The sequence below is a fragment of the Athene cunicularia genome (genome assembly GCF_003259725.1).
Source record: "Athene cunicularia isolate RWA chromosome 5 unlocalized genomic scaffold, athCun1 chr5_part2, whole genome shotgun sequence".
NCBI classification, from domain to species: domain Eukaryota; kingdom Metazoa; phylum Chordata; class Aves; order Strigiformes; family Strigidae; genus Athene; species Athene cunicularia.
The window spans coordinates 836,851-908,127 of record NW_020799102.1 but is presented as its reverse complement, the minus strand read 5'-3'; the positions used below and the strand labels follow the sequence as shown (position 1 = coordinate 908,127).

General features: G+C 44.7%; 3 protein-coding genes across 10 annotated transcripts in view; 1 reads left to right on the top strand and 2 right to left on the bottom strand.

Moving 5' to 3' along the window:
• Positions 1 to 11,796, top strand: part of PLCB2 (phospholipase C beta 2) — a 60,445-nt gene extending 48,649 nt beyond the window's left edge. The window contains exons 28-35 of the mRNA XM_026850228.1: positions 171 to 224; positions 1,720 to 1,927; positions 2,136 to 2,304; positions 3,915 to 3,991; positions 6,913 to 7,008; positions 8,133 to 8,190; positions 8,773 to 8,859; positions 9,463 to 11,796. Coding sequence (XP_026706029.1) covers positions 171 to 224; positions 1,720 to 1,927; positions 2,136 to 2,304; positions 3,915 to 3,991; positions 6,913 to 7,008; positions 8,133 to 8,190; positions 8,773 to 8,859; positions 9,463 to 9,717 — 1,004 coding nt within the window. The 3' untranslated portion in view covers positions 9,718 to 11,796. The remainder of the gene's footprint in view (positions 1 to 170; positions 225 to 1,719; positions 1,928 to 2,135; positions 2,305 to 3,914; positions 3,992 to 6,912; positions 7,009 to 8,132; positions 8,191 to 8,772; positions 8,860 to 9,462) is intronic.
• Positions 11,797 to 17,556: 5,760 nt separating this feature from the next.
• PAK6 (p21 (RAC1) activated kinase 6) lies at positions 17,557 to 47,773 on the bottom strand. 8 transcript variants are annotated; one of them, XM_026850252.1, is made up of 12 exons: positions 47,688 to 47,773; positions 44,745 to 45,073; positions 44,233 to 44,431; positions 43,539 to 43,604; positions 34,247 to 34,455; positions 29,752 to 30,369; positions 26,130 to 26,621; positions 25,746 to 25,879; positions 22,761 to 22,887; positions 22,445 to 22,570; positions 21,633 to 21,767; positions 19,506 to 19,673 (listed from the first exon to the last, which is right to left on the bottom strand). In XM_026850252.1, the coding sequence occupies exons 5-12, from the start codon at positions 34,448 to 34,450 to the stop codon at positions 19,506 to 19,508; spliced, it is 2,004 nt and encodes a 667-aa protein (XP_026706053.1). In that variant the 5' UTR covers positions 34,451 to 34,455; positions 43,539 to 43,604; positions 44,233 to 44,431; positions 44,745 to 45,073; positions 47,688 to 47,773. The 8 variants fall into 8 exon arrangements, with proteins under 8 accessions (XP_026706059.1, XP_026706055.1, XP_026706053.1 ...); XM_026850255.1 differs by lacking the exon at positions 44,233 to 44,431; XM_026850253.1 differs by lacking the exons at positions 44,745 to 45,073; positions 47,688 to 47,773 and having other exon boundaries at positions 44,233 to 44,718.
• A 21,231-nt stretch (positions 47,774 to 69,004) lies between these two features.
• Positions 69,005 to 71,277, bottom strand: part of BUB1B (BUB1 mitotic checkpoint serine/threonine kinase B) — a 24,377-nt gene continuing 22,104 nt past the window's right edge. The window contains exon 24 of the mRNA XM_026850236.1: positions 69,005 to 69,536. Within this exon, the coding sequence (XP_026706037.1) occupies positions 69,347 to 69,536 (190 nt within the window). The 3' untranslated portion in view covers positions 69,005 to 69,346. The remainder of the gene's footprint in view (positions 69,537 to 71,277) is intronic.

The following is a 71,277-nucleotide window of genomic DNA, read 5'->3' as shown; positions in this document are numbered from 1 at the left end:
TGCCTGTTAAAGTTCCCAAGCGCTTAAGCATCTCAGCAGCTTAACAATTTCCTTTGTATTCACACCAACATCCTACATGTGGCCTGTGTACTTGATGAGCTCTCCACTACCCGTTTTCAACTCAAAGATCCAAGATAGAACATAAACAGGAACCTCTTTTGTGATTTCAGGAGCTGCAGCGTTTGCCAGGGACGAGAACGTGCTAGAAGTGACGCAGATGGCAGGTAACTCCCCTCATGCTGCTCACACGGGCTGAGGCCCTGCTGCTCATTGTACACTCCCTCTCTGCCCCGTTTCTGACCAGGAGAGAGATGAAGCCTCTTTGCAAATTAACCAAGACCTGAACTCTCCCTGCCCATCACATCCAGCCCTGAAGACAAACCACATGAACCTTTGGGCTTGGGGACCCCGTTTCCCTGCCCATGGCACCATTTGCCCCTTTGACAACTGCCATGGCTTGTGGCAAGCTCGTGGGCTGGGACTGAGCTCACAGCAGGTCTGGAATAGAGGCTTGGGGTTGCCGTGGTCCATGCCTTAGGCAAGCTGGGCCACTGGCATCGGCACAGGTAGGGCAGAGCTTTGGGTGCCCCAGATTTAGCCCTCTGAGGCCACAGGCTGGAGCTGCCCCACACATTCTACTCTGTCGGGCTTTGACGGCCCCTTCACCCTCACTAAACCAGACATGGTGTGGCTGGGGGGGGGGTCTTCAGCACATGTGCACCCTCTGCAAGAACATTACTGTTCTCTGCTTTTCTGTGGCTTAATGCAGTGTGATATAAATAACACAAACCACCAGTATGACCAGTTATGCCACAGAACTGAAGGCACAAGAGTAAACCTGTTGCACTTGGGATATGTTGCCAAGTAACTGTTATGTACATTGGTTTGGTTTTAAAAGTTATTCCTAAAGAGAAATGCTCTCCAGGACAGAGCTATGATCACTTTAGTATGTGCTTTGGTAAAAGGCATCAGAAGCATAGTGGGCTCTGGTTTGAGTCTAGACTTGTTGACAGAGAGACTTACAGTTAAACTGCATGCTTCAGTTTCTCAACACCAGCCTTTTAGAAGGAGATGACCCTGCACAGCACAGTGTTGTGTAGCAGCCGCACCCACAAGTTCTGTTAATTTTCACACATTCCAAGCTAAAAAAAAAAGTTACTTCCCCTGAGAAGGTAACTCCCTGTGGCCTTTCTGCCCCAGATAACCACATTTGACTTGCTACAGCCAGATAACAAGTTCTCCAGCAGTTCACAGGCATCCTTTCCCTCTCATTCTCACCTACCTCAAAAGCCCTTTCATTTATTCCTCACGACTGAAGAAATGCCAAGCATTAAAACTGGAAGGGATGAAAGCACCTGTCATAACTCAGTTTTGCAAAAAAAGCAGTAATGAGATAACAGCTTTTCCCTTATAATTAGAGCTGCTAACTAGCTTAACAATTGCACTGTCTTTGGAATACTGGAATTGTGGAAAAGAGTGCAAGGCACAAGACTGGCACATCACCACCAGTGTGTTCCTCTGGCCAAAATACCAAAAGGCAGCAATTGTGGCCATCCCTGCGCCAGGCCTGCAGCAGATGGTGAGCTGAGCTGCTGAAAAGAGTGAGGAAAAGCTGAATGAAGGCAGTGCTGAAAAAAGCTGTCTGACCCCAAAAGGCATCTCAGCAGGTTGAGAAATGCTGGGTGAGAGAAAACAGCCTCTCTTTATGTTGTGTTTTAGAGCCTCAGACAGCCAGCCTTGCAGAACTGCAGCAGATGAAGCTCTTCCTGAAGCTGCTGAAGAAGCAGGAGAAGGAACTGAGGGAGCTGGAGCGGAAAGCAAGTAAACGGAGGGAGGAGCTGCTGCAGAAATATTCCGTACTCTTTTCAGAGCCTATCTGCTATGGAGGCAAGAAAAGGATGATACACTCTAGGAAAACCCAGAAGAGGTAAACACAGCAGAGGGTCTCCAGCAGGGCCTGGCCTGGGCGTCACCTCCCCAGACAAAAGCAGAGGGATCCCGAGGAGACGCATGGGCTGCCCTTCTCTGCGGGAAGCACGGAGCAGTGCGGGCAGCCCCATCTCCCCGGGTTTGGAGTGGGTAGGAAGGTCAGGATTGTATTGGTGTCTCTAGAAGCTGCTGTGTCTGTTGTGCAGGAATTTGACAACAGGTGACATTGGTACATGTGCAAATCCTGTAGAAATGGCAGAAAGAGTTGATAGCCGAGTTTTGGAACTGAGAGAGAGGCTGGAGCTGGACCTCATCCACCTGGGGGAGGAGCACCACGATGGGATTCGGAGAAGGAAGGAGCAGCATGCCACAGAGGTAAGGACTGCAGCTGTCCACAGAAAATGTAGTCTAGGAGAGCCCCTGCAAGGACAGCCTGAAAACCCAAGTTCCTCACTAAACTCTGAGATCAGAAGTGTGGCCCCAGGGCAGAAAACACCCCTCAGAGCAACTGTCAGGTCCATGCAAGACAATTGAGAATGTGGACAATGAGATTTATTTGTTAGAAGCTGTAAGAATCTAGCAGAAACATTTTTATAGGTCTGTAATTTGAAAAAAATTGAGCAAGCACTGCCCTGGAGCACATCAGGCTCCATCTGCTTAAACTCTTCTGATAGCTTAGCTTGGAGTTAAGTGGCCTTTACTGGCTTCATAGGTGGCCAGGTGCCAGCTCTCTAGGAGCAGGGGTACAGGAGGCTGGACCACAGCTCCCTGTGAGCTGGTGTACCCTGTGAGCTGGGTGACATGCAGGCATGTTGTCGGTTCACCAGTGACAACCATCAGTGTTAGAGTCAAGCTGCAAGGACAGCCGTGCTCTCTGCCATCACCCCAGCAGGACAGCTGAGGCATAGGGACAGAGCAGCCCCCCAGTGTGTTCCATGCCTGCCCTTGCCTCATCTGTGCTAATAACACAAAAGCCTTATGGGGGACAGTGCTCCTGGGACCACCCCTTGGCACTGAGCAGGGCTGGAAATCTGGGAAGTGTTTTGCTGTTTGAGTTAACAGAAGTCAGACTGAGCATCGATGTAGGGTGTTTCCTGTGAGTCCTGCAAGTGAACCTGTGTTCCCTGCCCCCTCAGACCCCAGCCAAGGCCACAGTTAATGCCTGGAGACAAGGTGCAGGCCATGATGGTGGTAACAACTGTGGGATGCACCCTCTGTTCCAATGAAAGAGAGACAATTCCAGGATTTGGAGGCCTTTTCCTATCATTATTTTCCAGAGGAGTTTGCATCATGAGTCTTAAATCTTAGGTTCCCTTGCAAGCTGCCTACAAGACTGGCTGGTCCAGCCTATACCAACCCTAAGGGGAAAAAACTGCCTCCTGAGAACCAGCTTACCTGGAAATCCTGCTTATCACCAGAGAGAGAAGCCAGAGGAGTAAAATATCCTTGTCTCACAACTCTGCCAAAGACCGTGAGATTTAGTGGGCAAAGCTACAAAAAAGAAATAAAACCCTTGAGTTCTGACTGCACAGCAGGTAGGGCAGCAGCCAGGGCTTTCCCTTCCCAGCTGTGTCTCAGCAGGCAGCAGTGCAGGCCGGTCTCACTGCACTGGCACTTCCTCTGCCAGGAATTTCCACAGAACTTTGTTTCCACATGACACAAGGCCATCTCCTCACTGCTAGCTTCTGTTATTTAGAAGGACAGACCCCCAAGTGCAGTGCATCTGGTGCTGCCTCCTGCACAGAGCTGGGAAGCTGTCTGTCGCCATAACCCTGCGGTGGGCGATGGCTCAGAGCAGCCCTTGGAGCCTTGGGGCATGAACTCGCTGTGGTGATGTGCAGCTTTGCACAAAGCCTCGTGGGTTAGCTGGGCCCTGGAATTCAGTGCAGGGAGGGCTAAAGCTGAATCTGGGGGTAATTCAATACGGATGGTGCACTGTGTCTCATCTTGGTTTGGTTTTGACCTTGTTTTCATCCCTTGAACAGCAAGTTACCAAGATAATAGAGCTAGCCAGAGAGAAGCAGACTGCTGAGCTGAAGGCACTGAAGGAGTCATCAGAAAGGTAAATTTAGTGTTGGGATAACAAAGTAATAACACACAGCTCTTCTCTGGGGTAGCACTTCCTGCTGGATCTCTTGGCACTGCACTGCAGGCAGTGAGTGAATCCAGGGGACCAGAAGCATTTCTTTTACTTCGATGAGAAAGACACAGCAACATGACATGGGGGCAGTGGTGGGAAGAACTCTTGTCTTGTGATCTCAGAAGAGTATTCCTGCCACGAGGCACCAGGCAGGGTACAAGTGTTCAAGCTGCAGCACTGCCTTGACTAATTCAGAAAGATAGGAAATAACTGCTGGTCACTGGATGTCACTTCTCTCTCTGCAGTCAGTACCTCACCCACAATCCCCTCCAGAGACTGCTCAGCTTAGTCTTCGAAGTGAATTGGCTTCAGTACTTAAACTGGCAGAAGCAATTCAACAACTTCTAGCCAGGCATTTATCCATTTGTCTCCAAAATACTGTCCTGAAGCTAAAGTCCTCATTCATTCCTCCCTTCCATTAAGTCTTCTCTCAGCCTTTAGTTGCTGTGTCAGGCAAAACTTCCTCTTTTTGTGTCCTCCATCAAATCAGATTCTCCGTTTCTCTCAGCTATTCAGTGTATTCAGGCAAGACTAAGAACCAGAGGTTGGGTACCTGGGTAAGGGTTTGTTAACAATGTGTCATTCAGTACAGTCACATATACAGCTGCCTGTGAGGAGCTGTAGAAAGATTTAAAGATCGTCATAGAATCACAGACTGGTTTGGGTAGGAAGGGACCTTAAAGATCACTCAGTGCCAACCCCCTGCCATGGGCAGGGACACCTTCCACTAGCCCAGGTTGCTCAAAGCTCCATCCAACCTGGCCTTGAACCCTTCCAGGGAGGGGGCAGCCACAGCTTCTCTGGGCAGCCTGTGCCAGGGCCTCACCACCCTCACAGGGAAGAATTTCTTCCTTAGATCTCACCTGAATCTCCCCTCTGTCAGTTTAAACCCGTTACCCCTTGTCCTATCCATACACCCCCCTTGATCAAGAGTCCCTCCCCCCTTTCAGCCCTGGGAGGCCGCTCTAAGGTCTCCCCAGAACCTTCTCTTCTCCAGCTGAACCCCCCAACTCTCTCAGACCGTCCTCACAGAGGAGGGGCTCCAGCCCCCCTGAGCATCTCCATGGCCTCCTCTGGCCCCATTCAAGCAGGGTCCATGTCTTTCTGCTGTTGGTGCCCCCAGAGCTGGGCCCAGCACTGTAGGGGGGTCTCCTGAGAGTGGAAGAATCCCCCCCCTTGCCCTGCTGCCCACACTGCTCTGGGTGCAGCCCAGCACACGTGGCTGGCTCACAGGCAGTTTTCCATCTACACTCCCAACTCCTCCTCGGGGCTGCTCTCCAGCCACTCCTCGCCCAGTCTGGGTTTGTGCTGGGGATTGCCCTGACCATGGGCAGGACCTTGCACTTGGCCTCGCTGAACTCAGTGAGGTTTGCCCCTCCCCCCTCTCCAGCCTGTGGAGGTCCAGGGGGACGGCACATCCCCTCCCTCAGCGTGTTGACCGCACCACACTGCTCAGTGTCAGCGGGGAATGTGTTGAGGATGCCTTGATCCCACAGATTTTGAGCAACAGGCAATAATATGGCAGTTAAATTCAGTATGAATAAATACAAAATAATGTGAATGGAAAAAACCCTAACCATAGCTCCACTGTACACAGGGGTGAGCTATTGTCGCTCAGGGAAGAGATCTGCTGCTGTGGTGGATACTCCTCTCGGATAGCTCATCATTCACAGCTCTACAGTGGCCAGAGTGGCAAATAAATTTTTTGGAATTGTATGGAAATAAAAAAAAAATAATTCAAAATCAGCATTATGTCACCTTTTCAGTATGCCATCTAGAACAAAAAGCTTTGAAAGAGCAAGAAGGGGGTGGCAAGGACAGTCAGCAGTGAGGAGTAATTTCTGCACAGAAAGAAATTAAATAGGACTCAGCTTGGAGAACAGATGATTGAGGGGGATGTGACAGAAGTGTGTAAAATCATGAATGGTATGGAGAAGAAGAATAGGGAAGTGATTACTCACTGTTTCTCGTATGAGGAGAAATGTGGGGCACCCAGTGAAGTTCTCAGGGAGTACTGTCACACAGCATATAAATGAAGTTCTTTTCCTCTCAGGGCAAGGAGCTATGAAGTCCAAAAGCAGAGACATTCATGGCAAATAAATGCACAGAAGCTGGAGGATAGACTGTAAACTGGGAAGGGGGCAGAGGGGGAGGATCATCCTACACGTGTTTTTTCTTACATGTCTCTGAAGCATCCCCCTTAGCTGCATCCTCTCGTGACCACGTTGAACGTGGGGGGCCAAGATGAGGTGCTGGGCCAGCAGCCTCTGATGCCCTGACAGCGACACCTTCCTCTGTCTCATCACCTTCCCCAGCCTGCAGGTAGCTTTTGTGATGGCCCCTGTGCTTCTGTCAGGGGCACAGTGTGTAGGTTTCGTTCTCTTCATCTTTCTTACTGTTTGATCAAATGACTTTTAAGTGTTTATGGTTTCTGCATTGCGAGTCACATCCCATAGTTTAGTGCCTTTCTGCTTGGTTTAGGTCTTCTTTTTAGGTCTGCTCTACAGACATGTAGTTTGGTGGGTTGTTGTTTTTTTTTTTCCTTCAATTTAGCAGTGAAAGTACTTTCAGCAGGTCTGCTGCTGCTCAAGAGGAACCCAGTGTAGGTACACAATGCAACCTAATTACATAACATGTATTTTTCTCTTGTCCCTTTGTTATGACTCCCTTTAAAAAAAAGGTTACAGGACTTAAAATATGCTTAACACTTAGGGCTTTCTGCTGCACAATCACTGAAACTTTGCTTTCCTAAACAGTAGAGCACTCCAGAGAGCAGAGTGCTGCTTCAGTCTCTGGGGTCTGTAACCATCCCTCCCTCTCACAGCACACCCCTCTCCCCACAGCAATATTAAAGACATCAAGAAGAGGCTAGAGGCAAAGCGAGTGGACCGAATCCAGACCATGATGAGGAACACCAGTGACAAGGCTGCTCAGGAGAGGTACTGGGGTAGATGGTTCTGGGCAGAGCTGTCCTGCTCTGGGCAGGGGACAGTGCTACACCAGTCCCTGGCACCATGGGAAAACTTTTGCAGCTGCCCCTTGCCCCTCAGGTGGTGGCAGAGCTGCAGGGAGGGGTGGGGGAGAAGGTGCACGGGGCTGCCCGCGCTCCCAGCGTAGTGTTTGTTCTGCATCGCGTCCCAGGACACAGGCAGAGACGCAGCGAAGCCAACCATCTGCTCCCCAGCTGAGCGCTGACATTCCCGCAGTCACTGCTGACAGTGGCCTCCAGAGCTTTCTCTGTAGGCTTAATTTTTTTTTTTTTTTTGTGCAAGGCAGTCAGAAAAATTGGTTTCACTGCCTGGATTTACTGCAGGAGCAGGGCCTTTGAAATGCCCCCTGCCCTGCCACAGGGCATAGGAGCTCCTAGGGAAATGCAGGGGAATGATTCCAGAGGGGGAAATTATACCTTGAAGACAAGTGTCCCACACAGCTGCCCCTCTGGCTCTCTGACATGATGTGTAAGTTGTTTGCTGATGGGATGATGCATCTTCCAGTCCCTTCAGCTTCAGCTGAAGCCCTCCCAAATGCCTCCTGCCTCCCCTCTAGCCTTGGTGGGTATCTCTCTGCCCCTGGAATCAAAGGCAGGTCTTCCCCAGCCTCTCTAGAACGTGTCTGATCACTCCAGAGGTTGTGTTTAGCCACATAATGCCTGCAGCTTTCCATCAAAAGAATCCTCTGCTCCCAAAACCGCCTCTTCAGGTACTTGTGACACCAGTCAGTCGTGACAGCTTCACCTGTCCCTGGGTACAGAAGGGGACTATGCTACCTCCTTTGCCTCTGGCTTACAGAAAGGTCTTTTTGCTGTCCTTTAAGCTGAAAAAATAGAATTTTGCATCCAATTATTCATCTTATGCCTCAGTCGAATTTGAATGATGTTTTATTTGCCTTTCCTAAAATTACAGCAACCTCTGAGTGTGGGAGGACACTGAGAATAAAACACACCTGTCTGTGTGGGCACCAGCAGTCCTGTCTGACTCCATGGCACTTTATCGCTATTGATAAACAGATTTTATATAAAGATAACAGATGGTTATAGGGTTTTATACATTTCCTTTCTTTAAAGGTTGAAGAAAGAAATTAACAACTCTCACATTCAGGAAGTGGTGCAAACAATCAAACTGGTGAGTGCTCCCAGGCCAGTCTGCCACAGCATCTCTCTTCTCTGCACGGTGGGGGTGTCTCATGCACAGCATCCACATGTCTCACCGAGCCAGAGTGCTCAAGGGTGATTAGATCCCATTACACTGCTCCTGCAGCAGGTACTTCAGACAGCCAAAGTGCAGCTGAAAACAGCTCCTGCCCTGACTAAAACCCCACAGGCCCCTGAAGGTCTAGTGAGTCCCTCTACTTGGTCAGAGATCTGGAGTATTTTGCATTTCTAACTCGGGGATTTTTTTGAAGCACAACTAATTAGCAGCATAACCCTGCATCTATTTAATAATGAGCAGAGTTTTGCAGAAGGGGAGGAGATGCAAGACTTTGCCCTTCAGAGTCCCCTCCCCTTCACACACCTGCTGGTGCTCAGGGGTTTGTATCCTGCCCAGGTCACTCAGAGCCAGCAGAAACTTCAGAATTGAGAATGGCGTGACACTGTGTGTGGGCTCTACAGCGCTGCATCTTGCTGCTAGAAGCTTGAGATGGCTAAAGCATTTGTTTATAAAAACTTAACTTTGAGGGGTTTCTTTAATTTGTTCTTGTTAAAGGTGACAGAAAAGACAGCCAGGTATCAGCAGAAACTGGAAGAGAAGCAGGCAGATAATCTGAGAACAATCAAGGAGAAGGAAAGCCAGGTAAGGCAAAGATGGAGCTTAGGGTCAATGCTGTTGGTACAGTAAATCCAGACCAGTGCAGGGACCAATCCTTGTGCACATTCTTTAATTAATGCTACACTCATCCTACAGAGTCACTCTGCAACCACCCACTCCCCAGTACACTGAGAAAATGAATGACTTGGAAGGTGGCTCTAAGGGAGCCTACGCACATCTAAGTTGGGTGCTGTGCTCCTGCACGCCCTGTGCCAGCACTAACATTCATCTGATCATACCAAAACCTCCAAAATTTAAAGTGGGATGGAAATGCATCTTTAGAGATGAGTCTCATCCCCAGGCTCCTCAGACTCTCAAAACACATTCATGTTCTTTCAAGGTTGATGCGTGGTGAATGTGGGGTCTCCATTCACCAAACTGGGGTGTAAATCTGAGTAACAGACATCAGCAGTCCCCTGCTTCCACCTTCAGGGGCACCACAGACTGCTGGGGGTGGAGTCATAGGGAACAGGGATGAGACAAAAATCACCAAGTGCAAACATCTCGTGTCGGTCTCTCCCAGAGAACATTTTGGTAACCACTGCTTGGTGTCAGTGTTTGGAGATGATGGGATGTCTCTGTTTGCAGCTCCAGCAGGAGGCACTGGCAGAGTATGAAGAGAAATTGAAAACTCTGAATATGGAGGTGCAGGAGATGGTGAAGAACTACACAAAAGCAGGTTTTCCTGGAGAGCCAGAGACTCAGAAGGAAGCAGTTCAGGGCCTTCCTGAGGGAGAAGGAGGCTCTAATGAGCAACAGGAAGAAAAGATCCCAGTGGCAGAGGTATCGAGGCTCACAGTAGCCCTGCCCCTGCCCCCAGGAGCTGAAACAAGCATCTTGTGAGATGCTTCCCTTACTGTCCCACTTCAAGAAGGCTTATGGAGGTATATAGTGAAGTTAAAGACCAGCTTGACAAACTACTACTCTCCCTTTCCAGTCTGGGCAACTCCTGAAATCTTTCAGGAATTTACTACTTTATTACCCCGGGTATTGGCAGCAGTGGGAAGGGCTCACCCTTCACTCTGTCCCCAGCCTTAGCTCTGAGGTATTCAAGCAGCATGGAAGAGCCTGGGGCTGAGGCCAAGCCAGTTGTTGGCATCCACAGCAGCACCTACACTCATATTTCAGTCTGGATTCAGACTTCATTCTCTAAACTTTCCTCCTCGTTCATCACAGGCATCTGTTCCCATCAGCATGGTCTCGGAGCTAGATCCCAGGGAAGGAAATGTGACTGAGACACTCCAGTAACCAGCCCGAATAAACCCTCCTGAAACACCTCCAGGGGGGCAGCAGGGGCTCAGCAAAACCTGTGCCTTCCCTCTAGCCCCACACCCAGCCTTGCTGAGAGGAAGGCAGGCCAGTCTGAACGAACCTTGTGCCCTTTCTGTCCCTGCACAACCTGTGCTGGCTTCTTCCCTGTCCCCAGGCAGACAAGGACACTCGCATCCACACAATGTAAACCGGCAGTTCCTTCTGTGGAAAGGGGCAGCCTTTCCTCCTCCTCCTCCTCTCCTTCTAACCCCCCCCTCTATTCTCCAAGGCTGGTTCTAACTTTGACTCTCACAAGCCTTCAGGCAAGTCCTTGGACCCCAATTATAAGGCATATTCTCACCATTTGTTCAGTTATCATACACACATTTGCAGGAGTTCTCATCTACAGCAATCTGATAGTTTTAGAGTGTCACTGAAACTTTTTCTCATGAAGCTAAATTAGTTCCATATTATGGATTTAGGATTACAACAAAATTTCTAAACTGTTTGAAAATAATTTTACTGCTCAGATAAAGAGCCAGCCATCTCTACCACCTGTAAGATTCCTTATACAGACAGCTGAGTACAGCCCATAAGGAAACACATCAAATTATCCATCTACACAGCAGAAAGCAGTTCTTTGGAGCTGCTTCTTCCTGCTGCCAGCCCAATTAATGACAATAGAGGGCTCAGCAGCGAGCTGTACAATCTGGTCCTTGCTGCTGGGAAAACCAGACAACTCCAAGATATGTGTTTAGGACCTTGAGGGGGAAGTCTGCCTCCTGCTCCCCCTTTGGCGACATCACAGAGAAGTCTCAGCCCACAGCCTAACTCTGAATGAAAAGTGACCCCCTGCAGGACATGGGATGGCAAATGCTCCTCAGCCTCTTTTAGCCCTGGCCCTGGCGTGCCACTGTATGTCCTCACTAACACAAAACCAGCAGAACACACCCAGAGGTTGGGGTTTTCCTATCTTGGTCGTGTCTCACATGAGGAGGGGAGGTTCCTCAGCCATCTTTGTGCTTCCACTTTCTAGGAGAGCATACAAAAAGAAATGGGAACTGCAGCTATTTTATTCTCCTAGAGATAAGATCTTCCAAATTGTTCAAGGAAACAAAAAAACCCAAAACAATAACACCACCACCCCACCCCCCCTAAACCCTGCTGAAGAAAAATGGGTAGGTGGCATCCTCCGGCCTCAACCTGCAATCAAGCAGATCTGTGGCTACTCCAAGTCTTGACACCAGCAGCCTGGAGAAGCTTGTGCCAGTGAACCAACCACTCAGTTATTTGGCCACTCAAGCCCCTTTGTTGCCACTTTACAGTGTCTTTAAATCCAGCCATAGAAGAGAAATAGGTGAAACCAGGGTATAAGAAAGGATCTTCTTCCATCCTCTTGTTGGTAAAATCTTTGCCCTTGAGACAATACTAGAAGAGACACGTTCTTGAGTGGAGCAACAGTCTCTCTCCCCAAAATTTTAAGCGCATGCCACACTGCAGTGTGATCTAATAAAGTCCCCACTCACCCCTCAACTTGTTCTTCAGGTTTCTGTCTTTTCTGGAAAAGAGACTCCGTCACAGCAAACCTACAGCAGGCAGCGAGTGTTCCACAAGAACAGTTACACCTAGAACCTTCACTGATAAATGCATGATGAAGTGCTGCTATAAAAAGTAAAAAAACCCAGCCCAAGTAGGTATGAGAGACCAGATGTTCCACGCATGGCCTGACATCCAAGCAGAGGCCAGACCTCCCCTGGGGTGTTACATAATACTGGATTTTTGTATTGTACATTTCTGACTTATTTATTTTCTAAACAAAATAAACCATTGCATTTCTTAAAAAAAGGGATCACCTTATTTTTAATTTTAGTTTGTGGATATGGGAGTGAGTCCCAAATGTTGCCCAATGCACACACACACATTAACAGAGACATCGGGTGCCCAGTTTTCTGCCATCTCTGCTCACAGTTCCAGATTCAACTTCCTCAGTTATTAAACACACTGAGGGTAAGGTTGGGTTTTTTTAAACCTAACATGTTCTCCTCTGCACTAGTTCATTCCATTCCTTATCATACTTAAATAACCAAACCTAACAAAGCAATTTACTCACAGTCCAAATATGGCTCCTGATCCCCCCGCTGCTCCAGGAGATCTTGCCTCCTCCTGAGCTCAGGTCACAAGAGCAACTTCAGCAGAGTCAAAACTCTTCTGGTACATTCACACCCCTCGCGTTGGCTCGGTCCCAGCTCAGCCCAAGCCAACGGCCTCGCCGCGTCCTGTGCCTGGAGCTGGGTCCTTCGGGCCCCGCAGCTGCTCCCTGGCTCCGGCCGCAGCACAGCCTGGGCAGAGCGAGCTCAGCACAGGGAACGTTCCCCACTGTGGGCAGCAAGAGGGTCCCAAAATTCCAGCCAAGCAGTGCCGCATGGGTTCGGGTCCCTTCCTCACGCGTCCCCATGGTTGCTTGGGCTCCTTCAGCGGCACAGCAGAGCTCTGCCCTGGATTTACATTTATCAATGGCTGTTTCCTTCTGCTGGGAGCAGGTGCCTTTGCTGTTCCAGGACTGACACTTGACTTCAGGAAGTGGTAAAATATTACTCCAGTTAGATCAGTTTTGTTGGTTTATAGAACAGGCTCCATCCCTGAAGGCTGAACTCGTGCTTGAAGGCCTTCAAAAAAAGATGACAAAGATCACAGCAAGGTGGAACTGCAGCCATGAAATAGTTTAATATTTTGACTTAAACCAGTCGGCAGTGCTGACAGCTCCAAATTGGAGCCCATGTTCATTAGCCCCCTGCCTCCCACGCTGAGGCGGGCAGCGATCAGGGATGGTCTCGGGAAGGGGATTAGCACAAGGGGCTTCCCCGGTAAGAGCACAGAGTGGGGCCACTGCAACCCTAATGGTGAGAAAAGGCTGCAAATGGAGAAACACACCAAAAAAACGGCCCAGAAAATCCCTGGCACCACGTGGGGCTCCTGTCTCTGCTAAGCACTGGCTCTCTCCAGACATCAGGAACAGTCCAACCTGCGTTTCTCGGCCATGTGGCTGGGGCTGCAGTTACTCCCCGGGACCCAGCACACAGGGATGAAACCAGGCAAATGAGGAACCAACAACCTTAAGCACACGCAGACAGCCCATCCGTGTAAATACACCCCCAACGCTCACTGTCCTACAGCCTGAGACTGCTGACAACAGGAGCCCTTCAGAGCTAACTGTACTTCCAGGGGCACAACAGCCACTGCCCGTTCTGAATGTCGTTAGGTGACACACGTTGCTCAACACAGGCTGAATGGTTTGGTGTTTATCCCTCCCTCCTGCCGCACACAGCACCCAGCACAGCAAACACAGCTCTTGTGCTGGCTAAAGGAGGGGTTTGTCGCCAGCTTCAGCCACCCACTCCATGCTGGCCACCCAAACCCCTCCTGAGAAGTTTTTCAGGGGTTATTTTGAAGGACAGTTCATCCCATCTCTCTCTGGAGGCAACCCAGACACCCTGCTCAGACCAAACACAGGGTGCCTCCCTCTCTCCGCACACTGCCAAAGCACCAGGGGTTACTTTTTTTCCTCTAAAGCCCTACAGTGAATGAACCCAACAGAATAAACCTGTTACAGAGACAGACACATAAAGCCAGGGCAGAACAGCAGGGCCTGAGTTAGTGGAAGCTTTCACTCCTCCCTCCCCTGACACCACCACCCGAAGAAGCAGAAACAGGTGTCTCACAGGGACAATACCAGCTGCAGTGAAAAGGGGAAGGACTCTCTTCCTCCAGACAGCACAAATGCCCTGAGCCAGGTGGGGCAGGTTCAATCTCACTCCAAAGGCTGCTCCTCACCCACAGCACTGGCCTGACTGCAGCCCGTGCAAGGACACCACAGACTCCTTCCCCTCAGCCCACCCCAACTCCCCCAGCACTTTATTTCCAGCTTATTTCCATCCTCCCATTACTGCACCGTTCCAGCTCCTCAGCAGCACCCTTCAGTGAGGGCTCTCATACTGTCTGTGAGCATTCTGAGGGAATACAGCAGCCTGAACACATTCCTCTCCTCTTCTGACTTCTTTAGCTCTTTTTACCATCCTCTCCAAGCAGAATGTCAGTGCTCCGACAGCCTTTGAATGACACAAATTCCTTGGCCAAAGCAAGGGCTGAAACAACACCAGAGTAAAAGGCTTTTTTAAAGGTGTGGACATTTCAAAAAGCAATCATAGCTCAGCTATTCTATGACACACATGTAAGGAAACTTAACTTCAGCAGTTTGGATTCATGTTATTAATGTCCTCTGATGTTTGAAGCCTGGGGAAGAAAACACACCGTGATGACTCGTACCCTTACACCACATCACAGTTTCTATTCTGCAACCCTTGTGTTATTAAACAAAGCCCTGGCAGAGCTCTATCAGGTGATTTATGCAGAATTTCATGAAAAACAGGTGGACTGTTTCACACAGATTACATCTTAGTGCTAAAAAAATATTTTCTAAATGTACTTTTCAAAGCATCTGTGGAAGAATCACTAACTGTAAGCAAAGCCACATCTTGGACGAAGTACAGACCACGTTCTGCATCACCACCTTTCTCCCTGAAGCGAAGCAGCCTTCGTGCCTCAGAGGCCAGGCGTGCCAACACTCCTCTGGGCAGAACACTGCCTCTACACAGAATGGGATGAAACTTCTGCAAGATGAGAAATGGACAAAAGTAAATAAAGGCAATAAACCAAATATTACCAGAGAGGTTTTACACAACACACACTGAATTCTGACCATCCCTCACAGAGTCACACCAGTTACTGGTTACTTACATACTCTCGAGGAGAAATGCCACCTTCTGACTTTCCAGACTATTTCTTCCCACAGATTTGGGTGTCCTTGAAGACTTCTTCATGCAGCTGTGCAGCCCTGCCTATGTTTCTGCTTACCGCAGAACACTTGCTGCCCACAGGGTGACATGGTAGCTGGATCTTGAGAGGCCTCTGAAAATGAGGCTGCTACATACAGAAACCAAATTCAATATTAATTTAAGACAAGAGTGCCAGTCAAACACTTAGGCACCATCTTAGATTCTTTCCACATTTTCATCTTTTATGTGACATATTCTAAATCTCTTTCTCTACCACTAAGTTCTCTGGCCCAAAATACTCTTCCAGGAGCCCAAACTTTGTACTCTAGTCTTAAAAAAAATTAAATAATGGGGATCCCTAAGCAAAGGAGGACTCCAACCACAACAAGGGGTACAAACACAAGACACCGTACCTGAAGGATCAGCGCAGGGACTCTCTAAAACAAGAGCATTTACTATCAAAAGACACAGCAGTCAAACTCGTCTCTCAGCCAACACCTTTGCAGGCAGGTCCCTCATGAGAATTCAGCACCAATATTTAAGAAGAAAAAGAAAGAAAACCTAAAACACTAACATGGCACACACTTTCAGACGAGAAGCCCAAGCCAGGGGAAAGTCTCTTCACCATCCAGTGGGAACTGGTGGCAGTGGGGAAGTCTGGGCGATCGCGGCTCCCCTCGGCAGGCTGCGAGTGCCTTTGTTATTGTCATGCCCTTCACGTTTTCAGAGCACTTCACAGACACGAGTGACAGCCTGAAGGTCACTGCTAAAGCAAATCAGTTTGCTGTGGAAAGCAAATCAGTTTGCTGTGGTGAATAGATGCAGATGCCTATGAATATGATGCTGTCAACCAAACGTTGAGAAGCAAATAGCCAGAAAATGCTTGTTAGCTGGTTGCTTTAGCTGTATTTCTATCATCACTCCCTAGGCAGTGAGGGACCCAGAAGCCTTTGATGTCTCTTCACAGCTCCAAACAAATGTCTGGCAGTCCTGGCCTCCTTTGTAAGCAACAGGGACTCATTTCCTTCCAGTCTGCACAACGACAATGCTGCAGTTTTTAACTGAAGGATGGACAGTGTGTACGGGCAGTTCTCTCTGCTCCCTCTGCTGCAATTACAGGAAACTTTACCTTCACATAGTTCACGGCCACTCTGCATACCACAAGCTGCTCTAGATATTCCTACAAACTGCATCCAGTTGAGAGCCACAGTTCAGGCTCAATTTGTACTGAATGATCCAAAATTAACTTCTACCTCCGTAACAAAGATACACTGCTGACATGACCATTGCTACTACAGAAGGAATTGCTGCCCAAAAGCTACTGTGTTTTAGAGACCCTCTCCTGCCCCACACGATCAAGATTCACTACTTATTATTATCCCCATTCATAGACTAGGACTAGGGCACAGCAAAATGCTTTCTCCAGGCTCCAGGGGGAAGCACAGGATTCTTCTCCCCAGACTGAACAATCTTAAAAGTCGGAAGCCTCATTTGATCTAGGGCCCTTCTGTAATCACTGGTTAAAAGATAGGGGCCTCTAGAGAAAGATTTGTCCTGTTCTGAAACAAATGAGCTAATAAGCTGCTGCATTCAATAGCACAGAGCCCTGACTGAGGAGGACAGGCACCATCATACATAAACAAGCACAACTGGGAGATGACAGCAGCCACAGACTCCCCGTTTGATTCAGCAAATTGTTCATATAAATTCAACCTGCCACCTTCAAAGGCCTGCTATATGCTGATTGCCAGGGCTATGGCACCGTGGAAAAGACTCGATGCTAGCAAGGCTGACGGGAAGGAAAAATAAAAGGGAATGATTCAGGTGAAACATGACACAAAACAACAGAAAACCCTGAGACGTAAGCGTAACCTTGTTGAAAGCATACACGGAAAAACAGTCAGAGAAAACATTTCAAAGCATAATTACCCACTGAGTAGGCTATGGACTCTTCAGAGAAGCAGCTACGTTATGTTATATACTTAGATATCACTTAGCATACAAGAAATCTCACTCCTGAATACTATTCTAGCACAAATTACAAACCTGCTCTGCTCATCTAATTCTCCTGACTGGCCGCCTGGTTCCTTGGGGAAGGAGGTGTTGGCCCTGGAGACAGAGCTTCAATCTTTTAACTAATCTAGGTTTATCTTAGGATTTATACTTGATTCCAGAGTCATCTAAGTAATGGAGCAATTAATTGGTGATATGCCATGCACGAACTGTAAAGAGAGAAACACAAGAATCAGACACTTAATTCTATATTGGACAGGAAGATGGATGCTTTCTGCATTCTTCACAAATACGGTAATGAGTTTTTAAAATTTCATAAGATACTTGAGTGCAACCTTTCAGGGACCTTCCCTCACTGTTTAGTCAGACTTGGGCCAAAGTAGAAAATGGTGTTAAATGTTAAACCTGTCATCCCTGTCTTCAAGTAAAGTTTGTTTCAGGATCCAGGCTTCTGCTACAGTCTCTTCTTGTGTCAAAAGCCACATAGCCATAGAAAAGGTAAGTCAGACCAGACTTGAAGGTTCACACTTTCCTTACATCTCTGAACTGTAGACATACTTTAAAGCATCTCAGCACCGCAACAGGCTTATGAATAAATCAAGATCTACTTTAATTTAAAACACAAGTGCAAAGGATTCACAACTACAGACGAGCAGGATCATTTGTTTCAAATTATAAATCTTTTCAAAGCCCTGCTCTTTTGCATTAAAAAAAGCAGTATATCTGGAATACAGAAACATTTTACATCAAAAATTTCCCAGTGCAGCTAAGGAGGAGCTAAATAAATTCATTTCAACCAACTTCATCAGCCCCAAACTTAGGCATCCAGTCTAGGCAAACCACCTACGATTGCTCTGCGGGCCAGAGGCAGAGCGGGATCGAGAGACAGCGATTTCATCCTTCAGCAGGTATCTGAGATGATGAATCACCCCCTGGAGGTGTTCCTCTCACCTTGGTCTACAGAGCCAACCTATATGCTTCACAGACTGGGTGCCCACCATTTAGATGGCTGGCATCAGTGCAGATGAATTCCATCCCAAATTACTTCAAGTAATCAACTGTGGCTTCAATTCTGAAGCAGGATCTGTAACTGGAGTAAATAGCAGAGGACAGAGATTGTTAACATCTTCTGAAGAAAATGCAAGTATGAGGTTAGTTTCTGAGACAGTAGGACTGTCCAAAGAATAACTTAAATTCCAATAAATGTGTATCTGGAGTTTCAAAATAGGATCCCAGTTCCACATGTAAGATTATATTCTTGAGACCTCACAACAATACACACCATTACTGTACAATGTTACATCCTGACCTAGAGTCCAATTACCTTGACTATCTCACTGCTCAGAAAGTGTATCATACAAAATACCTAAATCTATTTTAAAATAACTGAAAGAGCTGTTTAGACAACCAGTAACCTTCTGAATGAAAGCAAAGGGATGGTGGGGAAGGGCATACCAATAATGAAACATACACCAAAAGTTTCTCTTCTCCCCATGCTCTGCAGTAGCAAGCGGGGGAGGCAGAGGCTCAACAAACCACCTCACACAAACACAAAAATCTCTCCTGGGATGTGCAGGGCGGCTGAAACGTTTTCATTCAGTCTCCTGGAGCATTCCCAAAGTGCTGCGCAACAATTGTCTCAGGGCAGCACTTCTCAGCCTCTCTCGGGAGAAAGGACTGGGAAAGAAAGGTTCCTGGAAACCAAACACAGGAACAAGCTTTCACAGACTCTCCACTCCAACCAGCACTGGAGGTGTCGCATATTGTGAATTTTCAACCCCAAGATCCTGGTGGTGAGAACACCTGTCATCACAGAGTCTGTTTTGAGGCCTGTATCCATGGGTTTCTCCCTCCAAAAGATCATGAAATGGATTCAAGATTGACCACTAAACCATACATATTCCTCAGCAAAAGAGAAGCATGTTGATGCAAGAGCCATTTAGAAACAAATATATACATATCACATCTGCTCCCTAAGAAAATATGTACAGTTTTCTAGGTCCACATTTAACTGAAGGAAATTAAAATAATCTGTGAAAAAGTCTCAGAGGAAAAAATTGTCAAGTCTTTGTGCATTGTTTGAGAGTTTAAAGGGGTCTGTGCCTGAAAACGTACATTTGAGTCAGCTCAAGACTCCAGTGTACAACAAAGGAAACAAAGATCACATTTGTAATTGGGAAATATTGTTCCAGTTCAGTAGTCAGCAGCCAAGGTTTGCGGGAACTTGCAGACATTCAGATACACAACTTCAGACTCCACTTTAAAATGCCATTCTTCGGAAGAAGCCATCCACAAGCCATGAAACACTCACTTTATTCTTGAGACATACTTGGTCTTATTTGGATCTAGTATGTATTGATTGTCTTCAGCAACAGAGAAGCCACAAAAGGCTGAGAATGCAAGGACAGTATTCACATTCATCCTCTAAAACGATCACTGACAAGTCCCAAGCACCATTCACAAGATGAGACTGCCTGGTCTCTTGACTTTTTAAAAATAACCATTATTTTTCCTAGCATTTCCCCTTACGTCAAGTCAGCAGGTAGAGGTACGCTTTCTGTACTGTTGGATAAGGGGCACCAGGCACTCTGGAAGTCCTGTCTGGAGCAAAAAGGGGTGATCCAGAAGTTCTTGTGCCGTTGCTCTTTCTAGTGGATCTCGTGTCAACATCCTTTCCAAGAAGTCTCTCAGAACTGGGGAGGTCTGTGAAAAAGCAACCAACCGAGTCAATCCCATAAGGAACCAGGCAACAGCTCATGCAGCAACAGGTTGCTGAGGTAGGTTTGGTTAAAAAGGCTCCTGTACATTTCAACTTCGTAACCCTGCTTTTGCGCAGAAGTGTAACGTGAGACAGAATGCTTTTTATGTGACAGTAATAACTTTCTGCCACCAGTAGGCACAATATTTACACAGGTTGTTTTCTTTCTAATGGGGCACAGCAAATTAAGACAAGACTGCCTGCCATGTCCTTCCATTTAAGTTAATTTTGTTTCCCATTTGGTTATTTAATCTCTTCTTTATTTCAGCTCAAAAATTCAACAGAATTCCTGCTACCTGAGGCACATCACTTGGGTGTGAAGGGCTGATCAATTAATTCTTTTACTGGCCATAGATTGTGGAAAAAGCAGTTAAATAGGCTTTGAGAGTCTGGAAACCTGATGCTGCCAGTACAAGGAGATGAAGCAACTGCAGCAGTGTACCAAAAAACTAAATGACCTCAGCAGGTTTATCCTTGAAAGATGTGTAAAAGCCTGTTGAGTAGCCAGACCCAAGAACCACTTACAGGCACTGCACATCTCTTGCTGGTGGTAATCATCTGCATCATTAAAAGTGAATAAAAAATGAACTTGGTATATGTTTATTCATTTTAATGCCACTAATTATACCCACTTTAGACTGGGGGCATTTTCCCAGCTCCAGTTAACTCAGAAGTAGATCATGAAATCCTGTTCACACTGAGCTAATTCTTACTGCATGAGTGCTTTGAACGACTTCACTGTGATTGCTAGAGGGAGAAGGCACAACACAGCTAACCACAAGTGCCAGGATCCAGCTCCTATCAGTAAATCTAGTTCTGCTTTAGGAAAGCGGCAGAGATTATCCCAGGTGACGTCCGTTTAACCCGCTGCACCCAGTACCACAGTGGTTGGCACAGGGAGCCTTCACTCTGATCAGAATGGAAGGCTGGACCCACTGCTGGTGCTGAGCTCCGCTCACCGTGGGGAGAGGTGAGGATGGCCACCAGCCCAGCAACCCGGACTCTGCTGGAAGCCAGTTTGCTTCCCAGGGCAAAATGGAACAGAGCAAGAGTGTAAACAGCTCTGGCTTCTGCAGCCCGTGGTCGGGTCACCTCACCAAGGACAGTGTGTGACCCAGGGCAGAAGGGGCCTTACACCACCCAAGGGTGCAAGCTCTGGGTCCAGAACGTGACCTTGAAATTTTAATTAGCGTTGCAAAGGCAAAGAAGGAAGAGCAGCTGTTGATGTTTGAGTGTATGCTGTTAGTTCAGCAGTCTACTCTGTTAAATAATTCAGTTTTAGCAGCTGCAGATATTCTGATTAATTGGAAAGGCCAGATAGCTCAGAATGCTGCAGAAGCTATTTGATCTCAGAGGCTTGGACTGAAATGAAAGGAGGACTGCTCTAAGTGGTGACTAAAAGGTAATCACTGTATTTCGTACGTCACTGCTACTTTTTCATAAGAAACCATGAAGCTGAGTTCATCTTCAAAGCAGCTGCAGTGTCTCCATGAGCTGCTGTCTGCACTGAGCTCCCCGGCTCTGACCATAACACAGCCTTTGCAGCCCTGAAAGCTGCACAGCCAGAAACTCTCAAGAGCAAGGATCCTCCTGTTTACTTCCCTAGAAGATGAGCTACTCTATCGACATCAGCAGGATATTAACTGCCGGGCCCGCCTGAAGCAGCTTTGATTTGCATTAGCAGGTTGATGCCCAAGTGACCTCACATTATCAGGGCTATTTCCCAAAGCAGCCACTAGCTGTCAGCAGCAGCTCACGTCCACTGAGGCACTGGGGCCAAAGAAGTTCCCCCAGAAACATGTCCTAGCAAGATGACTTTCACAGCCAGCTTTACTGGGAACGGCTGATACGGATGTTTCCCCATGATAACCATCAGGTTTAAGAGCGCTTGCCAGTGTGCTCACCCTGTGGAAGTTTTTCAGCTTGGGAGGAGGACTGTCACGGAGTCTCTTCATTGCCTGGACTGGAGAATCACTGAAATAAGGGGGTTCTCCATCCACCATCTCTATCACCATGATTCCCAGAGACCAGATATCCACCTGTGGGAGCCAATGGCACATCAATACACACCGTTCAGAGCAACAGGTCCCTGCCTTGAAGCTTTCACAAAGAGCAACACCCCACCCATGACAAAATGGCACTGAGAGAGTAAAACATTAACCCGCTTGATGCTATCGGCCTCCTTACTGCAGTTTGACAAAGACAGCTTTCCACCTAGAACTGAGCCCCGCTGGTGTTGCAACATGTAAAGGTCTGCAAGTAACTGCTTGTGCTACACCTGGTTGGTTGGTAAACAAAACTCATCAGTCTCCTGCCACCTGCCCATAATTTCAGGGCTCACATCTGTGCCTTCCCCCAGCTCCTCCCCTCCCTTCATGGCATTGATTGATTTGCTGATCCGTATCACACCACAGGCAGCTCCTGGCTAACATCTGTCCACACTACAGCAGGTACAGGTCTATGCCAAGCTTCAGGTATAAGAATAGAATAAGTTTACACCTTGTTCCGGGAAGCAGAACAACCTGTTCTTCTACTGTTTTAGGAAATATTGATACCAGCACAATCAAATCTGTAGTCATAGTTGTATTTATAGTCGTATAGTTATATTTTAAACAGACTCTAGAAGCTCTTCCTAGAAAAGCCAAGAATTATTTTCCTGCAACAACCCATAATATAATTTTCTACCTCTTCTAGTATTAAGGAAGTGGTCCTGTACCTCGGTAGTGTATGGTATCCTTGCAATAACCTCTGGAGCCATCCAGTAGGGAGTACCTACTAGGGACTTTCTTTTAGGTACATCTTTACTGATCTGAGCACAGAAGCCAAAATCTGAGAGTTTGACCTGTACAAAGAGAAATGAAACCAACCTTAAAAATAATATTCAAACAACAGGGAGGGAAACACCAAAAGACAAGACAGAGGGAATAAGAGGATGAGGTATAAACAAGAGACTGTGAACAGAAAGGAAATAAGGAGACAGACTAAGGCTGTGGCAGCAACAGACAGGAAACAATCTGTCTGAAGAAACGTACCCTTCCATCCAGTGTCAAAAGAATCGAGTCGCTCTTAATGTCTCTGTGAATGACACCCTGAGAGTGAAGATATGACAGAGCCTGCAGCACTGATTCACACACTGTCGCAATTTGCTCTTCATTTAGCCTGAAATTAAAGACACAGGAGTTTAACTGCATCACAGTGGGCAGCAGACAGCAGTTGCTCACGGGTCCTCTTCAAAGGCACAGCGCAATTCTGAATTGCAGATACGTATCTTGGTTCCCCATGACCATAACTATCTCACTTTTACTGTTCTTCTTTGACTGTCTTTTACTGTGGAAAACATTTTTGTCTTGATGGTTCGCAATTTTAAGTTTTCATAAGTCTAATACAGAGAAATTGCATTTTAAATCTCGTATCCAAATTCATTCCACAAGATGCTGTTTCAAGCAATTCTGGTAGGCAAGGCTGTGTCTTCATGCCAAGGTGCCGCAGTAACTGTTGAGACTTTTTTTTTTTTTTTTTTTTTTTTTTACACAAATAGAGAAAGCTATTGTTCACAAGGTTTATTGTGCAACTTTATCTAAAGACTGATTTGATGGCAAACACAGAGATCCATTATAGGTTTCATGCAGCTGGACACTTTGGATCCTCTGATACCCAACTAAAGGAGCACAGGTCACAAGCAGGGAGGACACTCCCGGATTTTAACGCTCTCTCTGCTAGTACACCAAGGCTGAGCACCAAGGACCTTCTTTTTAGAAGCTCTTGCTGTTTGGAATACCAACACAAGAACCTTCATGATCAAATATAAGTGAAAATGGTAGAAATTATCTCCTACAACTGGGAACAGTGACAGCGTTCTCTGCACATTTATACTGAGCTATGCTAGAAGTCAAGTATTTCAAAAAATAGCTGAAGTACCCAATTTGAGTACTTTTGATTCTCAGCCTGTCTCTAGCAGTTGTTTCAAACAACTCTCAGTTGAGGACACAGAAATAAAACCTCCTCTAACCCAGGTCTGAATGTAAGACTGAGGAGAAGAGCACGCTCAGAAGCAGAACTGTGCAAAGTGTACCAGTATCTTCTGAAGACATAAAAGCACTTTCTACCCATTCACGGAGAAGGTTGCACCATCAGCTGAGAAATTTATCCTTCCATTGCTTGTTTGGTATTCTGTATCTTCACCAAACCCACCGTCTGACCAGGACAACTGCCTGTTGTGGCTGCACCGTGCCACGCTGACAGCAAATCTATCTGAAGGATGGCAGGGGGATACTTTTGCCAGCATGGTTTAAGCTGTAAAGGGAGAGGGACAAAGGCTAACTGCGGGATTTCCCCAGTACAGAACCTAACCTGTGGAGAAACAGTGCCTGTCATTTCACAGTGCATGAGCTGCAAGAAAAGCTGATGCACTTCTGAGCTCTGTGGTTCTAGAAGATAACAAAGAGGTGTACTTTCAGCTTGTCACGTATGGAATTTGGTTTCAGTCAAGTGACTGCATAGTGTAAAACAGATTACTAGAGGATTACCTCACTCCTGGAGATGCAAATCAGTTATCACCTTCAGCAAATGTTTAATGAGTGGAATGAGGGTATTTTCCTCCCTGTGAAAAACTGATTGAGGCTTGCAGCTTACTTTTGATAAATGTTATGGTTATAACAGATCCTGTTTCCACTATTCATTGAAAAGTTCAAAAGAAGGTTTTCTAAAATAACTCCCATCTAGGCTGAGGTCCCACAATGGAATTTAGCCTCACTGGTGGATATAAACTATACAGACCCTTCATAAACCTCTTCAGAATATTTTAATTCTTTTTATCTGTAGATCCAGTGGTTCCAATACCAGCTAAGAGCTGCAAGGGTTTCACTGGCTCTGCAATGCCGTAACTCGGCACTCTGCAGGATTCCGTTCTTTTTCCTGTCCAGGAGCAAGAGTCACTAAGTCGTGTACTTTGGTTCTCAGCCCCCAAGATGTGCCTCTGAGCTCAGTGCTGGGGGGAGGGCCTGGCCAGCTAAGTGTCTCCAGGACACTCCTTACAGGTGGGTTGTGGAGGCTACAGAGGACAATGAGCTTTCTTATGCCTCCCAAACACATCACAGATGTGCTTGCAAAACAGAGAACCCAACAGAGCACCCAACAGAGCAAGATACATGCCTTAAATCCACCGCAGGATCAGTAAAGGCTAGTCAAAGCACATAAGTGAATTAAAGGTACACTGTGATTTTTAAAAAGTAAATATAATTAGTGTTAGCCATACTACCCAATTGTAATCCAATTAAGATTCTGAATCTTCAAGAGAGGAAACCTTATCACACAGACTTTCTTGGTCAAGTCTTTTCATTGGCATTCCCTGCACCAGTTTACAGCCTCACAGGACTGCTCGGAAGTAGGAGGAGGGTGCTCCAGGGTCACAGGTAAGACACGATCGTCATAACTGCATCACCAGAACACCCTGGGAGTGGGACTCTGGAGCCCACTGGAGAACAACTTCTTTGCCATACAGAAATGCTCTGGGCATTAATGAAGTGGTGTGGATAAGAAAACAAATTTAGGAGAGTGTTCAGTAGTTGCTATCTTTAGGCAATGAAATTTGGGAAGGAGTCCAGATCTCAAGGCCCTGCTGCACTTCTCCAGAGGAGTTAGCCACAGATTCAACCTCACCAAGGCTGCACCACCAAAAATTACTTCTGCATGCTCTTTAATACTTATTCAATGACCTTCCTGGCCAGAATTCAACAGATACAGTAAACAATACTTTTTACCAGTACTATGTTTTACAGGGAAGGTCATCAAGCAGATAAATAGTGGGTATGTAAACCGATCAGGCCTGTAAATGTCCTTCTACATCAGAAGTATTACTGCATACTTCAAAGGGATGACAGTTAGGAAGTGTAGTAGTTCTAGGGCACTGTAAATACAAGATCTCTGAGCGAAACTCTTCTTCCCAGAAATCTCCATTCTACTGCTCTTGCCTGCCAGGTGGGAACACGAGCGTTGAGGTTTCAGACTTTGCTTCGTACCTGATCTGAGACACAATGTCCGTGAGGGCTCCCCCCTGCAGGAACTCCATCAGCACCCAGAGCTCCTCTCCCACTAGATAGCTCTTGTACATCTCCACTACGTTGACGTGTTGATAGTCCCTCATTATCACCACCTGTAAAAACACAGTGGACAAGTGACCACCACAAAAGCACTAACAATACTTAACCCAACCCAACAAAGCAAGCACATACAAACCTACAAGTACAACACAGTAGCCTCTGTCCCCCCAGTCTTTTTTTTTGTTTTGGTACTAGTATAATTCTATTAAAAGGAAGATGTCTCCAGCTCTTCCCTTCTTTACCACACTGTTATCATGGCTTTACAGTGGACAGCAGAGCCCCACCTCTCCTCACTACACTCACCTCATTGAAAAGGAGCTCCCGGCGCTGCTGCTTCCTCAGGTCCATCATTTTCACAGCCACCTGCCGCCCCGAGTGCTTCTCTCGAGCGATACAGACAATACCTGTGGACCCTTCGCCAATCTTTACGTAGTTCTCCAGCAATGTCCGGGGATCCCCCTGGTCCACAACCATCCTAAGGGCAGCTTTGAACTGCTCGTGAGTCACAACCACCGGGTCCTCACTGGCCAGCTGCCCTTTCACAGAAGAGTCCTGGGGAAGGTGAAGGTTGCTAGAACTAGTCTGAGTCTGCCGGTTCCTGGGAGACCCTGCGGGTGACGGCCGGCCTTGAGGCACCGCAATTGCCTTCTCCACCGTTGGTGATTTCTGGGGGGTCCCAGCTTCTGAGATCATCCTGGGGAAATCCGAGGCAGGCTGATCTGATGGGAGAGACTGGGCTTTGGCTGCAGGGCTGCGTGGTGAACCCCATTGCTGGGGCCTGAAGAAAGCATTAGGCTTTGAGAAGAACAAACACAAAAGTGGAAGAAAGAAAAAGCAATGGTTAGATTAACAAGAAAGAAGTGTTGGGAGCCAGCTGGGTGTCATGCCACTCAGGTGTAGCAGACTGGAGCCAAGAGCTCTAGGTTCTTGTCTCCAGGTCTGCCCAACACTTGCTGCATGACTAAGGGATGCAGATTTTCAAGAACCAGTTAAAGGATGAGTGCTATGCTTTAATGACCTCTAAATTGAGGCAGTTTAAAAGGGACCTTTTAAAGCACATGCTTTAAAAGAAAACCACTAAAAACCAAAACCCACAGAAAAAAAACCAAACCCGCAACAGCTGCTAAAAAGCATTCCAACCTTGCCACCAAAACTCAGGGGCAACCTGTGTTGCAGAGAACTTGAAAATCCTTTATCCCTCCATGCCTCTGATCTTCCTATATATAAAAGGGAAGAGGATTCATGCCAAAGCTGTAAATCACTTTGATGTCTTAGCCTAATTCCCTTTGGGTAATTATACTCTGCCTACTGAAAACTCTCTGCACTTTCCACTGGTACCTGTGGAGTGTTCCTGTCGCTCAGACACAGAATTAGCCCTCTGTTTTGGGAAAAGACCCACAAACCAGGACAGCTGTGCGTGGCCAGCGTGAGACTCCAGCTACACAGAGCCACCTGCCACCTTGCCATCTCACCGGCTCAAAACTGACCTGCAATGAATTTGGATTAGCAGCGCTCCTTCCCAGAGCACTCGAGGCTTTCGGAGACCTCCCACTCAAGCACCAAGCAGGCCCAACCCTGTTTAGTTTATGAGATGTAGTAAGATCACAGCCCGCGGCAGCGTGGCTTCAGGATACACATTCCCATGCTAGCACGATACGTAGGTCTCCCAAGAAGGGTAAATCCTGAAGTGCTAATACTCACCCTGGAAATGGTGACTCATTAAAATTCAACATCATCTAGCAGGTTAGGTATAAAATACATTATATACTTAGTTATACTTGAAATAATAGTGGATCTGACAAAGTAGCAACTTCAGAAAGAGCAAGCCAATCATTTATATTATAGGGCAAAATAAAAACTTCAAAGCAACAAGCTTTTTCTCTCTCACAGTTCAGATTATTAATAAAGTTAATAATATGGCTATGGGAACGGAAAACTGCCAATAGAGAATTTTTTAAAAGAGCACTCATTTTTTCTCAGACAGAAAATAATTGTATAGAATTTAATTCTATGCACTTTGGTTTTTAATCAAGGATTTCTGTCAACAGTAAAATCTGCATAAGCCTAACACACATGTAGCTCATTTTCACACACAGGGCCTGAAAATACGATTTAGTAGCTCCTGGCATCGGGGTGCAGGAGTGTGCAAACACAAACTGCCTGTCAGAAGTTACTTCCTCCTCATTTACCAGCTCCACCCCTGCAGTCCTGTAGAGACATGCTCATGACAACAAAGTATTTATTTCCCAACTCCTGTTTTGTCTCAGGAGAGAGGAAAAAAAAAAAAAGGGGGTTTATATAACCTAGAGCACGCAAAAGGGCACACAACACGCATGCAAGCTCACACATGTTGTCTAACCACACGTAAGTATTATTTCCTGCTCTTGTAATTTGACAGCCCCTATATACACATTTTCAGTCTCTGGGCGTTTTGATCTGTCACTGGTTCTCCTACTTCTCCCGCCAGTATGAGGGCAAAAGGGGAGAGCACTCGACCTCGCCATGGTGACTACAGGCTGCCTGTTGAGGCACTCGCCTCCCCTTGCCATTCCATCTGCAATTCTGCGTTTCTTACACATCACAATTACACATTATCATCTCCGTTTGTGAGGAAGTCTGAGGATTTCATCACTGAAGGCTGCTAAGAACAGTTTAGATAAACAATTGCCAGTGATGGCACAGCTCCTCCACTGGAGCAGGGAGATGGACTAGATAACCTCAAGGTCTTTCCTCCTCTCCTCTCCCAAGCAGCTCCAGTTCCAACACACCCAAGCACATCCATGTGCACACACCATTTGACTGGTAACCTCCAGTTAAGTAAGCGCTGGGGCACGGCAAATACACTCGCTAGAGAAGAAAGCAGCAGTCAGTTCTCCCGAGTACTCGGGGACAGGCCTGCAGCCAGCACAGATCAGCCCAGAATCAGGGACAGCAGTAAGTGTAGTTTGTGCTACACAAGAAGTGCATTCCTTTAAAATCCCACTCCCTCCGAAAGGGAATCTGCAGGGAAAAGGCTGTGTCGAAGCCTTGAGCCTCACCCTTAGCAAGGAGGGGTCAGAGAGCGCCCCACTCTGCAATACACTTCAGAACAGTCCGTTTTGTCAGGCCAGCGGTTCCCTCATCTTCCTCCCAGCTCAGGGGCTCCACGCCTGCTAGGAATTAGCCTGGCCTCGCACCAGCCCAGCGCAGCCTCTGAAACCACCCAGCAGCTGTGCAGGGACACTGAGCGCCGGGTTAGCCTGGGATGAGCTAGAAGCAGTGGCCTGAAGGGCTACATTTCCTACCCCGTAACAGGAACCAGAGCTTTTCTCCAAGTTTAATAAGTGAGTCATTCATTCAGGATAGCTTTCCTGGGGGAGATGGAGCTATGAGCTGTCCCATCCTTACCAAAAACCAACAGCGAGATTTCCTGTTTGACAGTACTGCGGGTGCTGATGGAAATGTTCCTATTGCAGGCAGGTTGGCAGATACAGCTATAACCAACAAGCTCTCCTGAGGTAGCTCTACTTTGCACAGGCAAAAGAATACATTACTAATGTAAATTATGGCAATTTCCCAAATGGCAAAAGCACATTTATGCTAGTGTAACGGCATTTAAGTCATGCCTTTACTACTACAGAAGGGCAAAAATGAGTAAGTTCCCTACCTCCTTCCCAGCCTACACTCCGGCAAGCACAGCTCCACCACAAGCCCTTCCGATGTAGATCTGGCTGCCATTTTGAGCTCTGCCTAGCAGTATATTCTGTGAAACTTAGGCAGACTACACGTTTCCCTTGTCCAGGACTATTTTGATTCCAGCATTAATCATAACAATAGCAGATGGTTGCATGATGTTTGAACAAATTAAATTTGTTCAGCTGTGTTAGTAACCTCTGGAACTGTAAAGTCAACATTGCACTCACTCAAAAATACTGAGTAACTTTACCTTTATCTGCAGGGAAGGGCCTGACTTGTTTGAGCCGCTGGATGAGGGGAATACACTGCGTAACAGCCTCCTCTTCAAGCTGTTCTCCCTTGATTTGGAGCTAGGGCTGCCCTCCCCTGAGGGCCTGGAGTTTGCTTGTCGCACAAGACAAGGCTGAGGCCAGCACTCTTCCGAGCTCTTTTTTCCCACCTTCTCGCTCTCCCCAGGTAGAGTTGGCATGTGCTGCAAACCAGAGGCACGCTGGAGGCAGCTGCCATCAGCACCCTGGAACTCTGAAGGCCCGAGGGACTGTGCTTTCATTACCATACCGTTGGGATGAGACTGTCCTTCCAACCGGGGTTTGTAATCTGGCCACATAGTCTGCCTCCGGGTCACCTTGCTCCCACCATTGCAATTGAGGTAGTTTCCGTATTTGTCTGCCCAGTCTGCTTCAGGACTCTGAAGATACATGTCAGGGGGTCTGTCCTCCCCCAGGAGCCCAAGGGACTGTGCTCTCCTCCGGCTGGTGGGGCTCCGGCCCCTCAGAGTGTTTGAACTGATGGCAGAAAGCTTCTGGATGTCGTTGAGTAACCCAGAGATATAGCCTTCCACTTCCACAGTGCTGCCCCTCACCACCGTCTGCGAAACACAGGGGAAGGGGGAAAAGAGTCGTAAAAACGGAGGCTCAGCTTATCTTGACAAAGGTGAGATTTTGTTTGTCTAGTCAAAGACAACTCAAGGAATTTAGGGGGAAAAAAAAAAAAAAGGTAATTTTTTCTGTCTTTTTTCATTATTCTTTACTGAGAGGATAAAAAAGAAAAAAAAGGAATCACTGGGTTGCATCCTTCTGCCAGAGGCAGCAGTGCCTTCAGCCAGAGCAGTGAATTCTGCTGCTGCACTAGCATTCTAAAGGACAACATTAAAGCAGAATTAGGATGTTTTTAGCACTCCTGACTCTCTGGTGCTGAAATTGTGCTACACTCCATCAGTAACTTAGGGTCAGCAAGCTCCTGAGAATATTCTCAGAAGTTACAGCATGCCGTAAGCTCTATCTGCAAAAATCACCTTGCTACTCCAACACAAGGTTCATCTCTCCCCTGTAGCACTCTCAGTAATCAGCCTCCCTTAGTCTGGTTTTTGCTAATGCATCTTACTCCCGTCCAGTGAAGACCACGCTGTTCCAACACTTCATCCCTCCTCTGTTCTGCCAAGCTATTATAATTAAAAATGATGAACAAAGGGTCACAACAGCTCACAACTGCCTTGTAAGCAAACGATGAAAAACAAGGCTTCCATCCAAACAAGCAACAGCACTATACAAGTAGGACACTTGAAGCTGTCAGTATATTATGTAGTGCTCTACCTTGTTTGCTCTGGAACTGAAAAGCTTACAGAAGCTTTTTTAGTGCTGGGAAACAAAATGTTTCATTTCTTCACAGAAATTCATAGGATCACTCCTACACTTTCATGAATCTCTGCCTGAGGAAAGTCCTTCCCTGGAGTGATGGCAATCTCCTGTTTGCTAACTGAACTCCAGGGATCTTCTAAAGATGCTGAATTAATTACACTGAGCCTAACATTTAAGCTGGTGCAAAACAGCAGCTCCAGCAATTTCAACAGTCTGCCACCACAGTGCACAAAGTGAGCGCCCAGACTGCTCAGGGTCTGAGAATGAAAGGCAGAACAGAAGATTTTGTCAGGCAAGGCCAAGAAAGGACAGTCTAACTCATACCACTGCGTACACATCATCACCTGCAGCAGGAAATTCTGCTCTTCAGTCCTACTGCAGCAATGTACCTCCCTCACCACATCCATGCACCTTCCTTCATGGCCCCAGCTGCTGTCAAATGCTGCCTCAACAACATGCTGAGGACACCAACTCCTCAGACTGTTTCCATCACTTTTGCAACAAACTCAATAGGGGAAAAAAAATACCAAAAAGTAAATGGTTGGAGAAACCAGACTGAAAGCTGTCAGTGGGGTGGGAAGAGTCTTCTGTCCGTTCTAATTCATCCATTAGAAACGCCAGACATATCAGAAAAGTGACCCTTTACAAACTACACACAGTACATGTCCAAAAATGGAAAAACTGTGATAGCTGAATCCAGAAGATGATGAATAAGGCCTTGGCCTAATAGGGCAAATTAGCACTTAAAAAAAAAAAAAAAAATCTTACTATTGATTGGTAACATTGAACAGGAATTTGTTCAAACAGAGTTTACCAGAAATAATCAACTATGTGATGCAGTTTGAGTATCTCCACTTGGATTTACTGGGGGGGGAACAAAAAAGTAGCGTTAGTTTAAGATTCTTCTCTAAAGACTGTTGGGTACTGTGTCCTTGATCTCTTAAAGTTGCACTTCCTTTCAGCTTTTACCATCTACAGGTTTAGTAAGTCATACATGAAAGCACCAACCAAGTACTAGACTCAGGACAAACTCCAATAAATCTCTTCATGCACATTTCTATTTTGACAGTGATGCCTCACACTATTATCTCGAGTATATTTTTACTAATACATGAGAAAACTCGCTCAGTTTGCTCTGGGAATGCCGTAGATACAGTGTGAAGAACTTAACCAAAGTCAAGATATAGGAGCGAGCTATCATTTCTCCCTGACCCAAAGCCTGATACCCTGTGATCGACAGAAATTGGGTTGCTTGACATGATTTGCTCTTGACAAATCCATGCTGGCTGCTAGCAATTACCCTGCTATCTCCTAGGAAGTGGTTGCAAATAGATTACTTGCTTATTTGTTCCAGTCTCTTTCTGGGAATTGAAATTATTCTGACTGATCTGCAATTCCTTGAATTTCATTAGGCCCAGCTGACTTGAAAATATGTAACTTGTCTAAGAAGTCTCATTTCTGTTCATGTTTTCTTATTCTAGCCTGCGTTCTTACTCCTTTATGCTCGTGCTAATTGCGTTAGCCTGCTGATCACAGTTAACCTTTTCAATAAAGACTGAAGAAAAATCATTAAACATTTAAGAATTCTCAGTGTCATCTCTTATTAATTTTCTTCCAAAATGAGCAGTGAACAAATTCTTTCCTTCATCCTCCTTCTCCTCCTCGGTGTACTTATGATGCCTCCTTAGTGCCCTTTATGTTCTTTGAGAATAACATCTCTTCTTGTGCCTTGGCCTTCCAGTTTTGTTCCTACATAAATTTCTTTTCTATTTGCCCTTTAGAACTTGACCTACTTTCCACCCTTCTGAGCAATCCTCCTGCAGTTTAAGCTCATTAGAGAGCTCCTGATCTAACCAAGTTGGTCTCTTATTACACATTTCATCTCTTCTCTGGATTGTGGTCCTATCTCCTACTATGTTTTGAACCTTAAAGCACATTTAGGACACCATAAAACAGAAGGCAATACCTCCTCGCTTTTTCTTTTACCTAGCCCTCCTAAGCAAGTTTTTCCTTTCTAAATCAACATTCTGCTCAAAAGATCCTGATGTGCCATTTAAAGTGCAGGTTTGATTTTGCATTAATACTTGCATTATACTAAAATGTAGTCCCATTTAGTCCCCATGTTTGAAGCATTTGTACACAAAAAGCTAAATACATTCACCTGATAGACAACCATATTCTTTTATGTCCCTCCTAAAATCCAAGCAGTAACGTCTCTATTTTACAATCTACCTTTCAGTTTTTAGGCCCCTGTAGGGTTTTTTTTTAACGGGAACAAAAACTTCCCACAAGCTAGCAAGACTTAAAACACGATAATTCCGTCACCATTTTTCATTTCCTTTTCCAAGGGATCACCGCGAATCTGCCTCTCCTCACACAGCAGGTCCCTGCAGTCACTTATGAGCACACACCGTCTACAGATGCCATTATCAACAGCCACCCAAGCAAGAGAGCATCTAAATTCACCCATCTACAAGAGTCAGTAACTTGTTTCTCCTTACTGAAGGACTTGCTTTAAGGACATCCTCCTGTTTACTATGCCCCACTTTCTGTTAAAAGGCTGGTTTCTGAACCCTTTTAGCCTAAACCCTGGTTCAGTCCTGCTCCCTGTTGCCTCTCATTCACTTAGCCATCCATGAACAGTGAGCCGGTGCTACCCCGCTCTCTCCCACTCAGGCTTCCCTGTCAACTTCATTACCAACCAAATTTGCTCACCCACGGGAATGACAAACAAGCTAAAACAGGTCTCTCACGAATTCTCCTCTTCGCTTCCCTGTACAACAGCTGAACACATCCCAGGCCCTGTCCGCTACCACAGGAGCTTTCACAGGTCCTCCTTACAGCGAGAGGCAGCCAGCCGGTTATTTCAACAGTGACACTACAGCAGTCAAGGGTACGACCGTCCTTATTTCGGATGAAGTTACTACCACTTCAAAAAAAAGACCATGTTAGCAAAGCCGAGACCCTGCTACCCACTGAATTCCTTACAGATCCCACCCTTAGACCCTTTTAAATACGTATGGGGCAATGGAAACACTGCCTCAACCTGGGCTTCCCCAAGGAAGAGGGAAGTCCAAGGGACAGGAAAGTGCAGGCTTCCTCCCTTACCTTCATAGGCTGGAGTTGCATCCTCGTGATCCTCGAAGGGTCTACCACTGGTTTGGGACGCCTCAGCGTGTCTAGAATATTCTGCCATTGAGGTGGCAGGCCCACAAATTTACCCTCCTTTGGGTCAAATGAAGTGTGGACACGGTGCTCAAAGTTCTGTGGAGATGAGATCTCCGGGCGTTTCTTCTTCTTCTTGCGGAACATGATGCCTAAATCAGAGAAGGCAATGCCATCAGTGCTCTTACATGTCGAGGTCCGATATGCCCCATCAGTACTATCACGTGTTCGTTATATAAGTTAACTGCATTGTATTAAGAACATTCTCCAGCTACAGCACTTTAACAGGAGTTGATTATCTGCTTTTACAGATGAGGAAACAGAAGTAACAAGAGAGCAATTACTTGCTCAAGACCACCGAGCAGGCCAGTGGCTTAGCTGGGATTTCTAGTGACCTTTCTAGTGCTCTGACCACTGTGAAACACTGCTCCTATTTCAGAAAAGAAACAGGCGCCTGTTACGTCTACGGCTGAACTCCTACTACTTGGCTTCCTTTATTTCTACAAATTCTTATCGCCCAATACAAATGTTTTAAATATATATGAGAGATACATATTTATATTTTACAGGCTTTGGAGTCCAGCCAGTTAGATGGTGTTGACTCCACTACAAGCCTGGGGTGAAGGGTGGTTAGGAACAGGGATTAGGGTGCCTTCTCACTGGTCACTCCAAGTAAGTAATATACATTGGATTCCCATTTAAAGACAACAAAGTTGTTGCCCAAAGGACTGATTTTGGATCTCAGTTTTTCTAGGTTAGAGAGCTTGGGGGAGAGAGAGAGAGAGAGAGAGAGAGAGAAGTGGTGGTAGGTGGAAATCAAACTCTGTCAGCAGGTAGCTGAAGAAGCTAAAATTAAAAACTAAGATTCCTTTCCCTTGGGGGCTGAGAGAGACAGTTTGTGTGAACAGCCATTACAATTGCAACAAGCTAAAACCAGCTAACACTTAAATATACCCAAACAGAAGAGACATTAAAATCTGTGTTTAGACTTTATAGAAGAAAAAAAAAAAGAAAAAAAAAGAGATGTAGATAGATAGAAAGTCAAAAGTTTTACACCTTTTTGAAATTGGGAAGGTATGAAGGAAAATGAAGAATAAGAGCTCTGCAAACAGTCACAGAGGTGGGAAAGCTTGAATAAGTGGAGAACTGTGATGGATGGACACAACCTCTTCACAAAAGACAGACAGGGAAAATGGGGTAAGGGGGAAGTTACTCTTTCCATGAAGAAATAGTTCAGAGGTAGAGAGATTTTCTGTGGAGAGAAAGGTTCTCCACAGTGGAGAGTGGTGGGAGTCAGAGACGATAGGCATAAATCAAAACAAGAGAGGTCCTGACTGGACAGATGGAGAAACTGTTCTGTGATTAGGAGGGTCCAGCACTGGAGCAGGTTGCCCAGGCAGGCTGTGCAGTCTCCATCCTCAGAGGTTTTCAAGAGTGAGTTTTTTCTTGAAGACAAAGCCCTGAGCAACCTGGTCTGACCCTCAGAGCAGACCCTGCTTTGAACAGGGGGTTGGACTACAGATCTCTTGAGGACTCCTCTCCCCTGAATCGTTCCATGATTCTACTGACTGGTTTGATGGCTTTAAAGTTACAAATACACCATGTTACATTTTCCTATTTGCTGTTGGAGAAACACATTTAATGGGCAGATTACTGTTCTGTGGATGCCATGGAAATGGCGTGCCCCAGAGCTCATCATCTCCTCTCCAAGATGCTTTCTGTCAATGCACAGGATGAACTGCACAATGAGAGCCATAAAGGAGCAGAGACAAACAGAGACTAGTTCAGTGCTTGGGAAAAAGCTGTACAGGTATCTTTAAAGCCACTATCTGCTAGTAGAAAAAAAAAAATGCTTATGTGCTCTTCCCTTTCCACTCACATCTTTAATATTATTTGTCTCTCACTAATACTGCCTAAAGCAATGAATGCCACCTCTTCCTGAACAGCAAGTAGAGGGGTTTTGCCACTTGATCTTCAATTTTGTAGTGATCACTCTTCCCCTGTACAGGACCTCAGCTTCCAGCAATTTGTGCTGAATAAATATTTACAAGGGTCAGAGACACAGAACACACAGAGGCAACATGTTGTGGTGCAGACATGAGCACACTTCTAGAGGACGCTGGTCTCAAAAAATCAGCACACCTCGTGCTTTTTTCCCCCACAGTGAAATACATGTCAAACATTTTCCAGGTTGTTCCACTTAAAACCTGATTAGGGAGTAAAGTACAGCCACCAGATGAGCAATGACTTTGCTTCCTAGTGCTAGGCTCATACACACTGGCTTAAAATTTGGTTACCAGGATCCTGTAGTTCACTGGGATGGGAAGTGTCTGTATGGGGCAGAAGGACCTTTACACCATCTACACCCCCAATCGTGCAATCCGTCCTCGGTGAAATACAGACTTCACACACTGACAATGTCTACTGCAATACCATGCCAGAAGCCTACTAAAGATACCTTACAGCTGAAAAAGAAAGCAAAAGGTTAGGCAACTAAAAAACCACTTACAAAAGAAGCTGGAAGCAACTGCTCTGCCTAGAAGAGGTTTTGCAGCCAGAATAATCTTTGCTCAGAATATGTTCCGAGGAAAACCCAAATACATCTCAATGGAGAGCTTATGGGAAGAGCATCTGTGCTCCAGGTCTGTATAGCTGCTACTCGAACACAGTGATTCAACTCGAAGGCCCCTTAGGTGCTGCATACTAACTAATAATCAAGACTAAAGCAATGGGGTAATTCTGGTAAGGAAAAAAGTGCAGAGAGTCCTGGAAAGGAAAAATATTCTAATAGCTCATGGTGTTAGTACAATTCAAACCAACAGCTGGTGCTACTGAGGAGCTTTCACAGCCTCCAAGGAAAGCAGGAAGCATATCGCTAGTATTCCATCAAGTGCTTCAGTTCTGAATCGTTGACTACATGTCAGTCATGACAGCTACTTGATCCACCAGAACAGGGGCATTTCCAGACAGAGCGATGTTACTATTTTAACCAGTATCTTTCCTTCTCCTGCTCCTACTCTCACAGCTTCATTCCTCATCTCATCTTCGTAAGGAGAAGATATTCAGGGCATAGCACAGAGTGTCTTGCAAGTTTGCTCTTTAACTGCTTCAGGTGGCAAGGGGTCCTGTAAAATGGGGTGTTACGAATACCACAACCATTAGCACTTGTAGCATCAACTGTTTTCTGAACATTTCAATCATTTCACCACGGGAAGAAAGATTCTAGCTAAACTATTTCAAAATGCAAATTTTTAAAGCCCAGGTGATGTTTTGGCCCCAAATAGAACAGTGGCTCTCCGCCAGCATATCAGTTTGCATAAGCATAAACATTACACTTGTATGTTTACATTAAATCCCTATACCTGTCAATCAACACCTGGACTACACTTAGATCTTACATATAAAAGCACGCTTCCTAAACCCAGAGAGAAGCATCTACTAAGTTCATGGCCAAATTTTAGGGTCACTAGCTGACATGGCCTGCATCTACCTTAATGGTTTATAATAGACATCTTAAAAACAAGAAAATGTAATCAACTCCAAATACAACATACCCCTGGGTATCCAATGACACTTGATTTATATGGTCAGCATCAATCTTTGGTTATAAAGACATTGCCATATCAGACAGGTGGTTTAAAGGTACACTGCGTTAACATCAAATTAAATTCATACACTAAAAATAGATATTTGAAATCCAATGAGTTGTAATAATCTGTGTAGGTTTTGCATTTCACTGAGGTCTGTATTTAACCAGTCTCCTTTCACTTTGTGGTTTTCATGCAAGAGCTATTTACTTGTATTTCCGATATCCAGCTACAGAATGTTTAAATAAAATACATAAAACAGGCCTTTTCTAATTCAGTAAGAAATTCATAAGAACATTTTACACATTTAAGATTCTGTAAATCAAGCCAAACCTGTATTTAAACGTAGACAGCATCCCTTTAATACAATAATATAAATACTGTGACACTGATTTTATAATAATCTACTAGACTTTAGTCTTTCATTCACTGCTGACAACTGTACTGTAAGAAATGTCACAAACATAAATAATAAAAGTCACTACCACAAGACAAAAGCAGTCGGAGATTGAAATTCTCTCAGCGATCCATTCCTGCTGCCTGGGAAACCACGTTAGATTTGTCAACTCCAGATATAGCTGTTCCTAGATGATACAGTTCCAAAAGCTGTCACATCTGCCAGTGAGCATGAGAAAAAATCCCACAGCCAGCAGATCCAGAGCAGGGGGAGGGATCGGCTGGGAAGGAGGGGCGAGAAGAGAGAAGGGTCAGGCTCAGAGGAGAGGAAGGGGTGGGAGGATTAAGGATGGAAGAGAGAAAGGGGAATGAGTTAGGAAGGGAAAGAGGAATGGCTGGGAGACCGGCAACCCAAGGAGCAGGGCACAGCAGAGAATCAGCCCCACTGAAAAAATGTTATCAGGAATGGCTCGGTAGAACACGCGAGTTCAAACACCCAGACAAAGCAGCCGGCATGCACTGTCCTTCCACCCGACTTGCCTCCACCCTGCACACGCACAGTTACACACGCCCTTAGCGTACACGCACTGCACGGAAATATGTTCGTACCCTCGTGTGCTCACACATACACTTGATGACAGGAAGACAGCAGAGAGCTACTTCAGTCTCACTTGTGTAGTTTCCAGTTAAAAATAAGCTTTCCCTCCCCCTCCTTGCTGCAGCGACTGAACTCGCGCATCAGCGCTTGTTGCGTTGCTATCAGAGATCGGGACGCAGCTTGCTACATTCCTCCCGCCCCGGACAAGAGATAACGCTCGGTCCCTGGGCTGAAGAAAGCAGTTCCCATGATTTTGAAGCACTCGCTCAGCTGATACGCCAAACTACTCTGGCCAGCTACGAGAGGAGGGGGGAGGAGAGCTCTTTCCACAGGACCTGAGGAACTGCAACGTGCAGACTGAGCTTGGAGTGGGAAGATGAAGATCCCAGAGAACCCACCAATTAAAGGGAGCATTTTTATACTCTGCTCTGCAAGTTACTGTCACATAAAACATTTCAGATGCAGTGCATATTAAATAGGCCATTCTCAATGCATGTTGTACGCACGTACGCGTGTGCTCATCCCCATGTATGTGTGACTGTGCACACATGGCATTTCCCTGTATTCCGCTCCTCCTAAGATCCTCACGATTACTCTCCTGAGGTTTACGACCTGATTGTTATTTATAACAAGCCATAAACTCATAGCAGTTTGCAGACAGGTTCCCTCCTCCCTGAGGAGTTTACAAATCTAAACGTGACTTCACGCAGCAAGAAATGACAACAAAGGGTGAGTGAAAAGGGGGAAAGAACAGCAAAACGGTCTGAAATCTGAAATGGGATCTCAGAGCGCAGAGCCTTGTCACGATGACACCTTCCACATTTGTCTGCAATTCTAGTTTTAGAAATACTGGTTTAGGTACTTTTTTTTCCTCCTAGAGTGGACATTTGCTTGCTGTGCTATCACTTCCCCTATTTCAAGTTCTTTCCTTCCACTTCCCTCGCTCCCTCATCAGCCCCCAAAAGCAAAGCTATGTGTTGGGGTGAACTAGCAGCACAGCAAACTGATGTAATGCTCCAAATCGTGCCCAAACACACACATGAGCACACAGATTAATATTACATTAGAAATAATCTTAGGGGGAGACATATTTGTTACATTGGTGGGTTTATTTTTGACAAATGAGAAAAAGAACACAACCGCTTGACATTTTTTGCCATGCCTCCACTGAACAGGGTCTAAAGGCTATGGCGCTGCCTCTTTCTCCCCTGATACATTTCTGCTCATAAATTAGGACTAAAATCTGAAACACAGTGAACGCCTATTTGCGAAGCTTGTTTTGGACGCTGCTCAGTGACATACTTCTGGGTGTGTTTTAGCTATACTAGACCAAATTCATTCTGGGACATATAAAAGCGCTTGTAAAGAAAAGACCTCTTGAACTTTCTGAAACCAGTACAGGCATGTCCCAGATGCTAATAGGCTTTTTTTTTTCCTTTACGAACAATAAAAGTTTTCCATTATTTACAGTCCCCTAGAAATCCCAGCTAAAGTCACTGTCCCATTGTGTCGGTCTCTGAAGTCAGGCCCCACCCTCCAGAGGTTTCATCTAAACAGACAAAAGGTAAGGAAAAGGAATTATTATCCTCATTTGCAGATGAGACAGAAAAAAAATTACTAGCTCGGTTTCTTCTAAGCTATGTCTAGATTAGCAAACATGAGAGAGCTTCCAGGTATGTCTCCTGGCTGCTTTTTAACTTCATCTTAAGGCCAGATTCAGGCCCAACACACCTTCCACGGTTGCACAGCACCTGTGGGAGCCAAGACACGCTCTGACCACATGTTTGATCTTGACACCAGCACGTAGGTCTAGACACGACGACAGAAACCAGCTGCACAGACACAAAGCACACCCAAACCTCAATTGCAATCCAATGCCTTCATTGTAAGATTAGCCTCTTCCCATCTGTGTTTGGTTTGCGAGAGGGTTACAACTAGCAAATACCACTGCAGCACCAAGAGAAGGCTGCAACTCGTCCTCTTCACCCAAAGCCAGCAGGATGTGTGCTGTGGGTCATGAGGCTGAGACATACGCCACTGTAACAGCTATGACCCTTTCTCCCCACCTTTTGAACACTGGATGTGACTGTGTCCTGCTCTGGATATACAAAACCATACAGCACTGCGTCTCTGACACCTGCCTCGCACATACACACTTCACGGTTCCACATCCCAAGAGTAACTGCAGTGGTTCAAACGGGTTTATTTGCTTTATTTTGCCATGAAGGATGCAGCAGAGTTAAAAACAAGTGGCTGTATTTTGCTCTTAATCCAGGATACCGAAGAGCTTCAAGATGGGGCTTGAAGGATATGGGGCTTCACTCTCCACTGTCTTGTGCGACAGATCCATTCAAAATGAGCATAAAAATACTACCAAGATTAGAGTAAGAACGTTTAAGGTTCTGTCTCCAAAAATTCACATAAATAGCAGTATCTTACGTATCAGATAGGAGGTTATGTTGGGACAAGCGCAAGGGGCCACATCTGGCATGCCGGGTCACATGGCAGACAAAGGAGCCAAGACTGCATCTGGGGAACACGCTGCTTCAAAGCGCTTCAGAACACGGGGTGCCACGTCCTGCGGCTCCATCTGAGCACTGTAACCTCCCTGTGCTCCTCCATGCCACGTCACGGATCGCAGAGCTGGCTGCCTCTGGCACATTGGGTTACGAGAGGGAAGCTGTAGCTCTGCAAATGTGCATGGAACAGACTTCACTGTAGGGAAGCACCAGGCAGGAGCCAAGCGAGCCGCACACTCGGTGAGCGTGGCCGATTACTGGCAAGCAGACCTGCCCCAGCCCAGGCACTGGCCACCACACACGTCCTGGATCGCAGTCCTCCATCCAGCAGCATGGCAAAGGGCTGGCAGAGACACCCCCATCATTCCCCTGACCACCCAAGTACAGAGGCAAGAGTTAAAAACTTCCTTCCAAACAGCACTAAAGAATCTTAGTCCCTATTTATGATCACCATGTTCTCCCAAAGTGAGATACGTACATATTTAACTGCTGTCAACAGCCTGCAAGGCAGTTTAGTTGTGTTATCCCCACAGGATAACTGATGGGAAAACTGCAGCCCAGACAGTGTGCCCCAAAACATGGAGGAGACAGACTAGCTTAAACCCCTCAACCTGGCTGACTCTCAGTGCCTTCCTACTCACTGCTGCCAGCACCAATATAGAAATTTAAATTGTAACAGACAAGTCTTCTCCTAGGGAGTATCAGTTATTCTGCTCTGTTTGGAAAGGAAAAAACACATGCCATGAGTACAAACATTCACACAGCCCTCCATACATTAAAACCTGAGGTGCACTCATAACACAAGATAAATAACTGTTATTGTCTACAGCTACACCCTGTTCATCTGTTCATTACAAAATAATCTAATCACTACCACTACAAGTTAAAATGGCTCAGCCCTAGAGCAAACGTAATTTCCTGAGATTTACTTTTTTTTGGAAGGAAATAGATTTGAACTTTTAGTCTGCTGTCACCCTACATTCACACTGCTCTCTTATGCCAGACAAATGGAAGGTCAGCCTCAGAACATCATCATCACCACTCATGATCCAGTCTCAGTGCATTAGCCCTCAAGCCACACGGTGAGCCTCCTGCAACTTTAGAAACCATACTGAGCAATTCCTTAAAAACAAGACCTGTGTCAGCCAAGTCCTGATTCCTCAGTCCTCCACTGAGTCTATGCAATAACTTGGAAGCCAGTGAGACTGGTGCAGAAGCAAAAGACAAGAAAACTGGTCCCTCAGTCCAGAACCTCCCTTGGCAAGATCTTTAAGCCTGCGGTACTCTCTCCAGCTATGTGCAGCACAACGTACTGGTTAGCCTTCAGCTGCCCTTGCTGACCCGTGCCTGCACAGAACTGATGTGCAGCTCTAAGTGAGGTGAAACTTCAGCAGTACCTCTGTCAGTACCCTCAAGAAACCATGATGTGCAATGCAGAACTTGGAACCTGGCTGAGTTTCGACTTGCAGTTGGTCAGGGTGTAGGCTAGTCCAACTGTTTTAAGCAATTTGCACAAAATATTTAACTCTTCTCTCTGCTTGTGAATTTCCCTAAGCACATCACAGAAATAGGTTAAAAAGTGCTCTTTTTTTTTCCTGATTGGAGGCAGGACACCCGAACTTTTACAGTGCTTCTCCTTGAGAATGAAACCATTTTGTGACCAAGCAAGTGTTACATTTCTCACTTTTGCAAGCCTTGGCAGCAGGATCCAGGATACTCTTTTCCAGTACATACATACTCACTCACACCCATCTAGACAGAAACAACCCCTGTACAGGGAACAGACTTTCCACCTGGAAGCACAGTTACTATTGCTGATAGCTCCTTTCACTATTTGATCAGCTTTGCTACTAGATACATAAACCATTCCTCACACTGAGTGCACAGGATGTACATACCAAGGCAGTGCAGAACGTTAAAATCAATATACAGCTTCATCACACCATCAAGAATGAGACTTTTCAGTGGGACAGGGAAGAGCCATGCAGCAGAGTTAAAAACTCCTTTCCTCAGCAGCTGTGGAGGGGCTGACTCAGGTTTCACCCAAGCACAAAACTCAGAAAAGCAGAGGAAAACTCAGCAAGTATCTCGCTCTACATACATCCCCCAAGTCTCACCTGAGAACTTGCACTCACCAGCCACAAACTTCTCTTCTGTTTTTTTCAGTACTCTGTCCCCAAATACATTAAAGCATTAATGTCCTGGCAAAGAAGAAAGCAAACACATCAGCAAACATTAACAGACAGGACTGTTTTCTGTAGCTGTAAAAACCTGGCTGTATCTGTTGGTTACCACCTGGCAAAAATAATTAAGTACAAATGCCCAATAGAATTGTAGTTTGTGACTGAAATAGGAGGAGATTAGCCAGCTTTCAGATCGCCAAAATACACTCACGCACCCATACACACATGAGTACTACAAGGTAGCTTCAGTAGGTGTGCTGAAAGGATCTCAGCTGGCACGGCAGCCAGGTCAGGAGCAGCGACCGAGGGGGTTCGAGTCAATTAGACCTCTCCAGAAGATACAGTGAGGGTCCTTGCAGATACAAGAGACTTAAGAGGAAATATTGCCATGTTTCCCATAAAAGCAATGAACATGCACGTTTCTGACATGCTGTCTGCTTTCACAAGCATCATCCAGAGTAATTTTAACCCCTTCTTCACCCCAATGTTTTAAGAGCATCACTCTGCAAGCTTCAACAATGAATTTTCCTCTCCACATTCCCCATCATCTTGAGTGTCAATAGGCTAAATCCCTAGACCCCAGGCACCACAGACCCGTACACTGGCCCACCTAAAAGTCACTGGAAAGCAAAAAACAAGATCTTACTGGTAGTCCTGCTGCAACAATGTCGGTAGAGGACAATTCCAAGTGAGAGGAGAAAGAAGGGTCTGGAGGGAAACTCTCCCGCTGTCATGCAGCAAAGCCGATTGGAGGATGGTGTTGCTGGGCTATAGGAGTAAAGATGAAGTAAACTCCTTCCCAAAGGAATCCAGCTCCTGGTTTTTCTTCCCTTCCAGAACCATCCCTTGATAGAAAAAATTGTATGACCCCCCAAACCATTCCCCTCTGACTTTGCCCAAGGCTGGCACTGCCAACACACGTGTGATCATTACGCTCGTCCTTGGTGGTGGCAAGGCTTAGCTCCGAAGGGAAGGGGTTAAGCCGCAGCAGCACAGCCACTGGGGAGTGGAGACGTTAGTTTGAACTGACAAACCTAGTCCTCTGTAAACAGAGGAAACAAATCGCATGGAACAGCGGCCATTAGGACGATGGTGTTACTGCTTTAAAGCAAGCAAGCAAGTCAGTGTCGATCCCCGAATCTGCAGGAGGGAGCTTACCCCTGACTCCTCATTGCTCCGTGACCAAAGGTGAGGTGGGAACGCTCTGCCACTGGAATCCGCTGACACGCCGATAAACTTGAGCGAGAAAGACGGCAGGAGAACGCGGGAGAAGAAAAAGGGGTGGAGGCAAGTCTGACATGTTTGTACAGTGCCTGGTTCACCCAAACTGCCGAGTTTGATTTCAGGGCGTGGTAGTAGATGGGACACAGAAGCACTCAGCGTGGAGAAGCCTCAGATTTGTTTTCCAAAGAAAACGACAGATGCCGACAGCAGAGCCTCTTGGGACCATCTTGCCTTCTCCTCACCGTCTTCTCCTTTTTTGGCCCCTAGAGGGGATGACAGAAAGGGCTCACAGTCACACCTGGGCGCTGAGGTTTGCTGGGTACCAGGCAAGAGCCTTGGGGAGATCACCTCTCATTCCCCTCCACCCTTTTTTACACACCCCCCTCACTTCACTGCTGACTTATTAAAGCTCCAACTTGCTCGTTAGCTCTTCTCTCTCGGCTCCGCAGCCTCGGGGCCTGGAGCTGCTGCGCTTTCTGACGAATCCCGACATCTCCGTCTGTGTCGCCTGGCTGCAGATTTCAGGACCTGCCACCAATTCCTTGTCACTCCCGGCAGGAAAGCTTTGATTGCTTCCTATATGGCTGGCGACAGAAAAATTCACTAATTTATTTGCATTGCAGATGAGCAGCACATGACCTGGCATTTTTACTTTTCCCCTATCGCTCGCCCAGCATGAGTCAGTGCTACGAGGGCTGAAGTCTAGTATCACCCTATGATCCTGTTGCGCTGCCTGTGCCGTGCCTGGGGGTGTACTGCCTCCTGGAAACAGGCATTTCCCCAAGCAGCTTGACTTGTGTTCACTAGGACACCAGCTCCACCACAAGTAGGGCAGAGGTGGAAGGGGGCATCATTAGAGGACACCTTGGGGATTACACCCAGCAGAGATCAGAGTTCATGTCAGCAAACCCATCAGCTGCTCTTTCTCCACAGCAAATAAAGAGAATTCTTGGCCTCTCCAAACCTCTAACAATGCTGGCTTAACCCTAAGATATTTTTAGGTCCAAAGAGCAAAGATAAAAGCCTCAAAAATCCACCCCCATGGTTTTTTTTTTTTTTTTTTAACATTTGTTTTGTTGAACCATCCTTAAAATAAATAAATTAATGACATGCTACAAATTATAGAATCATAGAATAGTCTGGGTTGGAAGGGACCTTAAAGTTCATCATAAATAATCATTAGGCTGTCATCATTTCTGCTGGAGTGGCTTGTCCAAGAGAGCCAGCCCAGGGACCTTTTTGCCACATTCCCCCATTCCCATTTTCCTTCCCACCTATTCATCCTGCCTCACTAGGCTGCAGTGTCTTTGTACAACGACCAGAGTCACAGATCTACTTGGAATGAACAAGATCCACAGTAATATTATGGAGAAGGAACAGAACTGGGGTTTGTATAGAGAACATGAAGGAAACCCTGGCATTATAGCCGATGGTCTGAGGTTCATAATCCTTATTTCCAGACCTGCTAGCTAAATCGTGGAAGGCTGCTTCCTGAAATTGCAGTCACCACTTCTACATTACACTGCAGGTCCTTGCCTGCCAGAGCCTGCCAAAGAGACTGAGGTTTCCCGCCTGCTACCTCACAGCAGCATCCCTAGGCTACAGGAAATAAAGTTAGCAAGGTTCCTTTCTGTCTGGGGATTAGGTTGTCTCTTCCTACAGGACAGGCCCCATACACAGGCGTAATCAAAAAAGGGAAAGTTCATGTTAATGGTAGTAAATAAAAACTACAATCAAGAGAGGGGGACAGCATTCCTTCTCCAAAAGACTGGAACTTGCAAGGCAGAAGCAGCTCTGTGGAGGATCAGAGATGAGGAACAGCATAATCCTGCTAGGTGTGGAGGAAAGGCGACAGCGAGCTCAAACTGTCATTGTCATCTGTTGCATCTGTGCTTTGCTGACGTGCCAGTTGGAGAGGAGTCATGTATGCAACGATAATTTGGGGAGCGTCACAAAGAAACGTCATTTATATTCTACAAGGAGTCACCCAGGCTTGGAACTGGCTTCAGATTTGCATAAGGATTATGTTTCGTGAGATTACGTGCTAAAAAAAGTCTTCTAGAACAAGAAGATGACTGATTTTACTTGTCAAGACACAAGTTTAGATGAAACCAAGGCAGCTTTGAGTTGGTGTAAACCTCTGTTACCTACAATCTTAGTGAAAAATTAGGACACTTTCCAGTCTTTCTATTCACGTTTGGTCCCTACACACTTTGAAGAAAAATTTCCCAGTAAAAGTGATGCATCTCTAATTTTCCCCTTTAGCGACTGTCCCTTTATTAAACATTTCAGCTGCTCCTTCCCTGCCCACTGCTCCCTTCTTACCTAGAGAATTGCACAAGATAATATAAATAATTATACTCGCACATTTATATAAACACACGCATACACACCCCACTCCTCCTACGGTTGCTATACTCTCTGTTGCTCATTCAGGTCCTGTCTGTCTCGGCTACGGCAGCCATAACTGGCAAGCAAGAAGTGCTGCAGGGTACACTGACTAAATGCTTGCATCGCAGACTGTATGATTTATCTACACAGCCCAGGCCATTCCGTATTCCATGTTCCCTCCCCAGACACAAAGCGTAGCAAATTTCAGATCAAAACTGCTGATCTCGCCTCTTTTCTCACCCTGCCCATCCACGTCACTGCGTCAGGAAAGCACCAGCACCTCATGTCTTGCATTGGTGCTGCAACAGATTCCATTTAAGCCCATTTCATCTCTACCAGAGTGGAATTTTGTGAGAGAAAAAGAAAAAAAATAAAAAAACAAACAAAACCCAAAATTTGTTGACATTTTGATATGCCACAGGCAAGACTGGGAACTTCTAATCTTAAATAAAAAAAAAAAAAGTTAGAGACCAAGACCAACTCTACCACATATGATGTCTTTCCTCTACCTCAACCAGGAGAAACATACTTGGCCACCTCTTTGGAGCTTGTAGGAACTGGGCAAGCTGTTAAGAAAAATATATCCTGCTTCAACAAAGCTTCCATGAGAAGCCTAATACCAAGGCACAGTAAAGATGATGCACTCAGGAAATCCCAGTAAGAACTAAGGCAGTTTCCACTCTTGGAGCTAGGCTGTGGTTCAGAGCTAGACCTTCTGGCACAGCTCCTCCAAGCTCTGGGATTTGCTAGGAGGCACAAACGCACTCCCATCAAAGAATTGCAGTCCCTCTTCCATGACTCTTGAAATCCAGAGTAAGCTGGCCAGGGAAGTGAAAAAATACGCCAACAATTGGGACAAAGGGGTCACTAGGAGAAAGGGTGTGGTGTGTTACAAATTCACAAAGCATCAGCATCAACCGGTGGGAGGAAGCACAAGATAGGAATCAAGTCTGCAAGTCTCATAATCAACACATGACATTAGCCAGGGCTGGAGATAAGGAGGCAGCAATCCAGAGGCAGTTTCACTTTAAATAAATGCTTACAGTTTAGCTACCTTTCCCCAAGGCTATTGCATTCAGAAGCGGGCAGAGAATTTTGAGAGCGCACTATTTGGCTTGCCAGCTCTAATGTTAGGGTTGTCCTCCTGCTTACTGTGCATTGCTGACATTATGAAGTGCCCTGGAGATCCCTGCAGGACAAAGCCTCATCTGCTCTCCCACTGCCTGAGCTCATTCAGCGTTCTTCTAGGTGTCTCCAAGGTTTACAGTCTAATCCCGTTTCCATTTTTTTGGCCCAATTCAAAATAAAAAACAAATGCCCCAGAGCTGAAGAACTGGAAGTTGGTTTATCAAGTTCATCGCCTCTGCCAGAGCACTGTGTGCTGTTACAGACCAGGACACGTCCCCGTGCTCGAGTCTGGCAGTGCAGTGTGGTGCGGAGTCCCTCTCCGCTGCATGCACGCCAACTGCCAAATACACAGGACGCTGAGTGACATGGAAGAGGAAAAGTTGTGCTGCCTCGGGCTCTCGTCAGCACTAGGGCAGAACCAGGTGGTGGTGGAGCAAAGCACAGCCCGTGAGGAAGCAGCACGAGGACCTGCAGATTCTGCCAGAGAACACAGGGCCGGGGCAGCGAGAGCTGAGAACGTTGGCAAGAAAGCAGATTCAGTTGAAAGAGAGTAAGAAAACAACAGACTCTCTAAAAAATGTTAACTCCCACTCTGATGTGAAGTTGAAATTAAAGCTCAGGAGGATCACCTGAACACAGCACACGCTGTTATGCTACTGGTTAAATTCCTGTGGCTTGGTAGACATTCCCTGCAGATAATATCAATACAGCCTGGATCACAGCCATCTCACACTTCTTCCAGATCTTTTACTTGCAAAAATTCACAGACTTATTAGGTTATAATAGAAGTAACGTCATGCTCCACCAGACAATTCCGTGCCCCCCTGTACAAAGGTGTATCTGCTGCTTCCCGCAGGAGTCAGGACAATCCGTCCTGGAAGGCACCATCACAGCAGGAATGCGCTGTAGCCCACCTTCTCCACAGCTCCACCGGGTCACCTTGGGAAAGTCAGTTTGCACACTGGTAAAATGACCGTGACAACGCTTAACTCCCACAGAACAGGGGCGGCTTAAGCTGTTGTTTTTTCAAGCATGCTGCAATCCTTAAAGATTCTATAGAAATGCAGACTGAAATCCCTGGCTGCCGCAAAAGGAACGCAGACTACAGCTCCTGTTCCGAGTAACTAGGTCAGTCAGCTATTGCAAAAGTATTAACCAGAATTCAGAGAATTCCTAGTGGCTAAAATAACGGTAGCAAAAGTCTAACGCCATTTGCTGTTATTAGTCACTCTCTACCTCTGGGTACATTCAAACCCAACTCTCAAGAGCCCAGAATAATTTGAGGGCTGGAGCTTATGCCTGTCAGAATCCAGGCACGTGGCTCTGCGCAGCACAGGCGGCTCCCGTCCCACTTGCTGCCTTGTGGAGGCAGGGAGCTGAGCGCTTGCAGCCCACCTCGGAGAGCTGTGCTCTGCACCAGTACCGGGGAAGGGGTGCCATGGTCACCCTCCCAGGAGCAGCCACCCTACAGCGAGTGCAGAGGGTGCTCTGTGCTGCGGCGGTGCATGGGTAGCGTGTTTTGGGGGAAAGCTGGCAGGGGCAGAGAGCGGAATCCAAGAGAAGAGGGGAGGGTTGACCACTGCAGTGGGGATGAGTATTCAAAATTTATCTCAGCTCCCCCCGGCTGCTGAGGCTGGACAGAGCACGGGCTCTCCTCTCACTGCTGAGCACTGCTGCCTGCCACTCATTCGGGCTTTTAGACTGCAGCTCACTCCCCTGGTTGTGCCGGTACCGCTGTACAGCTGTCTGCAGACCATGCCATGCAGATAATCAATATGACTACTTGCATCAAAATATTTCGGTTTTACTGGAAATAGGAGGTAGGTGAAGGTTTAAACCTTTTTCTTTTTTAGATTTATTATTAATATTTATTTTTAAACTCAGATTGTTTCAGCACCCTGCCTTACAGCTCAGCCACACCAACAGTCATGCCACCACAACTCAGAAGCCAGCTACCTGAAGTGCAGGAACTGGGCCTTCTTGTTTGGCCGCTGAGACAAGGATGTCATAATGCTGTACCCTTAGTCTCCCCTATCTCCGTGAGCTCTGAAGGCACTGGAGTCCACAGGATGGGTTGCAAAGGATTAAATGGTTATAATCACCACTTAGAGATTTATTTATATAGTGTAGAAAAATATGTTAGCTGTGACATCCTTATCCTGTGTACTAACTGCTGCAACAGAGGAAAGAGAAGAAGTTATTAATTGCTACCTCCTCCAAGAGTGATCTCTGGTCTTTCCTGCTAATAGCTAGAGCTAAGTCTTTTGCTTTCTTTATCCTTGGGTCTCTCCTCCAGTCTTCACTCCTGCTGCAGTTTTTAACAGCCCGAATACTACCATAAGACAGAATGAGATGCTGGTTGCTCTGGGGCATGCTGTTTCAGCAGAACACAGGCTGGTGGGCACACAATAAAGCTGCCAACCACCATTTTCTCCATTAAAAAAAAATTTCAAAACTACCCAAAACATTGCGCAACTATTAACGCTGTCAGATTCCACAATAAGAAACTAAAATGTGTGCACAGTCAGGCAATGCGTGTGACAAAGCACTGAAACATGCCAGCTGTTTCTGGGACTGTAAGAACATTTTCATACCAAAAGCCTAACCGATGATTAATGGAGTCCAAATTAAAGAGAGTCATGAGCCTACCTGACACACAGACCTGCTGGCATTTGGCTGCAGTCACAACAAATGTCCTTCCTTTGGAACAATTCTAGGTCCTGCTGGCTGCTGTAAGGAGTGAAACCATTGCAGAACAAATGAACCAGGGTCCTCTTCAAGATAACACCAGAAACTAATCCACTTATATATAGCTATAAAATTAAAGGCGTTATCCAGATTCTGAATAATAATAAAGTTAAGAAAGGAGAAACATAAGCCACAGCCATTTAAGCTGTAAATACAATGGTATGTCTCTTATGTCTAGGGATTCTGAAGATGGCATCATAAAATAAGAAAAAATTCTGTTAACCTCCTACTTAATTATCATTCATCCAACTACTAATTCAGAAACACATTTCTTGTTCATGTGCTCTCTAGAGTGCCAAATAAATTCTATAAATAAATGAATTCAGAGAAATGTATTCAAATAAAAAAGTATTAGTTCATTTCCACACGTGACCTTTAAAAACAAATGCTTGTTAAGACTCAAAATGAGCATTTTCTTGTTTGGTTTTTCAGAACTTTGATGAAAACTGAAAGCCTGGCTAACAGTTGTGCCCAAGTGCTTAAGCAAAGAGTTCCTATAGAAATACTTGGGTAGTAATCTGGAAAATTCTTTCATGTCCTTCTTTCAACAAATAGGAATCTCAGCCCAAGAACAGCCACAACCCATTATGGAGGTGATCACAGACAACAAATTAGAAGTAGCCAGATAATTTAGGTGACCTCGAGTTCTAAGAGACTGTTTTAAAAACATGCCTTTAAATGACACACAAAGAAATGACGATGTTCTTTAAATAAGTTATTGGCTCATCTTTACGTCACTCAGGCTGTTATTTTGCAGAAGCTTAGGGAGAACATATTTAGAACTTGGAACAGAACACAAAAGCCCAAGGAGCTTTGCAAATTCCTGATTTGGGAGCAAGCAGCAGGATTAGTATTTTCTTCTCTGTTAACACCAAACAGTGCATATTTTATAATAAAAGTGCCAGAAATCAGGAAGTTTCCTCCACAGCAGTCACAAATGGAAGCATCTTGTCTACTATCATCTATGGTTGATGCAGTGGTACAAGATCTAAACTATTTGTGATGTTACTTTATACATTTAGGTTTCTGATTAAATAAACACAGCGTGCATTTTTCATTTTATGGCCCAAATATTCCATAACAGCATCTAGGTTTGCAATCTGATTTTCTACACCTTTCACTACACGCTCAGGAGCTGCAATTCCTCCAAATTAATTATGTGTGTACCTAAACCGGACAGCTTGCTGTAGCATGAACAGCTCAAAGATGACTTGCCCAGAGAGACTTCTTTCCAGAGGCCGTGGTAACATCTGTTCTTCAAATCCAATCCAAAGTCCCTTGAAAACAGAGTTTTTTCCCCCTGACTTCTACAAGTGCTAGAAAGATTCTTATTCTAAGATGTACATTACAGCAAATAAGTCAATTTCTAACATTATTGTATGAATTTATGTACTTTCTTAGACAAGGCCTAAAGTGCCTATTACGAAGTGTAACACCCTGCTTAATTCTTCCAGAAGCCAATCATAGGGCTATGATGAATTTTAATGAGCACTGAATCAAGACCCAGATGGTTTTTAAAGCCAAATTATCCTGATCTTGACTATTTTAAGCTCTGTATAGTGCCTTCTGGACACTACAAATATTAACCCCTCTGTTCCCGGTCCAGATTAAGGCAAGACCTCCGTACCTGTTCTCCCCGTCTAAACACAGCTCTCCAGCTCCACTGTAGGAGACCCTCAGCTCCTGCTATGCCTGGAAAAGTCACAGCTTTGAAAGAAAACTCAAAGGTTGACACAGGTGAGAAAAAACATCCCCACAACACAGCAGGGAGGACAGTGGCCTGATCCATACCCTTTCAGTAACACAACCAAGGCTCTGCAGCCTATTTAGTTCTGTCTTCTGGACACAGTAACGTGTATACGAACAGATTTCAGAAGAGATTAGCGAGACCTGTGAAAATTTTCATCTCAATGAAAAAGGTGACAGAGCACAAGAAAAACAAACCACAGTCGTTTATAAGGCATTGTGCATTGCAGAGAGGAAAGGCTGAAAACTAGAAGGCCATCAGTAAGCTAACACTGACACTACAGACAGTCCAATTTAACCAGGTTCTCAGGGGAAAAACAATTGAGCTCAGAGCCATCACATTGATATTATCAGTTCACAGAGACACTTGTCTCTGCTGAAATGGCTAAGTATGTTTGCTTTCTAGTTGGAAACAGTATATTTAATTTGAAGAACAAGAAGGGGTTTTTTTACACAATGGTGTTTCGGGTATCTCCGCACCACATTGGCAGGACACCTGCCCCTGGCCAGTGGATGCTGACTGCAGTGCCTCTGCTGGGTCTCCAGTAGCAATGACACCACTCAGAGCTGATTCTTCAGAGCAGAGAAGGAATTACCTCCCGTATCTACCACAAACCACTATCACCTTGCTCTTTCCTGTGACTAAGCTTGGGGTTTTGGGGCTGTGCTTGTCTCCTGCAAAGCACTGCTGTTGAAAATGGAAACCTGAGCGGCTCAGAGATGCACAAGGCTAGCTCCTTCCCTTTGGCCACCTGCAGGAGAAAAAGACATCAGTCAACTATTTCCAAAGTGCTCTTTGGTTGAAGCAGCACTATTCCTTGCTATACTTTACGCAAGTCCAGAGGAACATGAATTTTTTTATTTTTTTTTTTTAAGGGAAATGACCAATAACTGAGTACAGCAATGCATGCCAGTCTTTGTAAACAAGACGGCTTTCAGGCAGCCAGGATGCCAGCTGTTTCAGGGTGGCTGGTGGCTTTTGGGTTGGTTTTTTTGAGGGAGTGGAGGGGTGGGTGGTTGGTTAGGTTCTTTCTTCAGGTTGGGGTAAGGAAGGAGGAAAGGAGGAAGAAAATAAAAAGCTTCTACTACCTGCTTTTCTGGTCCCCAAGTATCCAGGATCTTCTCTCACTTTCTTGCCGTGGGCAATAGCAGCTCTCATTCCAGTGTCCCAATACCTCTGTTCTTTGTTAAATCCCTTTTATGCTCACTTGTGTGGTTTTTTTCTCTGTATTCTGGGATTTTTACATTTTTTTTCCTTCCCAATTTTTTCTAAACTTGTCTGGTAAACAGATGGATGTCATAGAAATGAAATGGAAAAAGTAACAAAAACCGAAGTGCAGCGTTATGCAAGCCAGCTATGGAAAAGAAATTATGTCACTGTGTATTACTCAGTTGAGAATGGTTAATGAGTTTACACCATTCAACCACCTTACCAGAATGGGCATCACAGCTTAAGGAATGTAGACAGAGCTCTGAAATGTGGGGTGGGAGGGAAATAAGGGAGCAAAAGATGGTTTAATGTCCTTTCTTGCCTCCAGGTGTATGACACATGGCTTAGTTGCCCTAAGTCTGGGCCTGAAATACTTATTTTTAATTCACTGAAAACACACCGACTGAGCAGCGGGAGTGCGACACACTTAACTTGCCATCATTTGCTAAAGCAGAAAAAGAGCTCAATCTCTCATCTCTCTGCTGGGATTGCCAAGTAAAGCATCAACATCAGGTTCAGTAACTTGGACAACCCTGCCTTCTGAAATAGCCCAAGAGCCCTGAGGAGAGTGTGCTTTAAGAAGGTTCAGTCCCTTTTGACTTGAACCACATTTGAACTTCTTAGCAGTGAAAAATCATTCTATCCTGTTACTATTCCTCTGAGCAACTGCACACAGGTCCCTTTTATTATTACATTAGTGTAATTTTTGTCTCTGACATTCCCCCAGGAGGAATTACTCATGTCCTGCTATTATTTATTTTACTACTAAGAGCCTGTTTTTTAGCAGTAGTTTTAATTAAATACCAATCCTCCTCCTCAATTAAGAGCACCTTTATCTAGCTTGCTGTGCTTTGTATTCTCCAGCAGTATCACTGGCTTCCTCCTATTTACCCCTCCCTCTACAGTTCTCTCAGGAACTTCGAAGAGCCCCCTCTCCCACCAAACCCTATCAGCAAAAAGAAACACAAGATTTTACTGAAGTAAAGAACCATCACATGGAAGATAATATGGTGCTTCACACTGGTTATGCAGAATTCCAGTTTCAATCAAATGTCAAGAGATGCTGCCCCAAGCAGCAGCGTGTTCCATACCCCCCAAAGCCATAGTCTGCTGCGCCGTCCCGTGCACCACCGCACAGCTACTGCTGTCCCTCTTTGGTTTCCCTGCTTGCCTGTAGTCTGTTGCTCCCCTACCCTCTGATGTCGCCTCTATCCTCTCCAAATACACTACTGAAAGTTGCCGAGGCAGGTTTTCTTTGGGAGTTTGGAGTTCAGTGTGTCCACACTGGGTAAACACCTCTTCAAAGACTTTGCTGTCCCTGGATAATGAATCAGATCACAATGTATTCTAGACTCCAGTACACAGGATTCTTGGAAGCTGCCCTAGATTAATATTTTAAGAGTTATTCATTCATGCTCCCCAAGTGTCAGAGGCAGAACCGATGACTCCTGACTGTGAAGTTGGCAGGCATACCCTCATCTCAACTATTTCTACAAAGTGGAATCAAACTGCAGCAACAGCATCCAACTGCATTAACTGCTCCAGCGCCTGGCAGAGCCAGCTGCGGAGCCAGCATAACGTTACGCAAGGACTGCTGGCACCCGACACCCTCCTGGCCATAGTTTCCTGACCAAGTATTGGGCACAAGTACCCTTCCGCTGGCAATCTCACCCAAGCACTCTGCAACCTTCACAGAGCTCAGCTCCCCGCTGGGCACCACTCCATTTCTTGCTCCTTACCTTGCATAGGGAAGGGAAGAGAAGGCAACAAGTCAGAGAGCAGTTTGACTTCACTTCTCACTGACTTGCAAAGGCTTTTTCCTCCTTCTCAGCTCTAGGTGGAAAAGCTTATTAACTACACTTACTTCCCTTAAACAGAAGATGGTTTTGCTTTTATGAGCACATTTTATTCCTTTTCCAAGAGCAAAATGGAACTGCATGCAAGTGTGAGATCAATCAGTGTGCAAAGAGAAAGCGTAGACTCATGACTACACTCTTCCCTGCACTTCCAGGCTCAGCAAGTGCGTTCCTCAACGGCTCCAGCACCTTCGTAAAAATCCATGCTCCACTGCACTTTCCTCAAGGACTATAATTATACACTGCAACCTAAGCACACAATTCTCAGTCTGGAGGGTTCCCAACTAGGAGGAGTTTCAGGTTTTGGTTTAAACTGGGGAGGAGGGAATACTGATGATATGAGATTTTTTAGACATTACTCACCAGTTTTTTCCAGAGCCATCTCTGTACATTCAAGGTTTTGGGTTTTTTTTTTCTACCTTAAATAAGGCTTTTCAAACAAGTTGCCTCCAGCTGGGACAAGGAGCTCTCTACTACTTTCTGGCCCTTCCACAAAGAGTTTTCAACAGTGACAAACTGGTTGTTCAGGTGTAATTCAAATAGATGCTTTAAAAAAAATAACCTATCTCTCTTTGCTCATTCCAATAGCATTTCTTCAAATCAAGCATATTAAAAACCTTCAAGTTCCAAAGGCAGGAAGCATCCTCATTTTGCCTCCTACAAAACAACACTCTATTGATGTTTAAAAGCACTAAACAAAATTAATAAACCATAAGCTTATGTCTATTTGTTAAATTTTAGTTCTATCCACCCACTGTTCCTACAATGCCCATCATTCTACTATTTAAGTGTGTGATTTACAAGCACAGGCAATGGCATTTATTCACCACTAGAATACAGGCAGGCAAAAGGCAGTATTAAAAGCATTCCTCCTCATCCCTTTTTTATGGCTTCAGACCTCAGAAAATTAGTTCTTATTGGTTGATTTAAATTTCCAGCCTAAAAAGGGAGTGCCAGAGACATCAGTGATTTATCTCAGTTCTACAGCTTAGGAGGGTAAAAATATTTGAGAAGTCATCTCAGTGTTAAGTGTTCAGAACGCTGGACCCTGTTGCCCCATCTACCTCCCACAACAGCAGTCTTACCTTGAAAAAAAGATCTCAGAGAAATACTTCTGGAGTGAATTCAGTCTTCTTCCTTCTGAATGCAGGTTGCTGCTTGTCTTAAACATGGGAAACATCCCTTGCTTCAGGCAAAAATTCTCAGCAATTTCATCTTAAAGCTTCTTCAGAAAGCTCCTGGTTCAGTCTCATGGCCACGCAAACACACTGAGCTGGCAGCCGCTTCCTCACCAGCACCGTCCCCTGCCAGCTGCTGTGCAGGGGGGCACCAGCACCACACACCCCCTCCTCCTGGCCCTCAGCAGAGGGCTTAGAAGAATTCACTGCAGGTAAAATACCCTCACAATTGGAGGGCAGAGGAGACCACAGTGATAAATTCCATTAAAACCCTGCAGTTAAAACTGAGGAGATCTCACTGTAGACACATACCACTATCAAGATTCTGTAATGCAGTGAATCAATGTTTTCTGGGACCTTTTTTATTGTGGGCTGATGCTGTGATCTCAGCAAAGAGGATGGGACTGTCTGTTGAGTGACATTTTGCACAGAAGGCAAGAGCAAGATACTAATCAAGATTCTAGTGTATAAGAACTATGCATGCATTTCCCTTAACTAAGCCTTGAAATCAGAGGATAGCTGACTTCGGCTTCACTCCGGGGCGGGGAGGGAGTTAACAGACATAGCAAAGCCTCACGCTTTGAGAATCTGTGATTAAAGACTCCTATGCCCTATAGAGGTATAAACTGCAGCCCATGAGCAGCAAATACAGCATTACTCCATCGCCCAGGCAAACCGAGGTGTTACTTATCGATCCGGTAAGCTCTGCCGTGTCCCTCTCTGGATAGAAGAACTCTGTGGGCGTTGTGCTGATCTTGCATAACTTGCCTGCGTCCATGCCATGCAATTTCAAAAATGCAAAATATAATATCAAGTTGACACTTCTGCAGGCTAAATTTCAGCAACAGATCTCATGGCACCCCGCAGAAGGAGGAAGGTAAACTGTTCTGAGGCTTGAGACTTCATAGGGATGTAAATTAGGACAGATTTATTAAGCTGAAGGAAGCAGTGACAGTTTACACTGGCTGAAACTCTGCAGATGTAACCATTATGTTCCTGCTACTTGAGTCCCAAATGGAACCCAGCAGAATCCAATTCTGTAATCAAGACAGCAGGTGAAATAGCTTCCCCCCACTGCAGTCGGTTTAGAAATCAAGTCAAAACCAGCAGGGCTGCCAGTGAGGCAATTAGGTATTTTCCAGAGGTAGTCTGATAAAGAAGCCAGTTATTTACAGTTTCCTGGCATGTCAGTTACTTTAGTATTTCCTGGACAACATTCAGAAAGGAAATTTTTATTTTTTTTTTTTAAGATAAAGGTGGTGTATCCAAAAGACAATTCTTTTTTTTTTTTTTTGCTTTTAGAGTTGGCTTTTATTTCCTCACCTGGATAACCACAAGCACATTTTTGTGAACGTTAGGTAACAAGAAAGCCTGCTGCTAATTCTCTCTCATCAGGGCCTGGGGAAAAATACAAGCTGTTGGGTGAAAGCTAAAAAACAAACAGAAAAGATGGGAGGGGGGAGAAAAGGGGAGTGAGAAAATAACTCAGGAGTGAGTCAGTCAGGCTCCTCCTGCTTAGTCACCTGTAGTGCTTCTCTCCAGACACACCGGAGATGGGGAATAAGATGCCTGCCTACCTTCCACCCACCCACCTCCTCCTCCTGGCAAGGGCTTACAAAAAGAAGAGCTGGGGCAGAGTTTTAGGAGACAGTCATTGCAGATGCAAGCTTTCCAAAGAAGCAGAGCTGACAGTAGCCCGTTCACTCATGTTTCCCACCCCCTCCTCTAGTCCCCTGCACTGTTTCTCAATTAAATCATCTTGAATCAACCCGTTCATTTGCTGGTTTAAGTTTCTCTGATGGTGCCCTGCAGTTTTGACATCGTAGAGAGTTGCCATGGAGAAGAGGGTGATGTCATTGACACAAAAAGCACTGAATTTACAAATACAACAGGAACAGAGCTATTTATAAAGAGCTGCTTTTCTCCCCCCACTCTTTGCTGGGGTGGGTGGAGGCAAAGGCAGCAGAGTTCCATTCTTGATGTTTCTGTCAACAAGTCTCAGAAATGAATTTTCTTGTTAGAAAATATCCTGAGCCTGTGAAATTGCTGAATGCTGTCAGCTTTCGGACTTCATTCATTAGAGCTGGATTTAGCTTTCCAGCTCATAGCTATTTTTGAGGTCATATAACACTCATGTTTGTATAGTAACTTTTATCCTGAAAAATCTAAGCAGCATTACCAAAATACAGTCGCTTCTGAAAGGAAAGACAATAGCACGCCACAAGAAGAGAGGGGACAGATACCCTCTTTTATGTAAAGGCTTCATACTGCTTATAATTGCTTTGAGTAATAATTGTGACCGTTGGTTCTGCCTTGACTATGTGGGGTGCCATTTGCACATTAACGCAACCCTCATGTAATGAAACATTTAGTGCATATAAAAATTGCAAAACACAGAAAGAGATAGAAAAGGGAAGGTGATAGACATTAACAAAAAAGATAATTTTAGAATGGATTTGGAATAAATTGGGAGGAATAAATGGTGGTTTAGACAGGGAAGCTGTCATAGATGTCAGAAGTATTGTTTATATCTGTGACACCTAAAGCAAACATGCAACCATCTATCATGCCAAAATCTGTCAGGACAGTGACATACCTAAAAGCTGGATTGCTAAAGAATTATTTCACCAAGATACAGGTCAAGGTCCAAAATTAAGTTTTGAGTTAAAAGAATTACTTCGTTTTCAAAGAGAACGGCTTGGACCTTAACAGCTGGTAGAACAGCTACACTCCAGCTTAAACAACAGCATCAGTCAGAGCAAGTGTTCCCCTGTTTTAGTCTCTGGATACTAATATCAAAACCAAACCTATTCTGGTGGGACGTTACTGGTTGCATTGTACATTTCAGCTGCCCAAAAGCACTACACTGACTGGGAGAAACAGAAATTACTCATCCAAACGCTGCTTAGGAAACCAGCAACTAAAAGTATAAGTGTTACCTTGGTTTTGTGATCCATTTCTCCTTCACAGAAGTGAAACATTTATAAATATGTATATCTAGATATGAAAATATACATAGAAGTATAATACCAGTTTTATAAACAAGAAAACCTCAGGACTTAAATGCTTTGTCCAGTATGACATGCAAAGCCAGGAGCAATGCTGACAGTGGAAGGTAGGCCTTCAGTCTAGAACCCTGTTTGTCTCAGTAGTAGAAGTTTAACAAAACTACAAATGCCAGAAACATTAACAGGGCTTTGCCAAAACATCCACAGCACCACATCCAACAGGTTGACTTTTACTGTAATGAAATAGCAAGAAGATTCAGGGGACACAGTTTTCTTACCTCTCTTTACAACAAATCCAACTACTCGTACACCATTTCCAAATTTGCTGTCTCCTATTTTCAGAGGACCAGTTTGAATTTACTAGGGGAGCAAGGAAAACGGTAACTCTCTTCCCTGAGCCTCACCCAATGCAACAGTGTGTTCCCTATCACAGGGCAGTGCTCTGCCTTTCCCCCTCCAAGCATATCGCTACACATCTGTTTCTGGAAAGGCTACTGATACATCAGGAAAGATTATTGTTGAAACCACAATAAAGTTTAAGAAAGTGCAGAATATGCCATATAGAGAAAGACCACAGAAACTTGTTTGTAATTGAGAAAGTTATGAAGCAATTTGCAGACAGTCTAAAAGTACATAGGTATCATAGATATACTGCTCACTTTGATAAAAAATCTCCTCAGTTTAGCTGGTAGGAAGCAAAAAACCATCTTGATATTGGTGCATGGAGCACACGTGTAGCAGAAATGAATGCTCATAAACCAGAAGCAATGAAGATGGCTCCAGTCTTTAACTGTGTGGGAATTAGCTGTTGAAAGAACTGAAAACAGGATTACAGTGTTTTCTATCGTTGTCTAGCTCACCGGGTGAAAAAAATGTGCTTTCCCAGGAGATGAGGAGGAATAATAACTTTTTTAATTGCATAAAAATGGCCTATTCCTGTTACACATTCCCCATATGTTAAGCAAATGAGAAACCATCTTTACAGCTGCCCACAGCAGTTGCCAGTAATGTTTTCTGTTTCAGGCTAGGCAAGACTACTTTTCAGCTGACAGTTACATTTTACATCTTGATATAAAAATGGCTGCTTTTAGTTGCACAGGATCTAAGCAATAGTTTCCAAGATAGAAGAATATGGCACACTCCACTAAAGCCATACAAAGAAAAGCCTTCCCGGTTCCCCTCCAGACATAGCAGGAGCAGGTGATGTGCCATTAAAACAAAAGGCGCCTACTTACAGTTGGATTTAATCCCTGACATACTTATCTTTTCAAACAGGATATCAGGAGATCTGCCCTGTGAAGCCATGGGAACAGCCTAATGAAAGAACAAGTTGTAGCCAGTTCAGTTCACAGGACAGGTACAGTACTAATCCAGGCTGGCTCTTTAGGAGTAAATGCTGATCTAATGGTGTGGCGGAATAGTCCAGAGTGCCCTCACCAGCTCCATTTTGACTGGATATTAAGGAAATGTACCAACAAGCTATATCCATCCACCACTGAATTTTGCAGTACTCCAAACGTGCTTTTTTCCCTACAAAATTATTCCTGATTATTTAAAGTATATCACTACATCAAAATGCATTACTAGCTTAGTTTCAAGAAAGGAACTGTACAATTCAAGAGATACTGAAGAACTGTGCTCAAGAGAATCAAAAGCACTGGAAAAACAAACATAAGCTCAGGCACAGGAACCGAAGACTAACATTTGTCTTTCATCAGCATTGTCACTTAGCTGCTAATCCTGCTTTGTAAATCACACTTCCATACCAACTGGAGCCACAGGATCAATAATTAAATAGCTTTGGATGGTACTTATTGCAAAAGGAGAGTAGGGAACAAATGTTTCTAGAACTAACAAAAGGAACAGCCTTCTTCCCTGGTCTTACTGAGTGACCTCAATGTTCACATGCTTTAATAATTTAGAATATTCTATCAGATAAAGAATGAATGGAAATGAAACCTTATTTCTAGGTTTCTGAACATGGCATTCTGCTAGGTTAACCAATGAGTGTAAAATAGTAAGAACCAAGAGAATGAAACTGTTAAAGGAGCTTCAGTCTTCCTTCAGCAATCTTTAAGAGACTGTTATAAGCACATGCACATTAATGTAACTGCAGTGCCCATAGCCCAAGGCTAAATGAGAGACTAACCACCAATTCTCAAGACCACAGTCAAATAACTCACTTAGAATAAGAACACTAAGCTTTTGTACACCGAAGAATCACTGGCACCAAAGCATCACTGGGGAAATCACTAGTGCACAGCATGGAGCACAACACCTCAGAAGTTACAGTTTAGCCCAAAGCCATTTTGGAATATTTATTATTTGGGAAATCAGCAGCAGCACAGAGGAAAGATTTAGAATATGCTGATGCACATGCAGAAGGTGTATTTGTCTACTTTTAAAAGTATTCATAAATTTAATGAACTAAAAACCAGTTGGATCTGCTTTATAGTAGGTTTGGTAGAAACAAAGCAGAATTAATTAATGTATGGAACCCAAAATCTGGCAGGTTGGTCAGAATGACACAAAATTTGAAGTGACAGTGTTCTTCGTAAAAAATAATTAGGATTTTTTTCTTTTATAATTCTCTCAATTTTAGACTAAAAATAGGACAAAGTGGCTCACCAAAGCCTTTTAAAAATTTTCTTTAAAACATGATCATACCATCTCTTCTCAACTGTGCAAAAACTTTAACAAAGTTGATGAACAGACTTGTTTTCTTACATAAGACCATATTATGCTGTAGTGAGGAAGATGACACATCCAATAGGTAGAAAATAATGGCAATTAATTTCAAAATTAATATAAAGATAGGAGAAACTAATAGTAGAATAATTCAGCTTATTGAAATAGCTCAAAGCCTTCCAGACATTCAGATGCAAATCACATCAGCTGTTCACGGTATCCAGCATGCAATTTTCTGAGAAGAAGAAACCTACACTTAGGAGAGCCATAAAACCAAAAACTCCTTGGCTGTGTCCAACCTGTGGGACCAGGGAGCATTGCCACTTACTGGGAACACACTCTGCTATGTCCTGATCTTTGTGCCTCCTCTTTATGGCTTGTTCTCTATCTGATGGAAGAAGAGCTCAGAGATTTGCTGGTCTGGGAGACTAGGGGACAAATACTGCTGCTTTGGGTTCTGTATGTGTCTAAAACCTGGCAAGTTCTTAAATATTTTGCTGAATGAAAGCCTGGCAAGTCATAAACATAACAGGTTTGATAGTCTTGAAATTATCTATTGTCCCACATAAATTTAAGGCTACCAATGTAAACCAAAGTAAATACCTTTATGTGTTGCCAAATTTTTGTTAAGAAATCCTGAATTTATATAAATCCATAACAGACTACAATCACAATATTCCATCGTTGTATGATTTCATATCAAAAGCTGTAAATACAACTGTGGGATTTCATGCACCAGCCTCATTCTCCTTATTCATCAGCTGAATTTATACAGAAACACTGAAGTATTACAGGAGACACACAGTAATCATAGAATAATAGAATGGCTTGAGCTCGAAGAGACCTTAGAGATCATTTAGTTCCAGCACAGCTCCTCTCCTTGGCTTCTCCATCACTTGCAGAAGGAAGTTCTCATCAGCACATTCCAGGAACCTCCTGGATTGTTTGTGCCCTGCTGGGTTGTCCCTCCAACAGATATCAGGGGGGCTGATGTCCCCCAGGAGGGCCAGGGCTTGTGAACATGAGGCTGCTCCTGTCTGTCTATAGACGGGCTCATCCACCTGCTCCTCCTGGTGGGGTGGCCTGGAGCAGACCCACTATAATGGCTCCTGTCCCTCCACTCCCTTTAATCCCGACCCACCAGCTCTTGGTTGGCTCCTCACCCATCCCCAGGCAGAGCTCGGTGCTCTCCAGCTGGGCACTGACATAGAGGGTGACCCCCTCCTCCTCTCCCCACCTGTCCCCCCTAAAGAGCCCGTGTCCTCCCATCCCAGCACTCCAGCCACAGGAGCCATCCCCCCACAGCTCCCCAGTGCCCACACCCAGAGCCCTGAAGGTGTGCCCACGTCTCCAGTACGTCCCGGTTATTCCCCACACTACGTTTCCAGTTGGGCCCCGAGGAAACTGCCTTACGGGCTGGAATTGCTTTGTGCTGCTCCTCAGGCTCTGAGCACCTACTGGGTAGGAGTGGGGTGGGCTAAGCAGCCAAACCCCCAGCTGTGGCACCATCCTGGTAACCAGTTAAGAGGGAGTGCAAGCTACTGTTTCTAGTTCACTCTGGAAATCTTCTCTAAATAATTGCACCTGCTAGGACAGGACCAGCTTACACCTCTGATAATTTATCAGCAGGTGTGTACTTCTCTAGGTGGTTTGCCCAATCTTTCTATTTAACACGGACCCCAGGCTAGGAGAAGTCTCAGGTATCAATGCATTTGGAATATATCTATCCAAGCTGATAAATACCTTTACCAATTATCCTGGGTTTAGGATTTTGAATCTCCTACAAATAAAATACCTTTTTAGGACAGCAGGTGGCAAGTCTAGCTGACACATTTCCTTAAAATGATCTATTAAGATGTAAAGCATTAGCAAGTTAGTTTCTGAGCTTGCAACAGACTTTAAAATATAGATATACTTTAAAAAGTAAATTGCTTTAGCATTATTGCGTTGGAACTCTCATTGTTGGCTTCTGCAGCTTCTTTTAATCACTTTTCTGTTCTTCAATATCAAGATCTGCTTTTTCTTACCCTTTGTACTGATATATCAAGTAGAGGTAATAAGGTTATGTAACATTGCTGGTCATCAATACACACAAATACCAACGAGGTAACCTGTATCACCTGTATTTCACAGGTGTAGACAGTGATTCTGATGAGCCCTAGGAACAGTGGAAGCCCCTCCTTTGAACCCAGATGCAGCTACCGGAGCCTGATGAGCAGAAAACAGCTCAGACCCGTGGATTTTGCCCCACTCCCAGTACATGTGTATCTCATATACGTGCGATCAGCCTAGATTTGTTATCTGCAGCATTTTGGGGGGCTCAGTGACTCTCTGCCATTATTTCTAGACCCCTTTCCACTTAATGTAACAGAGCAGACGTTACTGCCTTAACTCTTTTACTGTTTCTGAATCAAAGCTGTATGAATGCAGAGGAAACAGGAGTCCCTACAAATACCAACAAATTGTTTCAGAGAACAAACATGCCAGAGCCTGAGCAGGAGACAAGCACACCAAATATTCCCTAGTCTCTGATCCAAGTATCTGGGGTCTGGGTGGGTTACTGCAGGCAGGGCTATTATTCTGTGAAGTGCATGTTCAAGGCATCCAGAGCATGTCAAGTTGGTCTTAATTTCTGAAAAAGTTAAAAGCTCAGTTCTGTACCCTGACCCTTTTCTGTAGCCTTTGAAGAACCTTTTGCTGTAGCACTATCCCTAGCAAGAAATAAGAAAGAAATAGGGGCAGGCTTTGTCTGCTGTTCTCTTCCCCCTCTCTGGCCAGGCAGAACTCTATGGACAGATCTAAAGCTCCAAGTGCTGCTGCTGGCACATGGATCATAAGAAAAATGGCAAAAAACAAAGATTCTCAGACTTCAGAAGGAGGATCCATATGTGCTTTCCAGCAGTGTCCAACATTACAAATCACTTCCTTTCTTCTGACCTTTCTTGTCAAACACCTGTGATACTACTGAAACATTTTAGAAGCAGGGAAATAAGCTGTGCATAAAAAAAAATAACTTTCCTACCACAGGTTACCCAGGTAGGAGAAAAAGCATCTGGACAATACCATTATTCCAAGTGTAGTATCACGCATAGCATTTAGACTGTACTTGAATTGCATCTAATAAGTAATTTCAGTGAAGAAAATTTACTACTTCAACAGTAGCCAAGGAGCAGGATATTGTTACTGTAGCTACAGTTAATATACATGCAAAACTAACTTTGTGTTCAAATGGAAAACAGGCTAAGGAGGAATGGCAACATCATAGATATGTATTTTTTCATCTCTCAGCTACATAAAATTTATTCCATTTTCCAATTTAAAAAAATATATCGGGTCTCTTTTCTTAAAAAAAAAATTACTGATTTTCTAGGACAGTGAAATAGTATATCTTGCTCTACAATTGTCTCCTACATTTATGATAGAGCTCTTCCAACTCTGAAATTTAACCAAACATTGGCCAAATTCAGTAAGCACTTAGACTAACATTCATATTGACAAACGTCCCACAACTTGTGTTATATCCACCAACTATATGATTAAGGAAATGTCACTCTGCTGAAAACTTTTAGAGCAGTTTACTTATGCCAAGTTCACCTTTAATTTATTTTAATGAGTTTGGTGTTTTCACATCAGATACAGAAAAGCCAAATACAAATAGAATGGATGTGTAAGAATTCAAGTGTGTGGCATTTCCTCCAGGAAACATTAGTCAACTTGGCACCCTCCTCTCCAGCTGCCAATGGTATTACTTTCTGGTAACCAAACATGATCAAACCTATTTACCCTCTGGTATTAAGCACGTATTAGCAGGCACAAAGCCATGTTGTGGGTGGTTTTATTTCCTTTTCAAGTAACTGTCTGCTTCCAACCTCAGACAAGTTTTTTCCCAAGCATCCCTTTTTGAATCCTTATAAGACAAACATGCTCTGAGATGTCAGAAGCCAGGATTGTAATAGACCATTCATGAAATAAAACAGGCTTGCCTCCAGGCTGCGTGGAGATCAAAATTGTCCTAAAACCTCCAGAAGAAGGAACCTCCAGCTGTCAAGATGACAAGTACCACCACAAGGGGTAGAGGGTAGGGTGAAGTCATCTCTGATATCCAGGCCTAGAAGTCCTAGTGAGGTTATCACTAAAAAATATGGTGATGGAATCTGAGCTACTGCAAGTTTTAATATAGTGTGTACTATATGAAAACATATACATAAGTCTAAGGAATGTAATGGATCATGGTTGCACAAGTTGCTTAGAGAACAAAACTTGAACAGAGATACAACAGGGATGTCCAAAAGACCACCCTAAGCTGCTTTTACATATTGGTGCAATCAACTCAGAGGACAGTGTGGGCAGAGACTAACCTGTGTGGAAGAGATGTGGAGTTCCAGTAGAGTAGACCTGGGAACAAGCAGAAGAGAGGTGTCTGCTTTCTTTTTATAGCTGCTAGTTCCTCTTCATTATTTGTGTGTGTTTGTTTCTTATGGAGAACTGTGTAATGCCCTTGCTAAATGTTTCTTATTTTACAGTACTAAGGAGGAGGGGAGTTCCAATAATTTTTTAGTTATAAGGCACTGGTGTTGGCTGGGATATACAGAAAGAGTAAGATGACATAATGTGCAACTGATGGAGGGTAGTTGTATTAGAGGGAGGATGAGCACACACTTTCTGCTCAGAAAGAAAACATGCCAGGTCAATGTAAGAGTAGTAGCAGAGCATATCAGCTTTAAAGTAGACTTCATTAGTGTAAAGACAAATAGATTCACTTACAGATTTTAGGGACCTGAAGAACAAATTTCCTTTACTTCTGATGAGGGTTCTTATCTGTGTGTTCAGACTGTTCTCAAAAGCTTTCTTGTCTGAATAAGGTTTAGGAAATAGGTGTTCTATGGTGGCTGGAAACACTTCTTGCCTGAGAAATCTGTGGGTTGAGCTTTTTCTTCCTAAGCTACATGGTTTTCTTACCCATGTTGCAGGACAAACTGAAAAGGCTGAATGTGATAGGACAGTAAGTGAGATCCCCCAAACTTTGTCTAAAAGGAAGTTAGAAGATCAGAAAAAGAAAACTAATTTCAACTAATGGAAAGCAGTAATAAACATGCACATCCTTTTAGAGCTAACTAAAGTTAGTCCAATGCATAGCTCCTAGTTGCTTTAGCAGTGATCTCTGCTCCAAGCACTGGCTAGATAGATCATTATTTCAACTGCTTGCTCAATAGATGACTAAGTAATGACTTGTATTACAGGAAGCATTATTTGAGGCATTAATGGACAAAAAAAAAATTCTGCAGCAGTTTACATTAGATATTAAAGCTTGTCTATCAGTGCATCTGTCCTATTCCTGAATTACAAGAGTATAATACCTCCAAAAGGGACAATAAAGAAGGCATTGGGTATCTGGAAGAGCAAAAAGAACCCAGGTCAAAGCAAAAGGAGTAGCAATAGACATATGCAGAAAGAACAGGAAAGGAGGCGGATTATTAGCAATTTAGAAAATATGGAATTAAGTTCCAGAGCAGAATTTAGAGATAATACAAGGAGGGGAGAATCAAACAGAACCATAGCCAGAGAATATAACCCTATGAAAAACACACTTAAAGCAATTTTATTTCATAGGGAGAAGTTGTTACTGGTGATGCAGTCTTCTACACTCACTGTTGTATGTGGCAGAAGCTGTGAGGAAGTAAATCCCGAGTCTGAGAAGTTCCTCTACACTTAAGATATGTAGCATCTTGGGTTTGGATCCTGTAAATTCTGTTCTCTTGAAAAAAATGAAGTCTGTGCGTTGGTTTCAACAATACAATGCATAAAAGGTTAACACAAATATCTGTCCACAAAACCTCCCACAGAAACCTGCAACACACTTCAGCACCTATGGCAGATTTAGACTTCAGTGAGATTTCTGAAAAATGCTCAGTCTGGCCCTTGCAAAAGTAAATAAAACACTTGCACTGAGAAACAAAAATTTAAGTCTGCACTTTTTTCACTCCTGACTTAATCTACTTTTTCTTATGACAATCATCCATGAGAGCACATTCCAAGGAGAATTATTCCAGTTGTTCCAAGTGTCCAGGAAGTCCTGTGTGGTTATGAAAGCTGCCACCAAATGAGAGGCTTTTGTATCCAGCAGTCACAAACAATTCCTAGTCAGGCAGAGGCACTCCAGCACAGATAATAAATCAAGTGTTTCGAAACCATCTGACAATAGTGTTTAATATGACAGAATTGCTATCAAAATTCAACTTTATTGATGAAACACCAATTAAAAGACCAACTAAACATAGGACAAAGACATTTCAGAAACTGCAGTGTGAACTGGGTATTAAACACATTTTTAAGGAGCTACACAAGGGGAGGGGGCAGTTATGACAACCAATTTTCTCTGGCAAACTACTCAGACTAGTTCATCCAGCAGGTTTAGGAGGTTATCTATGTACTGATGCCATATCAACATTCTTTAGTGAATCCCACGTGAAGTATTGCAGAAACGGCTACAATCACTGTTCATGCTTACATTTAAAAAAAAATAAATAAAAAGTTAACAACAAATTCCACTCTATAATACAAAATACATTTGTCCTCTATGAAATCACAGGAAGTTCTCCAAGAGGAAAGATTCTCCCAGCGCAGCTAAGGATTCACAAAGACGTTCTTGGAAACGGCTGTCAAACATGTCACTTATTTCCTCTCTTAACTCCCTCAGCAGAGACACTGTGGACTTACCATCTGCATTCAGAATTCTCCCAAAAAGTTTACCCCAGAAATCACTGTCAACGATCCTAAAAGAAATAGAGCAGTTTCAGTGAAACAGCAGGCATACACGACAAATTCCACTTACATTCAGCACTAAATGTCCTGAGAAAACCAAGTCGGAAATAATAATTTCTGTCACATGAGTAAAGGTAAAGGAAATCTAGGAATATATTGTTGAGTTCATACACATGGGTCCCTTCTCCAGTAGGCTTCTGGATAGTAACCAGACAGGCTGTTTCACAGGCCTATCAAAACCACTATTTTTACAGTTACCTCTTCCAGGGTACTTGACCACTATCACCATTCACATTGAGCCATGGCACTTCTAAACTAAAGGAGTTATCAAAAGCATTATTTGAACCAACAAAGTTGGCAGACTCCTTTCATGAATAAGGGGTAGAGGTAAATCTTATCCCTCACAGGTCAATATTAAAGGAAAGCTGCCAGAGAAATAAAGAATTTTTTTTAAAGAATTAAGGAAAAAGATAGAGTGGTTTACAGCTAGTTTTACTTTTTTCCCCTGCCTTCTATCTGCCAGAGTTCTCATATAGGTAACATTTCAAAGACAATTAGTAGTAATAAATCCCTCTCTCCCAGATATACCCACACAACATGAATAAAAAGGTTAAGTGACTCATTAAAATCTCAGAAAACTGCTATCAGAGCTAACCCTTTGTTCTTCAGTCTCACACTGAAGTCCACAGACCGCACTGCTGCTGACTACTGAAGCACTTTTCTCCCTCCAGCCAGGAGTTACATTGGCTTTGAACAAATTATCTGCCTCTGCTTTATGTAAGTGACTCACACAACAGCAGCAGCCATAGTCTCAGAAGGAATCTGGCCTGTGCTATTACACTAGTAACTCTTACATTTTCTAAAATAATTAAGTCATACAGAACATAACCAAGAAAAAAAAAAAGTCAGTCTTGAGGCCATTTTCTTCATGGACTTCGACAAGTAAGAGGCAGAGCAGAGGAGGTTGGTAAGGATGTCTAAGGAGTTATGAGTGACAAAAATAGTCCTAAAAATTCAAATACAGCTTCTATATACTGCCTCACATAAGCCTGCAGATGAAGTTTCCTAAAATAGTACAATGAAAATAGAAAAACTAAAACCACTCCTGGAACTGAAAAATCTCCAAATTCATTCTTTAGTAATGGTAACATGCTAAAAACCCCTCCCCTGAAAAACAGGTTGTCAACCTTACAGTAGTGCTCAAAGATAAAAAAAGAAACTTGATCAGAGTTCACATTCTACCCTTCCAGAAGTTTTTCCTACAACATTTAAGTGTTTTGCACTCATTCTGTCACCTTTTAAGAGGGTTCTGCTTTAGTGAGTGCCATTGGCCTCAGAACAATTTTGTGCTTTGCCTTGCAATTCGCTGCTGCTTTGGCATTTTGTTGAACTGGTAGGAAAATGAATGGCTTCACCAGTCATTCTACTATCTTTAGTTTAATACTTAAAAATAATTGTCCTTTTTTAAAAGCCTTCCTATGATAAGGGGGTCATGGTTGCATTTAACATCAGCCTGCTAGTAAGAAGCCTTCTTTCTATTTGCCACTGCCTAAATTCTCTGAACATTCTTAGAGGAAAGTTATCTTGTCAGAAAAACCCCAACAAACCCAAACCAACCCCCAGAGAAACAAAAAAACACTTTCCAAGTCACTTATAGAACTTTCAGCAGAAAGAAGTAACATGATCCTTAGAAAAGTAGAATTACTGAAAGCAACAGGAAGAAGAGTCCTGTGTCCCCACAGGTGGCTGTAT

Bases quoted from the DNA above. Each gene is read 5' to 3' on its own strand.
- PAK6 (XM_026850252.1), bottom strand. From the start codon at position 34,450: ATGTTCCGCAAGAAGAAGAAGAAACGCCCGGAGATCTCATCTCCACAG. The intron at 22,888-25,745 runs GTACGAAGCAAA...CTTTAATTTCAG, and splicing joins GACATTGTGTCTCAGATCAG to GCTAAATGAAGAGCAAATTG. The intron at 22,571-22,760 runs GTACGTTTCTTC...CTCTTTGTACAG, and splicing joins TTTTGACACTGGATGGAAGG to GTCAAACTCTCAGATTTTGG.